Source organism: Acanthochromis polyacanthus, chromosome 17 (genome assembly GCF_021347895.1).
Source record: "Acanthochromis polyacanthus isolate Apoly-LR-REF ecotype Palm Island chromosome 17, KAUST_Apoly_ChrSc, whole genome shotgun sequence".
NCBI classification, from domain to species: domain Eukaryota; kingdom Metazoa; phylum Chordata; class Actinopteri; family Pomacentridae; genus Acanthochromis; species Acanthochromis polyacanthus.
Genome location: NC_067129.1, coordinates 14,918,119 through 14,971,091, shown reverse-complemented (window position 1 = coordinate 14,971,091; position 52,973 = coordinate 14,918,119). Strand labels below are relative to the sequence as shown.

General features: G+C 39.0%; 2 protein-coding genes across 3 annotated transcripts; both read left to right on the top strand.

Moving 5' to 3' along the window:
* Positions 1–3,829: 3,829 nt before the first annotated feature.
* Positions 3,830–15,271, top strand: f11r.1 (F11 receptor, tandem duplicate 1). Its single transcript, XM_022188823.2, has 10 exons — positions 3,830–4,223; positions 7,611–7,667; positions 10,013–10,129; positions 10,620–10,766; positions 10,931–11,133; positions 11,220–11,322; positions 11,545–11,652; positions 13,595–13,607; positions 13,744–13,807; positions 13,995–15,271. The coding sequence occupies exons 1-10, from the start codon at positions 4,169–4,171 to the stop codon at positions 14,028–14,030; spliced, it is 903 nt and encodes a 300-aa protein (XP_022044515.1). The 5' UTR covers positions 3,830–4,168; the 3' UTR covers positions 14,031–15,271.
* Positions 15,272–17,611: 2,340 nt separating this feature from the next.
* ubash3ba (ubiquitin associated and SH3 domain containing Ba) lies at positions 17,612–46,546 on the top strand. Of its 2 annotated transcripts, none has more exons than XM_022188832.2 (14): positions 17,612–18,349; positions 37,043–37,096; positions 37,313–37,499; positions 39,076–39,274; positions 40,547–40,716; positions 40,822–41,030; positions 41,138–41,282; positions 42,424–42,544; positions 42,651–42,773; positions 42,915–43,007; positions 43,593–43,737; positions 43,827–43,933; positions 45,158–45,267; positions 45,373–46,546. In XM_022188832.2, the coding sequence occupies exons 1-14, from the start codon at positions 18,222–18,224 to the stop codon at positions 45,508–45,510; spliced, it is 1,929 nt and encodes a 642-aa protein (XP_022044524.1). In that variant the 5' UTR covers positions 17,612–18,221; the 3' UTR covers positions 45,511–46,546. The 2 variants fall into 2 exon arrangements, with proteins under 2 accessions (XP_022044524.1, XP_051793498.1); XM_051937538.1 differs by lacking the exon at positions 17,612–18,349 and adding an exon at positions 31,142–31,451.
* The last annotated feature ends 6,427 nt before the right edge of the window (positions 46,547–52,973 follow it).

The following is a 52,973-nucleotide window of genomic DNA, read 5'->3' as shown; positions in this document are numbered from 1 at the left end:
AACAGGTTGATGAGTAAAAAGCATGAATGTGACTTCGTCTTAAAATAAAGAGTCTATATTCTGTACTATTTAATATCTACATCAATATCAATAATTTCAGCAACTGTATTCAGTGCACTGAAAGATATTAAGCTTTTGCCTCCAGTCTTGTTTCCAAGAGAAGAAGAGCTTTCTGTGAGGACGGCAGTTACAGGGGATTTTAAAGAAGGATGAAAACTGCTTTTGCTATGCCATCTAACGACTGAAGTCTTTCCAGCTCAAAAGTTATGCAACGTTGCACTCTGCAATGTGAATTATTGCTGAGTTTCATCAATCTTTAACGTAAGCAATCTATTTTGCCTTAATGAAATCTGTCCCCTGTGTCTCTTCTTGGCTGCCAAATAACGAGGGCGGATGGAGGCGACCTTGTAGCGCACAGGTCCACTAATGGAACGGTGTGTTGTGTTTGTCAATAAGAATTGGATGAAGGCAACAAAGACAGCAGACAGGGTTTTAATCTAAACTTTGACTGACCACTAATGCATGCACGAGCAATAAAGTCTCTCTCCTATTCTATTCTACTCTGAGGCGACGACGTATAAGGTCCCTCGACTGTCGTTAGAATGAAAACCAAAACACAAACTCTTTTTTTATGTTGCCTTTCACTTGTGCCTGAGACACCCATGTTTGGCCGAGGCTTGTTGAGTATGCCTTCTGAAGCTGTAGTTTTAGTCAGAGCCACAGTGATGTTTCTCTTTATAAATTTACATCGACTATGCTTTTTATGATGCAATGTTTTCTCTGATAATGCAAAGGATTTTTACTTATGTATATACTTGAGTAGGTGGTGTGTAGCAAAAGCACAATCATGTAAATGCACTGAAAAGCACTGCTGTACTATGTACTGTATAATGAAAATAAAATAAACTGAAACTACACAGACAATAGGGAATGTTTGTCATTACACTGAACTAGCATCCAGTTACACATGTTTAAGGGTGAATTATGATGCATACGTATATAAATGTACATATACATGCATATTGGAAGTTGCTTTAATATTGAAGTAGCTGTTGATGACCTGTAGAGGGTAGCAATGAGTCAAATCAAGCTCTACTACAAAGGATAAAAAAGAGATAGGGAATATGGCATAGGTGCTTATAATCGCAAGAAAATATTAATGTTTCAGCTGCAAGTTTAAAAAAATATCCTTTAGCTGCAGAAGCCGACTAAAACTTGTACTTGTGATCAATTCACTTTAGTGACTTGGCTTTAGTGGCTGCATATGTTTAAGTATAAGTACTTTACTGAAGGGCAAATTTGAGGTGCTTTTTCATCTTCCTCTACTTCTACTTCACTGAGTAACATCTCAGAGAGAAATACTGAACTTTTTACTCAGTTTCATCAGTTACTAAATACTTTACACGTTATGATTTTTCCACACAAAACATATGAAGAACTTTAAAATATAATGTTTTTTAATATTAAACTACCCATGTGTTTGTACACGAAGAGCTGAAACAGTTGATTAATCAATCAGCTGATTGACAGGAAATTCATTGGCAACTATTTTGCAGATTAATTATGTTTTATTAAGACACATTCTGTAGTTCCAGCCTGACAAATGTGAAGATTTGCTGCTTTTCCTTCTAATTATTGTATTAATTTTAACATATTTCTAACAGTTTTGAGTTTCTGATTATTAATTGGACAACACCAGCTGTGTAACTTTGGGCTCTGGGTAATTGTGAAGGCCTTGCTCACTATTTTCACATTTTTTTTGGAGACCAGTGGGACAAAGAATCAGATGATTAATCCTTTGTGGGAATAATCAAACCTGTACAAAATGATCAAAATAGGTTCCGCATTATTGACTGTATTAAAAATTGGACGAACCCCACATGGCATCATCCACAGAATTCCTGAACAGCAGTTAAAAGCTCAGCATGGCGTCACCCTTTTGACAGTGTCTGAGTTATTCTAAGTCCTGGTTAATCCTAAAATTAGCAAAGAGATCTAGTGTGTGGGGGATAAGGAAGTGTCTGCAGGCCATGGTTTGTTCTGTGAGTGTATCCAGTTGTCTAACTCAAAGTAGCAACGCCTTTATTGATGTATAAATTTAAGCTCTAATATAATTCATACAAGGAAGTTATATAAAAATGTACCCTGTGTACAGTTGCCTTGAATAAGTAAAAAAGCTATAGAAACCTTTTTTTTTTTGCAACATGCTCTAAACATGTTAATTTCTACTGTAAGGTCGGACATTTTAACATGAGGGTCTATGGGGATTGACTTACTTTTGTAGTCTGCCCCAAGTGGACATTTGAGGAACTGCGGTTTTTGCTTTCACTATAATGTATGAGTAATAATAATATAACATAACATGCAACAACATCACAATTAAACAGAGCATTTTGCATGAAACATTTTTGTTTTCAATACCTTAAGTACATTTTCCTGATTGTCCTTAAGTACTTTTACTTAAGTAACATTTTAAATGTTATTCGTTTACTTGCAAATCTGAGCATTTTCACAGCATTTTTTTTACTTACGGATCTAAATAGTTCCTCCCCTACTGGTGGCTGAATTGCAGTCCTTGCAAATGCAATACAACCACCATCCTAAAAAAATCTATTAATAATATAGTGATTTTAAGTATACAGATTTTTAGTAAATTAACTGGTAAAACAGTAAGATGACTCTGTAGGAGCAACTTTTTATGTGCTATGAAAGAACGATTTTATTTAAATTGAATGTTGTACTTCTTTGAGATCTTTGAGTTAAACACACAAGTTAAAAGACACATGGAAGCAGCGTTTTGTATCGCTGAAGCTTAAGGACTGTAAATATGTCCACAGTATTAAACAGGTTAAAGAGTTAGATTTCCAAAGAGGCTCCACATTGTGCACACAAACTGTGTAACTTCATGTTGCCTAATCATGCATGTCCATGAGCCTTGTGCAACACATTGGAACATGCTGCTGTTGACTTTACAGAGACGTGTGCTACCTTAAATTCAAAAGGTGTGAATCTACAATAAATTTTAGCTCATGTTTATAGAGATACATTACTGTGCCAGTTTTGAGTCCCCTGAATTTTACTGTGAACATAACAGATGGCCAGGTGGTCATGTTTACATGAACCCAACATGAATCGCGTTTTTATGCCTTTTTTTTAAATTTTTTTTACAAAAACGTGTTGATTCTTCCACTTATGGAAGAGTGTAATGCATCTAAGGGTTAATGTGGTATAAATACTGCCGAGAAAATAAACATATTGCAGCCCATTTTGATGCTGGAAATATTGCATATCCCTTGTAGGTGGACAGCTTTGAGAAATGTCTAATCAGTCTGGCACATCTGCTTGTTGTTTTTGGTTTTTAGTCAACAAATGTACTGATATTATTGGAAACATGTGGACCTTTATATATATATATATATATATATATATATATATATATATATATATATATATATATATTCAGATTCTGAATCAACAGCATGTAAGAATCAGGTGTTTCAATGCATGAAAAAAAGTCTGAAAAAATAGATATCTTGAATAGCACTTTATATTTCAATCTAAATACAATATCATTCTAAAATTTCAGCTTTCCTTTTAAATATCCACAGTTTATGATTTGAGAGAAACTAGGAAAAAGGTTTCAAGCTAATTAGAAGTGACTGAGCAGAGGGAGATGAAATAACCGATATACAGAGAGATAAAAATCGTTATCTATCTTCCTCTAGTTTCTGTTAACATGGCAGAGTTAAAGTGACAGTCTTTAGAAAACACAGTCACGTGATCTTGGTCGCATCAAAGTTGAATTCAAAGTGTTTTTGCTCATCAGTTCTGACCCAGAACATGCCAGAATATGAAAACAGCTGACGGTGGTGAAGAAAACAAGTACGTGTTTATACAGTGCTTCCTATACTAGTGTGCCAGTCAGACCAGTTCTTCCAGTGCCTCTACCTGATAGGCTCCGGTGGGAGGGAAGTCCACCAGTCTGACGTCACCGGGGCGGACACTCAGGTGAGAGCAGACGGTGACTGCGGGTGGAAACGTCGAAACTGCTGGACTTTGGCTGTGAATTCGACACAAGGAAGAATTTTTGGTCCCTTTCCCGCTGTTTTAAAGCAGTGTTATCGCACAGAAACACCGTCTTGGGACAAAGGTGGAGCAGAAAACCGACATGTTTACCAGCAGCAGCTTCGTCTCGGTGCTATTGTTCCTCTACGCAGCAACAGGTGAGTAGTGGTGGCATTGCTCCAAAAAACATCTAGTCGACGATTAAACTGTGTATTTTTGACCAGCTTGACACAACAATGATGATAATAGTAGACATTTTGACCCTGAATATTAACTAGAACTGAACAGTTACAGTTGTCAGGCCTGACCCTGAAGTTTGGCCTGCTCGGTGTTTCTAATGTTTTTGTCAGTTTAGGAGGTTAAAAGTTAAAATTAGTGTCAATGGAATAAGATTCTTGCTTGTAAAATTCCAATTGCAGGATTCTAGCTATTATACATGTATATTTGTAGTTGGATACAACACCCTGAGCATTGAGAACAGCAGCAGCCACCTATTGTTGGCCTGTATGTGTAACTCATATGCATAAGCGCTCTTCCTGTTTTACAAACATGTATTGTTCCTTTATCTACCAATAAAGCATAATGTATCACTTTTACCATAATACTGTGACATAAGACACAAGTAAAATGGTTCATTCAGGCCATAATTGTCATTATTGAGCATCAGAATAATTGCAAATGCTTGAGTTGATTTCATGTGTATGTGTACAGAACAGTAAAGCTGAGATTGACAGTTATTTTCATTTTCGATTAATGTGTTGATTATTTGATTAGCTCTTGTTTCAAAAAATGGTCTGAATTGCTGATCGGTGTTCCCCAAAGCCCCTTCTAAAACTCTCCTCAAATGTCTTGTTTTGTCTGTAACGCAGTGGATAATCATTACAAGCTAAAGAAACCAGAAGATGTTCACATTAAGAAGCTTAGAATTTGGACCAAACTGAAGGTGAATAGTTTAACAGCTGATCAATTCTGAAATTATTGTTGAAGCTGAATTTAAAAGTCATAATTTTGACAAAAATACAGGCCCTGAGGTGATACTCAAGAGTCCCAAGATGAGTCTGAAAATAGATACACTGCTAAGAAAAGTGATTTTATCTTTTTAAAATTCACTACATTGTATGAAAGCAACATAATCATACCTACCCACACATACAGTTTATACAACATAAGTGAGTTCATGATGACTAAAATGTGATGCTAATTCATTAACATGAATCATAATTCAGTGTAATAAGCAAAGCTTGTGTTGACAGGTTGGTTCTGATACTATTTTTTTTCATTCCATTGTTTCAGTTGAGTAACCGCGAATTAACCCTGTTTCTTTGAAATGGGATTTACTCCTCATCAGGAAGAAGTGTGGCACTGAAATCACACGGCATTGTGCCATCTGAGACATGCATAGTGTTTGCAGGCCACAAGCAGAGTAGTTGGACTGGTTGGTGGACCTCATATTTCTGGATAAAGTCTTAGTTATTTCAGCTACGTTCCAGGCTGGTTACTGTTTCTCTTTGCTGTAGTGCAGCTGCATTCCTGATGTATAATGGGACACTGAGCAGCAGCTTACTGACATGCCTCTTCAAATTGTATTACAATGAACAAGCAAATTTGCTGCTATGTTTAAGGCGAATGTCCTCAGGCTCTCTAGTCTGTATTTCCAGTGATTTATCTTGGAAGTTAGTCACCATTCAAACGCTGAAAACTCACAAATTATGCAAACAAGGAAGTCACAAAGGGCTCCAGTTTCATTTTACACTGGAGCCTTATCTTCCCACCAAACCAAAACTGACTGTGCTGCCTTATCTCAGCTGAGACTCCCTGTGAGAAACACCTGCAGGCTTCAAGGAAATCTGTCATTAAAGTGTCTGCTATGAAAAATACCTCATGTGACTTAGAGTTATTGATGTAAGCATTATACTAGCATGCACATATACTTAAAGTCCTGCTTTGTTTATTTTGTCATTTTGTCGTAAACAGGGTGAGGTGGACAATGAATGACTCTGCACACAGTTAATAATTAACTGACGGTTGCTGTATTTCCCTGAAGCTTTTTTGTGTCTGTAAGGGCTCTGCAGGGAGGCAGTAGTTACATAATATATAATATAATGCTTAATGTAATAGCAGTTGTGTAATTTAAAGTAAAGCGGTGCAATAGATGAGCGTAAGGTGTGATAGATGGGCCTGTGCCTGCCTGCATTACTAATTTAAGTTGGCTGTTTCTCTGTAGTAGCACCGCTCTGCCTTGAAAGACCCAGTTTCAACCAGACTGTTGACAGTTTCACCGGAAGCTTTTTGGCTCAGCACGCAGGAATGAACCACATCTTTTTTTTTTTTCTTGTCCACACCCTGAAAGCTTCTGAGCATGCTCACAGTGTTTGGCAAAGTCAGTCTGTGAGTTATTCCTGTGATGATGATGACCTTATTTTAATTTGACATAGAATCATTTTAATTTTTTTTTTTATTTATTTATTTTTTTACAATTTAGTCCATAAATAATGAAACAGTTTTAACAAATGCTCATGCCAATTTCTCAATAGATACATAGGATTATTCAAATTGATAGTTTTATACAACTAACAGCCCCAAAACCAGAATTAGTGTTACTAGATTTCACACAGAAGACAAAGAAATCCAGAAACCGCCTCATTATAAACACAAACTGGGGTTTTTCCCCCATGAAACTGATGTGAAACAGATAATCAGAACAGTTGCTTTTAATATTTAGCTAGGTTGGTTTCTTAGACAGCGCACTCAGATATTCAGGTTCAGAATTCCACTTTATTTTGACTCCTTCTTACTCCCATGTGTCATCTCCTGACCTAAACCTGTCTTCTGTGTAAAGAGTACACAAAACTCCAGTTTTGAAAGCAGCTGAAGTAGAACACTGTTTTCAAGTGTTGTTTCCTGTTGATAATACATTTAGAACTGATGTCATTCTGCATCTAAGCTCATCTCAACCTTTATATCTGCTTCTTTCTGTATTATATTTTCTATATTTTATCTTTTTTTTAAAAATTTATTTTACTTTCACTTTCTATCCTACCCTAATATTCTGTGTTGTCTTATTGCTTACCCCTTTGCTGAATAATTATGCTGCTGTAACAACTGAATTTCCCTCTGGAGATAAAATAAAATCAGTCTAAGGCTTAGTTTAATATCTGTTGCTGAATCTTGCTGTCTGTTAATAAATATAACAGCAAAGAGTGCTTTTATGTTGTTTCCTATTAAGTCTTAACTTCATTTGAGGGACATCAAAAATACACACTGCCAGCTGTTTATCAGCCAAGTACTAAATTCCACTTTGGAATGTAAGGGGTCATGATAGACCACAGTTTTCCCACATGTACATCAGTCATATGTCTTTAATCTTGTCTCTTTGTACATTCTGTTGTTAATTTTTTCATATCAATACAAGTCAAAGACATTGTTGTGCTGAAACACAGTGAAAATTTAGACTTGGAACCCTTTTGAAATTATGAAGTTGCATGTCTGTCACTTAATTTGCCTTAAATCTAATTACTTTTTTATTTGAATCTTTGTGTGTCTAGGTGTCAGCGGCTTTTCAGTCACTGTGCAAAGTGATAATGACGTGAAAGAGAATGAAGGTGAGCCCTACAAACATGAAAAATCATTTAAATGTTTAAGGAGTGCCATATAACTTTTACCAGAGCAAAGCAATATCTCTTCTTTTCTTCATTTACAGAATAATATTTAATTACTACAAAATCAGATAAAAAAAAATTCTGGTTGGTCAAAACTACTAGTTTTAACCAACTTGTTTTGTATGTGGTTGAAGGGGGCAATTAAACTGTTAAAATCCATCTGAATGGAAACAGCAAGAGAAATGGTTCTTCCAAAAAAGTTTTTGCAGAAAAACAATAGTTATTGGATCTGATTCCAGCTTTATGAGTGCGTGTGTTGCTCTGTCATGTTTTCATTATTGTTGATGTGGAGTGACCAGACTTTAATCGGTGGTGGCTGTGGTCACCTCTGGGCTCCACTCCTGTGTCATGTCAGTTGTTTAATCTCACTCCCACTTAAAATCATAGAAAGTTTTCAAGGAGAAATGAAAAAACAAGATAAAATTTTCCTTCACTCAGTCATACATTGATTATGACCACCTGCCTAGTATTGTGTTGGTCCCCTTTATGCTGCTAAAGCTCCTCTGACCCAGTGGGGCATGGACACAGGACCTCTGGGGAAGTCCTTTGGCACCGGGATGGTTTCAGTGAATTCTGTGGGTCCTGTGGCTTGCAGAGTAGGACCTACCTAGATCAGGTTTATCCTGGTACATGCCACAGATGCTCAGTAAGATCTGGATCTGGGGAGTGTGGAACCCAGGTGAACACCTTAGCTCTGTTGTGTTCCAGTTTTTGCAGTGTGTCGGGGTGCTTTGTCCTGCTGAGAGTGGCAACTGGCATGAAGGGCTGCTGTTGCCATGGAGGGTTGGGGGATTGCTTGACCTGCAATGTGTAGGTGGGTGGTACATGTCAAACATCCACATGAATGTGAGGACTCAAGGCTTCCCAGCAGAACGTTGCGTTATAACAAGATATTCGATGTTATTCACTTCACCTGTCAGTGGTCATAATGCTGTGGCTGATCCAGGCGTGAACTAACCGTGACGTCACCCGTTGGTTTCAACGCCGAGAAAATGAAGCCCGGATTTTGCTACTTCCTGGTCGCCGTTTTGGATTTTTTGGAGCCAGTGACTTAAAAAGCGTCATCAAACAGACTGGACCGGAGAGCAACTAGGGGCAGGATTGGCTGAGGACTCTCTTATCCCGCCCACATTTTACCGCAGAGGCTTCTGTTGCCGTCTATCAAGTATAGCCACGCCCCCTTGCTCCACCAACTTTAACGATTTATTTAGAATTCAGTATTGATTTATTTTAAGATCGGCCACCTGATCTCTCATTTTGACCTTGAAAACTAACGGAAAAAAAAATCCTGAGCTGTAGAAAATCAGTCTATCAAATTTGATTTTTTCCAAAAATGAATTGGGGTCTATGGAGCAAAAGCTTTTTGGAGCCAACCCTAGCGGACGGCGTGATATTGATTTTGACTAGAGTTGCACCAAATGACGCGTCGACGAGTCGTCTGAGCACGATATGTCATCAAAAGCGGAAGTGAGCGCACAATGCAACAGAAATTCCCTTCCGACCGGAGCGCGGAACACGGATGCAGCGTGCATACATAATACATGCACGATGCCGCGCCAATGTTCATCCGTGTTCCGCGCTCCGGTCGGAAGGGAATTTCTGTTGCATTGCGCGCTCACTTCCGCTTTTGATGACGTATCGTGCTCAGACGACTCGTCAACGCGTCGTTTGGTGCAGCCCTATTTTTGACACTTCCGGGTTGGCTTCAATTCTGGAGCCAGATGCTACGTCCACTACATATGCAGTCTATGGGCTGATCAGTGTATATGTTCTGCTGAATAGGAGATGATTGTTGTGTACCTGTCCTACTCATATTCTTTAATTGAGTTTGATGACTTTTGTTTGAAACTGATGTTTACAAGCATCTTAAGACTTGCAGTAAAAGAGACGTGTCTAGATGTGTGGTACAGGAAAGAGAAATATCACAGAGGAATTTGAACTCACTGCATGTCGTCTTAACCATCAAAAATCTCCATTTAACATCCATGAAATATACTGTAGCCGAAATATATCTACTGCAGAGGTGCATGTTATTGCACCTCTGGGTTTGTTGTTGACCTGTGACCTCTTAATGCAAATTTAATACAGTTTAATTAATATACAGAAAAAACAAACGCAGGGTAACAAAAATATATATTTTTTTGATTTAGTAAAGTCTACGTGCAGTTTTTTTCATTAGGTTATTCGCAGACTCTAAGAGTTGTATTTGATAATTCCTGCTTATTATATGCTCAATATTAAGTCTTTCATTATATACCAATGTGAACTCTATTAATTCTGTTTTTTAGCGACTGACCTCAAATGCCAATATTCAGCAGACTTCGGTTCAAACCCCAGAATTGAATGGAAATTTAAGGATACAAAAGACTCACAGGCATATGTGGTTTATAATGGGAAACTAACAAGTAAGTAGACTGACTTTTTTTTGTTGTCGTTGCTTGTCTTTATTTAACATTTTATCTAGATTTTCATGAAAGTTAAAAAAGTTGAGTTAGCATACACAGTATATGTTCCACTAGTCTGAATTTCAAAACTCTCCTACATATCTCAGCTGGTTCCAGTTTTTATACCATTTTCATGTAATTACTCACAAAATGATTGGCTGATACTGTGTGAAATAACATATTATGTTTTTAAAATGTATTTTGCAGACATTTTGTTGATAAATACCTCTTGGCTACAAGCAAAAAAAAAAAAAAAGTCTGATTACTGCCACAAATTCAAAATGTCAGTTAGTCAATGGTGAATGAGTGCATGCATGTCACTGTGTGTTTCATTATACAGATTCAGAATTTAACATTTTCTGTTGCTAAAGAACACATTCAGAGGTCTGTACAGATCTGGCTTTCACTCAGTGCTTTGTGGCAATCATGCAATGCTGCAACTCTTCCACAGCGCCATACGCCGACCGCGTGCAACTGTATGACGGCAGTAACCTGAGATTTTCCAAGGTGACTCGTAAGGACAACGGAGAGTACAGCTGTGAGGTGTCTAATGGCAGTAATCAATTAGGGGAAGGCAAAGTGATGCTGATTGTTCAAGGTAAGACTCCTTTGTATGTAACTTTCTGGTGACACATCTATAATCCACCAACCATCAGATAACTGCTATTTAGATGTAAAAGTCATTGCCTAATGTTAATGTAATGTAATGGAGGCTTTGTATTCTTGTGAAGAAGTGATCCAGATTTACATTTTGTCCTGCAGTGCCTCCATCGCCGCCCGTGTGTCGGATCCCCACAGCAGTTACGACAGGCAAGACGGCCGTCCTGTCCTGCTACGATGCCGACGGTTCGCCTCCTCCCACATACCAGTGGTTCAAAGATGGCACCCTTCTGCCCACTGATCCCACCTCACTTGCTGCCTTCAAAAATTACACCTACAAAATGAACACAGTAACTGGCAAACTGGTCAGCGACAACTCATTACTCTGCAGCTTTTATACAGGTCATTTTGTAATCCACCTAAAACTCAAGTATTTTCTGTCGGGGTGCAGGAGTTTCCTCGTGCAACCAAGATGGACTCGGGTCAGTACTTCTGTGAGGCTGTCAACAGCGCTGGTCCTGCTCAACGCTGCAAAGCTGTGAGAATGGAAGTCCGTAAGTGCTGTTCATGTTAATTTCAGGCAGAACTTTTTCAAATCTGACAGAGAATGAAGTGAAGTAAAAGTCAGTGGAGTGCTGAACTGAAATGGTCACATCAAATGAGTTCATCTGAGTAGAAATTGTAATTATATGGTTTCATACTAGTTTACCTCAGCATGATATTTGTGTACAATGCAGCTAATTAACCTCAAAATGTAATTGTTTTTTTTTCCTAAGGTGATCTGAACACTGGCGGAATTGTTGCTGGTGTAATAGTGGCTCTGCTGCTCGTGGCCCTGCTGGTATTTGGCATTTGGTATGCCAACAAGAAAGGATATCTGCCCAGTGAGTTTTCTACTTTATGCTTGAATGATAGCATTCGTCCTCCTGTCCTCATCAGTATTCTGATATTGATCTGTGAGTAGTGAGCTTTAAGTTAATTAAAATCAAGCTGGAAAAATAAATCTACATCTTATGCTGCACAAAGTTCAGACTCAGGCAGTGGTACGGGAAGAAGAGATAGCTGGTGGTGGTGCTGTGAGGTCGAGGGGAAAGGAAAGGAATGGTCATTGATGCATTAAACCCATGAGAACATAAGAAGGGCAGACTGTTGCATATTTGTAATAATTAGGGGTTGTCTGATGAGAGGATGGGCTGCACAGTGGATGAAGCTAGAACATCCCCGGTTCGCATCCCAGCCTGGGCCTGGGATCTTTCTACATGGAGTTTGCATGTTCTCTCTGTGCAAGTGTGGGTTTTCTGTAGGTTCTCCGGCTTCCTCACACAGTTCAAAAACATGCTGAAGTACGCTGATAATTCTAAATTGCCCATAGGTATGACTGTGAGAGTTCTTGTTTGTCTCATAGACTGGTAACCTGTCCAGAGTGTCTCTTACCTTCAGTCAGCTGGGATAGAGTCCAGCCCCCCACAGATCCTGAGTCCAGCCTCGCCACCCCCCCCCCCCCCCCCCCCCCCCCCCCAAGATCCTAATGAGGATCAAGAGGTGTATAGATAACAAATGATTAAAGGATCCAATATTCTGCAGTTTTCTGATTATTCCCATTTTTAAAAAAGCAATTTACGTTAAAATAAATGACTTCAGAATGTGCTGTTTTGTTTGTGATGCAGTTCTCTATCAGTAGTCACCACTCTGTGGTCTCGAGCAACATCCCCCTCTCCCTTATTGGCTACATGTCACAAGTAATAGCCTTTTACCGCCAACGGCTACTTTGCCACAAACAGGCACAGAGGAAAGCGTCTGCAGACTGGAATAGCTCCAGTGAGTGAGCAGAGTTTGGTCTCGAAGGCAAATGTTTCCAGATTTTTGACAAACCTCACAATCTTCTGCACCTGGATGTTTCAAAGTTATTACTCAAAAGGCCATATCTGATTTTTATTCAAGGTGAGAGGTCCGTAACGACTAGGAATAACAAAACAACCTTTATTTAACCCTCTTAACTTTTAAGAAACTTGCATTCAAGTTTAAGACAGCCAAGCTACTTAAAATACATTCAAGCCTAGTGGGAGAGATTGCCTGTTAACCTGCGATCAGTTGCAGCAGTGTGAGCTCTGAACTCGTGATTACACCACAAACGTCACATCTCTTGTGATTGGGATGGCATGAAACTGAGGCAGACACGGCTCAGACTGTCATACCAGATTTATTTATGACTCTACATTGACACTAGTTACAGAAATAATTTACAACAAGAACAAGATGCATTCTATGTCTGCTATTTTGAAGCTGATAGCAAATTGTTTGGTGTAACGGCTCGTAACAACTTCATTACAGCCTCAAGGATGGGGTTATAGAAGAAATTAAAACGGTGTTCATGAAGGAACAGGATCACACTGAAAAATATCTAACTACACTGTGTATTCAGTGCACTGATCAATAGAGAATTTATTTCAAAATGGAAAACATTACACTTCATAATGTATTTATAGCAAGATGTGTGGAGTCAGTTCGGATCCGGACAGAGATCCAGACTTACTTTCAGAAGTGCTGCTCTACACTGAAGTTGTAAAAAACTGTTTAAATGAGTATCCAAGCTACACTAAGACATAATGGTCCAGGAACTTAACTGTGCTATCATCTGCTAACAGGCTAGCTGTCAACAGATTGTGTTATTGTAAATTTTGACACCAACATTTTTACAGATTTTTACTGCTATGGAATATTTGTCTCCTTGATTACAAATAATCATTGTCTGGAAAAAAAACCCTATTTGTAACTCATTCCAAGTATTTATCCCTACTGATGTTGTTTTTTTTCTTCCTATTACAGAGAAGAGTGAAAGGTGAGAGGATTTTCTTTTATATAGTGTCTAGTTTGATTTCATTTCATACCATTTCTTTGTTTAAATGCATGTACATATAAAAACTACTCTTTAATCTCCATGACTCACTCAAAAATGTTTCTAATTCTCCCTGCAGCAAACCAAGGCCTAACGTGGTCTACCAGCCTCCATCATCATATGATGGTGGTGATGAGGAGGATGTACGTATGACGCTATTCCTGTTTTAGCTCTAAACATTGTTTTTATTCCGAGAGATGCTGCACATCTTACAGTCAGATATGTTTGGTTTGTTAAGGACCGAACATAACTGACTTTTCTCTATGTTAAAACGGATGAAGCTGAAAAATCACTCTTCTGATTATGATGTTTGATGTGTTTGTTCCTTAGGGGGATTTCAAACAGAAGTCATCGTTCGTGGTATAGTCTGCCGGCAGCAGTCTCTGCAGACATCATCTTGGTTTCTCTGCGTGTGATTTTTCTTGAAGATTTTCGATATCAAAGTTGCAGTTTTTGTAGAATGTGATTGACCTGACCTGTCCACTGTGGCGTCTCAGATGTGTCAGCAAATGAGATTTATAGGGAATCATTTACTGCAGATCCATAATGACATCTCTTTTGTACACTGATAGGTTTTGTTTTTAGTAGTGGAATGATCTGTGGCTAACTGACCAGTTTTAGCCTCAAACATTTTTTCACTTAAGGATGAATTGAGTGCTTCTGTGTGCTTTTCATTTTAGTCTTCTACCAGAACTATAAATGATGAACTCGTGTGAACTTATCAGAAACCCCCAGTACCGATAAATGAAAAAAATAAATCTTGAAATATAAATCCTTTATAGCACTGCACAAGCTCAGCAGACACAATTTTCTCTGCTTTTATTACATGTACTGACCCAACACCTTAATTTCCGCCAGTGCACCTCTCTTATCATATCTATCACAGCTCAGTGTTGAGAGAGGCGTTTCATTTCTGCCTTTTTTACACAAAACTGTAGAACTCTTGTAAGGTACAAGATTATTTTTCTATTAAGGTTTTTTTTTTTTTTTTTAGTTTTTCTGTCTTGTAAATACCAGATGTGTTTTTATATTTGTGATTCAGATCAACTCATCTGTAAAGAGTAGTGGTTCCTGAGCCTCCTGACATTAACTAAAAAGTTTACTGTATTTGTAGCATTTGTGTTTTAGGTGCTTTAACATATCTGACAATATTGCATTCACATTTTATCTGCTACTTTTGTCTGAGACATAAACCTTTTGAGACAAACACATCAGTTGTGATACAATACACATAAATGAATTGGAAAGTTTTTAAATAATAGTTTTTTTTGTTTATAAGGCACTGTGTTCAGTCTTATAATGATAATCACCTAAAGTGTTCTGACATGAAATTCCCTCGCCTACCTCTGGACGGTAAAATGACATTAATTTTGTTTCATTTGTTATCCACGATATCCACAAATCCTCAGGTCATGTGCTTAGTAGTTTGAGAATACATTTTACGACTTTGCATGAACTATCAGGTTCAATATTTAAATCGGAAGGAACATATTTTCTACATTTTTTTTTTCTTTTTAGAAATTTTGAAGCTGACGATTGTAACTTTGGTGTTTAAATAAAACTTTAAAGAATATTAAATGAAGTCTACGTTTGTGCCTGGACTGTAATATTCACCCTTGTATTATTGCAAATAAGCTACATTTTAGCTTATCTGTACTCTTTCTGTTTATGTGGATTTGTCAGGAAATTTATAAAAGGTATTTATTTTTTACAAAGGTCTCTGCATGAAGGTGAGAGAATTGGCTGTGAAGACTGACAGCTCGGTGTCAATACCAAAATATGTGAAGAATCTTCAAACACACCCTCATTATATAGTACATTTTAAAGTAATATGTAAGCACTGGTGGAAAGTATCAAAGTACTTTTTTTTTCTTTTTTTTTTTTACTTGTGTACAACATTGAGGTACTTGTGTATTGAGTATTTTCGTTTTAGGCCACTTAATTCAACTCCACAACACTTCAGTGGGAAATGTACTTTCTATTCCACTACATTTATTTTACAGTGTTAGTTGGTTGTTCGGTGAAGATTTTACACAATTATGAAATATCCTAAAATACAACCCACTGGTAAAGATAACAGTGTTTTTCAACCTTCACCCTTTTCAGACTGACATTACTGATGTGTTTATTTTTTAGCAGCTTCCCTCTAAACTTTTCTCATGGTTTCATTTCCATAAATATTCAAATGATCCAATTTCTCACCAAAAATCAAAGTTGCATCTACTTTCCCTGTATGTAAAGCAGTATTTAAAGAATTTCAAACCAGCTCCGACTGCAGCAGCTATAATAGTACCATGCTGCTGGCAAACTAACCCTGTGCCTTTTAAACAAAAGCAGTACTTTAACTACATTTAGTTGCAAATACTCACTTTTACCGGATTTTTCATGCAGAACTTTAACTTGTAAAGAAGTATTTCTACATTGCTGCATTGTTACTTTTACTTAACTGCAGAACAGAAACCCCTTTTCTGACAATGTTTAAAGCTGCTTGAACATGATCCAGTAAAGTTTAAAGCTCAGAGCGCATGTAAGTAGCAGCAGTAAGTAATTAAATATCATACTTTTTCGTCACATGCTGCATGTTAACATAATTTCATGTCTAAACAATGACACCTAGTGTTCTGCACAAAACTACAGAGAAACATAAACTTTACATCCACCTTCCAACCTGCCTGAGCACATATTTCCTATCAGCTTTGATAAGAAGCACTGGACACATTTAATTCTGAACATATTTGCTGCAGTCTGGGAAGTTTATAACCACTGTGTTGCATTTCTAACAGTTAAGAGACATAAAACATACACTTATGTGTGTTCCCAGTGGTTTAGCCTCTAACTGGGTCCTGATCCTGATTGATTTCTTAACCATAAGTACTAAACATTCCAATTACAATATTATCATACTCCCATAGCCAGACCATTACAGTGGTATTAGCTATGTTTTTCCTCTAACAGTGTCCAGCCACAGGAGAGTGCCACGTTACCAATAATTTCCATAACACAATCAGCCTCCTAATGTGATGGGAGCTGTTTAAAGAAGTAAAGCTAAAGAGGGCTGTAGGAGCCCAGGATGCCTCAACAGATAAGTTTCAGAATAAAATGCATGCACTTAAATGGATTAGTATGCAGTCAGCACACAGAGGATCCTGATCTTGAGCATGATGAGATGTTGATTGCTTTATTAGCAAGTTTATTTCTGTTGCACCTCATCACACAGAGGTTATTCAAAGTGCTTTACAGGCGAGGGTAAAATGAAATTTAAATAAAAATCAAATAAATAATGTAAAAGTTGAATTATAAACAAAGCAGGATACAATTCAATTATAGGTAAATGGAGTTATTGAAAAAACTATAGACATTATGATTACAGTGCAAACAAAAGTTCTGGAATGAATAAAGCATATTTTAGAAGTGCTGTCTTTCGCTCTCTTGTGAAAATGACGACATTTGGGGCTATGTTTGGGGATATGTTCCGAGGTGGAATTGGTTCCAGCTGTCAGCAGGAGAAAGACTAGATTTAACTTTGTCTGCTCTGAACTCAGACCACTGAGAGACTTAAAACTCTAAGAAGGGCCTTAAATTCACATCTATATTAAAGTGGAAACCAGTGCAGGGATCTAAGGACTGGAATTATGTGTTGTCTTTTCTTGGTGTTTGTCTGTATTCTAAAAGCAGCATTTTGAATGAGTTGAAATTTGAACAAGAGCTTATTTTTTACTTTTAAAACTATATTTTCCTTGCTCATTTTAAATGAAACGAAAAATTTGACAATTTTAATGAACAAAGCTTTGAGTAAACAGGGTTGTAATTAGGAAAATACTACCGGAAACTTCCCCAAAATATGTTTAAAATAAATAGTTTATATGGGATAAAACCAGAGGGTTGCTGTGGCAACTGAAGATGGCGTGCTGCTCTTGTTGCCCTGTACTGCGCATGCGCTGATCGTCGACAGCCGCTTCGCAGGCAGGAAATGTGAGCAACTTTTTCCACCATGTAGCCCCTCGTCCGTACTTTTCGTCACTTTGACTGAAGTAACCCGACTGTTTTTTCCCCACGTGGTTCGCAACAGCACGTTTAACCGGAAGGAGCGGGGGTTACTTTTAATTTTCGTCTTATTCGCTTTAAAAGCCGCGCAGATTTACGGTCCTCTCACAAACGGCGTCCTGTCCCTTTAAGCGAGGGGCCGCGCAGTCCGAGCCGCAGCCTTCCTACAGGCTGAAGCTACGCTCACTCAGGACCCATTCAGAAATAAAGACATCGTTTGGAAAGGAAGCGTCTGATTTTTCATTCAGCGAAGTCAGAGATGTCCACCTCTGAGCGGGCAGGAGTCCCTTCTTATGGCTGATGTTTGGGCTTCACGTCCGGCGGAGGCTCGATCCAGCGCCGAGCGAACACACACACAACCAAAAACATGCTCGCTTCCTGGCAGCGTTTGGTGATTTCTTCATCTTAAACAGCCGCCAGAAGCTTCCGTCCTTCTTTTATTTTTCAATTCTCTACCAAATGAACACACTCCAGAGCCGCCGGGGACCTGACATGCCTACGGAGCAGTGAGTTATGGCAGCTAAAGAGGACCTGTACGCCAAAGTGACCCCGCGGAGGCAGCGCCAGAGCCGGCCGAGCACGATCAAACACGGCTCCACTCTGGACGTGCTGCTGTCCATGGGCTTCCCCAAGACCAGGGCGTGAGTACCCAGCTGCACACACACGCACTGCTGGGCATCGTGAATCAGGCTTTTCCAGCAGCATCCACTTGCTATTCAAAGTTTCCTTTATGAGGAGCATGTCTGCAGCTGAATGTCTGCTCAGCTGTGCATGTTGTTAACACATGTCACAGCCTCTGGGGTCTTTCCAAGTGACCCCTTTTAAACTGCTCTGAATCCACAGCTTTATTGCATGCTGCACAACAGAGTCAGGCAGTAGTGACTCGTTTAGGTTGTCTGCTTTTAGAGTTATTTTCAATATTTTAGCACACATTACATAAAACAAACAGTCACCTGTATTTGGGGACACTTTTTTCTTCCTGCTATGATGCTACAGTGATGTGAGGATGTTGGATGGAACACAAAAAACTATAAACTATATATTTACTCATTGTGCCTAGATATAAAAATCTGGCATAAATTGATACAGAAATGACACAAATTGGTATGTAAACATCAATCAGAATGCAGGAAATCATGTGTTTAATGCTCAGAACTTCTTGCAGAACAACCCCCGTTCAATGCGTCCTCCACCCCAGTGGTCAATCTAAACACATCCATGCTTGAATCACTAATATCTCAGAACTGTATACAAGTACAGAAATACTACTTGTCTGCTACCATGCTGGAGATGCTCAGTGTCTCTGATTCAGGCGTTTCACTCACCATCTCTCCTTTGGTTTTCAATGAAAATCTGATCCTGCGGGCATTTCCTGCTTCTCAATACTTCTTTTCATTCATCTTGGAGCGAAGAAGTTGCCAGGAAACAAGCAGCACTGGCTTGTGACTGTAGTCTGTAGATTATGTAATTATGTTTAAAAAATGACAATGTGTAGTCTGCCTGCTGCTGGTGTTTGTGCTCTCAAACACAACGTCTCTGTTAATAATTTATGGACGTACGCTAAATAATTTGGTTTACACAGGACTGTAGTACGTTTTTTATGGGAAAACTCTAAATAGTCTTTCTCATGAAGCCTGAAACATTTCTGCATTAAAACCAGGGTTGCAACTAATGATTACTTTCAATTTTGATTAACTTTGGTCTATAAAATGTCAGCAATAGTTGAAGAAGTTCAAGTTCACATCATCAAATGTCGTATTCGTCCACAGCTCGAAGTGTTAGTTTATACAGGAGTTATAAACAGAAAATATTCAAATTTAAGAGACTGGAATCAGAGATTTTTTTGATTTTTTTTCCATAAAAAAATACTATAACCAGTTGATCAATTATCAAAATACCTGGCGGTTGATATTATAATGGAAAACTGCTCGAAGTAAAACCAGAAAAATTAAAAATGTTGAATATAGAGATGCTTTGTTGTCAGTGTTTGAGAGAGAAACTTGCAGAATGCAGCATTTTTGTTGTAAACTCGGCTTTATAAACCCCAAGTTAAGTCTGTAAGGAGCTAAAACCAGTCACTTTATCTCTGCTTAAATCGCTTAACACCTAAACACAAGTGTTGATGTGTCTCCTGTCGGAAAGGAAACTGAACAAGTAGCAAATTTTAAGTTCTACACAGTTCAGTTTTTACGCCTCGGCCTCCTCTCGCTGCATGAACTCGACCTAATCACATAGTCTATAATCGTAATGTCACATCTTTGTTCATGCTGTCAGAGATTCCCACATTAGACCATATTAACCCTGATAATTTAACAGCACACAAAAGCCTTTCTGTACGTGCAGTAGGCTTAAAAATCGTCTCTCAGGTATTAAAAGAAATGTGAAATGGTTCACTTTTGTCTGCGCTGGCAGTAATCTCCAAACACCGTGATTAACTTCCACATCTATTCTTTTCTTCGGTGTCTGAATTGCAGGATAGAAAACCATCTCCACATTGTAAAACAACACATGAAAATTTAGCAGCGACTGTTGACAGTTATCCGAGCCTCGCTAAGGAGGGTAAAAGAGTTGAACAGTCTTTCTTCAGACAGACGCGGTCTCTCCAAAATTAAGTCTTTTTATCCTCTGCAGAACTGACTAAGGTCATCCAGGCTTTGATCGTGTCAGACTGCAGCTCTGTTTGCTGCTGCCAAATCAACAACTCCACACAGAATGAGTGACTGGGTTTGGTTATATTTGCAGACTCGCATCTATTATTGATGACAGACTAATACGCTTTGATTTGATCGAGGTTATACATTTATAATGAAGCAGAATAATTTAGTGTCATTACCTTCAAGGCTGTTTGGTCTGATGTTAGTGCAGACACGATAACGACGAGGGGAAACGATACAGATAGTTGTGAAGCACAAACATGTACACAGAAATTTCCAGAAACAAGGACTCTCATTCAAGCAGAAAAAAAGAACTCATCTTTAACTTATTTTATTGTGTGTTTTGTCACTTTTGGCAAGTAAATTACACTCAAAATTCAAGCTTAGGGAGGTAGAGAGAGTTTTTAACCGTAACATAAGTTGCTCCAATGTTTGACTGTCATTATTTTTTATGATATTATCAGACATGCATTATTAACATCACATTAATATTTCATTTTTTCAATATCTCAGTACAAACACAAAGGTGTTTTGTGTGCATCACTCGTGGATGTTTATGCTTATTGATTGTGTTGTGTGCTCTTCTTTGTGGCACAGTTGTTATTTCAGCAGTGGAGTCTTTTCACTCCCAGAAAACGGGCAGAAAGAGTTGGTGACCAGCTGGTGACCGACCCAAATGGAGCTAAAAAAAAAGGACTTTGATGTGCCAAGCGGAAAGAAACTCGACTCCTCATAAAGTGATAATGTTGCTCTGCGTTTCACCAATATGTGAACGGGCAGCTGATTGCTAGCTTGTTTGTCGTAACAGCTACATAAATTGACAATACCACATGTGTTAGTGTTGTGTTTGCACCACAAGCAGCTGCATTACAGTGTTCCCTAAACAAAATGCGGGCACAATCCAGTGAAGATGATGATTTAAATCAGAAATGAGCCGATCCTTGATTAAAGCTCTCGGTGCCAACTTTCTGTACGGTTTAAGTTATCGCACTTTTACAGACTGTCACTGTCTGGCCACCAACCCAACCACGCTGCAGCAAAGTCTGGAAATGAACGTCTGATTTTCATATTTTTCCTTTCAGGCTTCTAAGTAGATGTTGGTGGGAGAGGAGGAAGGAATGATGGGAAATCAGTTATCAGTCATAGCTCTAGGGAACAAGGAGCTCATTGTGTTTGAGGTTTTTTTTTTTCCAGGCAGTAGGGAGCATGAACCATGTGTACACACACACACACACACACACACACACACACACACACACACACACACACACACACACACACACACACACACACACACACACACACACACACACACACAGAGGAATAGCTTCTCTGTTTTAATTGAGGGGGATTTTCTGCTGAGTCACCCACAAATCGACCAGTATAATCGGATAGCTGGATGGACAGTGGTCTCTCTCGTGTCGGATGGTCGGAAGCAGGTTTTGAAACTGATCTGACTGAGAACTCGGAGTTTTTTCAGATTGTTTCTCTAGTTTGTTGCTTTTTACCGCGTAGCAGCTGTGGTCTTGAGCATCTTAGGTTGCTAAAACTCCCAGAATAAAAGCACCTTCCTTAATGCTCCATGGAGCCATCTCCTGTTGTGAGGTACCCACTGTAATACAGTTTTCCCTGATAATTGTGGGAGGAGACACTATTCCCATGATTGTGACATTGTATCAAGGCTTCTAGTCTCTTTCAGACCAGGAACCCTTCATGTTTAATGATTAGTAATCTGCCTTTCCTTCAGTGTGTAAACATGTTCATGACATGTCTTTAAAAGTACTTCCTTGTGTAATTACGATCATGGTAAATGTTAACTTTTGTTGGAGTGTTTTCTCTCGATTTTCCCCCTATGTCTATTTATAGTGCTTGTGCAGTCTTATCTCTGTATCCCAAAAGGTTCCTTGCTTTGTCATTCATAGTTTATCTGGATTTGGAGCAGGAGTCATCCCTGTGGGTTTTGGTGCATTAATGGGAAGACTATCTTTGCTATCAGTGTGAGGTCAGAGTAGTGGAAAACCTGGACCATGCTTCAAGCAGAAACACCTCTGCTGGTGTGTGTGTGTGTGCATGTTTAAATGTCTTGTGTGTGCCCAAACAAGAAGTTGTGCTGGAATCACACTCAACTGACTACTGGAAGCAACCTAAGGAGTCTGTTTACTGGTTGGCTGGTAGCAGGAACCTGAATTTGTGGCGAAATAAGTTGTAATTATTGATGTTTTAAACCTCTCAACCATTACACCCAACTTTAGGTTTAAAAGGCACGATATCGTGAAAACAGTCCCCAAAGTAAGATAATTTATCAGTGCCAAAAACTTGAAAAACAGAGAGAATTGCTGGATAGTCAACTTATATTTTCAAACTAATCATGTGGCATGTGCCACTGAATTTAAAAACTTAAAATATTAACTTAAAAATGATATTTCATCAAAAGAATATATTGTTTAAAAAGAAAATACCAAAAAGAAACTATTTACTACATTAGAAAAAACCCTAAAGCCATGACTGACTTAGTTGAACTGCAGGCTGTGTTCAGACGGGGCCGATAGGAGACAAGCATGGAAACAAGGTAGGGCTGGGCGATATGGCCAAAAAATAAAATCTCGATTTTTTTTAAAAAATTTTTTTAATTTTTTTTTAAGTCATCTTGGACGAGTACGATTTTAATCGATTTTTGTTGTTTGTTTGCGGTCTGTTTGCTATGGCTAGTGCTAGCTATACCACACTCCCGTAGCTGCGAGCACTCTTCCCATTCTTTAGGATGCCTCTGCCGGAGGTGCTGAAAGAGGTTAGTTGTGCTGCTACTCTTAGTTTTCACAGTACTTTTGCAAACCTTGCACACGACTGTAGTTTGCTCTGTGTCAGTCTTGTCAAAGCCGAACCACCTCCATATCGATGTAACATGACGCCCTTTTCTCGCGACCAACTCTTCGTCTGCTGTTGTGTCCGCCATGACGGGGGTGTGAGTGTGAGAGATGAGAGGCGGAAGCAAACGCCAGTGCACAAGTCGTGAAAGGCAGAAGAAGAATCTGTATTGTTATATAATTAAGCCTGCCTCGATTTTACGTTTTGGCAAATTTTCAATTCGTCAGCTTTTAAAAAGGCGAATTAATCGAATTAATTCGATTTATCGCCCAGCCCTAAAACAAGGTAAAGGTTAGGGTAAGGGTTTTTTTCTAGTAGTGATGAAACCTGTGGGCACTTGTTGATTGTGTTGATTTTATTTTTGTTGTTACTCATTTTTTTTTCTTTTTTCTGATTTATGATATTTATGACGAAAGTGGAAAAACTCTCAATTTTGAAATATGAAAAACTTCACGATACGAAAATAAGCAGATGGCTTGTCTGCGGTCTCTTTGTGTCAGCGATGCATGACGCATGAACCTACCTCAAAGCAGCTGTTTAAAAAACGTGCCTCAACCAGACGTACATTTGGATATCATGCAAAAGAAAGACTTATACAAAAACATCCACTGCAGCTTTGTTTTGTTCAGTCACACTGAGAAATAGTGAGGGGAAGTTGGTGAGCAAAATGTCGCTGAACATCAGGCTTCAGTGACAGTGGCTGAGGAGGAAAATTAAAGATTTAGAAGCCATTTTACTTCCTCTATCTGATACTAACAAGACGTAGACCGGAGGAGAAGTCTCTCGAGGCCATGTGATATTTTAGATCAGTCACAGAAGTTCTGAGAGTGAAGCGGTGGTGTGGAAAATTCACTTCTGCTCATAAGGAGTGCTCTGAAAGCTTATTTTTCCTTTCTGAGAGGTTGATTGCTACTTAATGTGACGGACAGTGCCGCCCTGAAGTCAGAGAAATGCTCATGTGTTGAGGATTTGCTCATTCAAGAGAAGAAGCACAGGCACCACACCTATACCTGGAGTTATAAACCAACTGATGTTTTTCGTATTCTTGGCACATAGAGAAGTAAACTTTTCCACAGTGTCATTGCGGTGTTGAAATAATTAGGCAACCATTTCTGGAGAAGCATGACAGTCAGTCTCAGTGATGTCTGACTGATTAACAGCGCAGTGACTGATCTTCCGCAAAGAGTAGCTAACGATATTCCTCTTTGTTTAATCAGCTGATTGTTTTGTGGTTACATGATTAATGAATTATTCTGTAGAATGTCAGTAAATGCGTGCCAGATTGGTTGTCTTTGCAAACAAATAGAGATATTCAGTTTGCAGCTGCATAAAACAAAGAAAAGCGTCACATTTGAGAGGCTGGATCCATCAAATATTTGGCATATTTGCATGATAAATTATTTAAATCTGCCTTGTAGTGCTGTGCTATTTGCCCTGAATGTTCAGTGTGGAATAAAATGTATTCAATCCAGTCAGGCATGTAAAACGGCTCTCAGAATTCTAGATTATGCATCCTTATCTTGGTTGATGGTGAACTCCAGCTAAAAAAAAAACACTGAATAAATCTGAATAATAGCTTTAGTTTAATGTTCTTTAATACAAATGAAATGGTCTTTACGCCCCGTTGTGTTCAAAGTCTGTTTTCCGCCGTGCTTCTCAAACAAACCCATCAAAACCGCTGAGGTTACTGAACTGTAATGCTTCTAGCCGGGATAAGATCATGTACGGTAAATTCATAGTTTTTTTTTTTCCTCCACCCTATCTGTGTGTGAAGTCTTTTGTGTGTTTAAGAGGAAGTCAGTGTGCACGCTGACTGTGGGACACTGTTCTCCTACCTACATCAGTTTCATAACTCCTGTCTTAGCCATCTACATGTAGAACTCCGCTGTTGCATAACATGCAAAAAAAAGCATCATGAGTTTTAGTTTAGATCTCCACGCAGTAATTAAAAAAAAAAAAAAGATTATTCATGCATGAGACATGTCGGTGCCTTCATGTGCAGTTTGCGAGAACAAACTCTGAGCTTGTATTCAAGACGGCCAAGGGGAAGTCGCCCATTTCCGGAAGTGGCTTGTGACCTTTACAGAGCGCTCTGAGACGGTAGTTGGAGGGCGGCTGAAACAGCAGATTCTCGCAGAGAATAAAGAATTTGGCATACTTGCTGAGTTATAGTGTTTTATAACATCACAGGCGTGCTACATCATTCAAATTTTAGCCGCTTGGATGAATGTAAAAGCATAAACACTTTATGCTTAAGCTTCCTGTAACCTCCTGACTGATCCCTTTTCAGCTGATCTGTGTGTTCTGAAAGGTTTAGATTTGAGTGTTGTTTTAAAACGGCATCAACACGCCTACCAACCAGTAGCTCTCAAACGCTTTGCCGTTTGCTTTGCCTTGTATGACACATTGTGAGACTTTGAGGAGGGCTGTGTGATGCATCACAAATCTGGCACCGTGCCTCACATATTCTTAGTGAAACATTTGTTCTGTGCACTTTGACTTGCTTTACTGACGTCACGCAGCGCTAAAAATAACCCCCATACCAAAACTGTGTACTTTATTTCAGGTTTGACAGAAGTGATTCTAATCACTTGTTCAAACTGATAAGCTTGATGGACACAGTAGTCAAATGAATACTATTATTAACATCCTTTTGTCACACAGTGGCTCTCACAGTTCATTTAATGGTGTCAGTCTCTGGCTTGCTCTGTCTGACCTCGTGGACTTCACATCTCTTTTGTCCAGATCTAATGAAGTCAGAAGAAGAGCAGCAGTTTAAGATAGTGTTGCTTTGTCAGCTTGAATGAAAAGCTTTGAGTTTACAACGCTAAGAGCTGGACTGCCTGGCGTAATGACTGACCCTAAAACAAAAGGTGTGATGTGCTCCTCATGTCTGTATAGTAAATATAAAGATGTTGCTGGCAGCGGGTCAGCTCAGTGTAGCACAAACACATCGACACATTAGGAAAACGGCTAGCCTCGCTCTGTCTAAACTGATAATGACTTCAAACACCACATGGGATGCCTAATTAAGTCCATACACTAACAGGAGCGTAAAGATGGTTGAAGTCATGTGCTATAATTAGCATAGACTCCAAAAAGTCACCACACTGCTGTATGCGAGATAAATCACCCAACTTCCTGGAATTCGCAGTTTCAAAACTTGTTTTTTGTTACAAAGTTGATGAAGCAACAATAAACCACATGTTTTTGGTAAAGCAAAGTCATTTATTAAAAAAGGAGCTTTGGCATTTTAATTATAAGACAGAATGCTTCACAAGGCACCAAAATATCGCAGGCAAGCTGTTAAGAAAAAGGTAGAAACATGAATAGATGTCCTGAGCCAAATCATTTCATATATTTAGTATCTGTCAACAGTGAGTCCCGATCCAGTGTTTTCTTTGCTATCTGTTTTCCACTTTTTAAGTACCCCAGGTTAGCTGTACTGTCTTATTGTACCTGCGGTGTCTCTTACTATTTAATACTGTAGTGTCCAAAGAGGAGGGTGGCTTTTCCTTGTTGGCAAGCAGAGAGCATTGTGGGGGTTTAGCTGGTAAAGGTGCACCATGACAAAGTCGTCTGGGACGCTAAATGACCTTTGGCCAGTGCAGATTTGTTAAATCAAACCAGAAACAACTTGGATAATTATTCCATAAATTATAGTGGCAGGGGAGCAGCAAGGCAGTAATCCAAATGTGCTGAGATTGAAGTGTGTAAAATCTCTCTGTGTGTTTATAATTTAACATAAACCATATTTTTGAAATGTGTCCATGATTTTTTAAAAGCATGATTTGCAAGCTTTGTGTTGTACTGCTCAAAACTCTTAGATGTCTGTCAAGTGATCCAAGCTAAGATTCTTTCAGCATGATCTGAAAGGGAACCAGATGATGGCCGAACCTGTTTTGCCATCTGCTGCAATCCAGTTGCAATAATTATAATTTGACAGAACTAAATCAGTGAGGCAAACCACAACCGGAAGAAAACTTGTGGGTGTTATTCAATCAAAGAAATGAATCCAAAGAGTACTCTGTCTCGGAGTCTCGGCACCTTTCCAAAAAGAAACCAAAAATGAAAATAAAAGCTCACTGCTAGACCTTATTCAAAACCCCGAGGACGGTCAAAGAGCACCCTGCTCCTCTTGTCGCTAAACGAAGGGAGTAGTGAGTGAGTGGAGAGATCAGTTTCAGCATCTGAGCCTGACCCTGTCTCCAGGTAGTTAAACATGTACGTCCATACGAATACGTCAAGATTATCTTGAAAAGTATGCACCATTACCATAACAAGATGTATAATAGTGAGACACTCCTGTTCTAAAATGCATCCACAGGATTGGTGGACGCTACCAAACCTTATAAAGTTTGGTCATAAGTTAGTAAAAAAAAAACAACAACTTTGCAACTCGAACAATAGTCAGTGTGAATCTTGTCTTGATACCATGAAAGCATCCTGTGTGTATGGTACCACAACTTGGACAGTTAACCCTCATGTCGTCCTGTGGGTCAGATTGACCCGTTTTAAAGTTTGAAAATGTGGAAAAAAATACATTTCACAGTGAAACTTCTGATGTCCACATTTTCAACATTTTTTGGGAAATCTTTAAACATTTTTTTGTGGGAAAAAAGAAATGTTAAAAATGTTTCTTAAGAAAGAAAATATTAGAAGTTTATCTGATATATATGTAATCACTTTAGATATTTTTAGGATTTTTTTGGAAGATTTTTACGTATTTTTTGAAAATATTTACAAGAATTTTCTTGCCAAATTTGGGGGATTTTTTTTAAATAAAACTTTTAAGGGATTATTGGAATTTCCTTCCTGAAGGTTTTGCAAATTTTCAGAAATTTGTGAAATTTTTTTGCTGAATTTTTAGATTTTTTTCAGACAAGGAAACACTATTTTTTGATGCCTGTAAATGAAGACAACAGGAGGGTTAAAGTGGATGTATTTTCACTCATACTGGGCGCTCACGGAGTGAACAGGTTGATTCTGAGGCCGTAACTTCTGCTCACCGTGAGCTTGCCAGGCACGAGCGTTACAGTTTGCCAGACTGACCGAAGGGAAGCGCATTTCCTCTGCTGACGGAGGCTCTCCTTTGGGTGCAGTCTGGTGTTGGGCAGCAGCAGCTCTCAGCACTGCTGGTGTGATGGAGATGTGTGTTCGCTGTTGGCTTGTAAACAGGAAATGTTGATTCGCCTTTAGAGCTGAGTCAGGGAGGGGCCCTTGGGACTTTCTAGCTGCAAGTGTTGTAGCATGTGTACACATTAACGTGTATTTGTTGAGACACAGTTTTATTCATTTCGACTCTAGATTCTTGGTACTTTTAATTTATGATTCTTTTCTGGGTTAATATGTCGACATGAAAGGCACAGCATTTGTGTTGTCTGAGTAATTTTCTCTGGTAGTCTGGAAAATGTCCAAATTTGCTGTAACAAACAGTCCAGAGAATGTTTATGTATATGAAAAACCAAAAACACTGCTGTTTAAACATGCAACAGCTGGCCAGAGCATTTTATCTGTAGTGGGGTTAAATGTGGAAACAGGAACTGAACACGCTAACCATGTGTGGGTGAAATGAAAGGCTGTTTCCAATACTGCCTGCAGCAGTGGTGCATGTAGAAATGAAGTAAAAGCCCTCATCGCACAACGGTCACTGTCACTTATCCCGCTAGTTTGAAGCCTTTTCTGATCCAGAGTGAGTTCTCTCACTCGCTCTCTTTAATCTTTTTCATCTTCCTGTAGCTGTGAACAGGAAATGCAGTTTATAAATAACTTGCTTAGTTGTTGCAAAGAGCAAATGAGAGGTTAGATGCAGATATTGAGGACAGTTTGTCCATTACTGTTTCCAGTTATGGTGAAACAGATGGAAAACACATTTCAAACATGAATGTTCAGTGCAGCAAAATTAGAGATGTGTTTGACAAATATCAAAGGACAAAACAGCAGAAGCTATACAGAGAACTGTGTGCTGTAGATGTCAATGTCCAGCTTTTTTTTTGCCTGGAGAAATGTAAAGAAGACATAAGTGACATTATTCACATTATCAGCAAGTGATTTTCCTGATTTTCTGTTCCTTAAACCATATTGAAACTTTATTCTCTCTCTAAAATGTGCACTTAATTTACAGTATATGCGGGGAAAAAATGATCTCCAGGTGCAGAATGCAGTAGAAGTTTCTTCCAGCTTCTAAAGTCTTGAGGCGGTTGATAGCACCGAGTTGTATCAAATGTGGCGTGAACAGTTCATCTCTTATTAAACGCGATGTACTGATTTAATAAGTGGGCGAGGGGTCCGCTGAGGCTACTGTGTTATGAACGATGTCAGATTTCACAAGCCAGACAGCGCATGTGGTTATTTGTGGGACAGTGAAGGCAAACGTGCCATCTATTAGGTGTGTCTGGGGGTGAGCTACAACTTCCTTCCGTTCAACACTTCAGTCAGAGGCGAGCCAGACGTCTTCCTGCTGTCTCGACTGAAGGCGCACAGGTTATCAAGAAGGATATGTTTTTTTTTTAAAATCAACTTTATTTACTGCATGTAAAAGTTCAAGCAGGCATCGCAGATATTTGCCCTCATTCATTATACAGCAAAGAAATGACTCAGAATGCCAAATAATACCTCAATTATTACATCGATTGAAGATGCAAAATTTGAAAATGGACATTTGTGTGGCGAATTTGCTTTAACTACATACAATATATGTAACGGCCAATTCTAATGATTTAGTTTTACAGTTCTACGTGGTGTTCAAATATTATTTTCTGTATTAAACTTCTGTTGAAGGAATAAATTAGACGCATATGATTTCTGAATTCTTTTGACGTTGCAGTTCTGGAGTTGTCCCGCATTGGAAATTCTCGTCTAATGGGAGACGTCCTGCGGTGAGAACAGCTCTGATGTTACTACATTTGCAAGGAAGATGAGTTTTAAAGTTTTAAAGGCTTCCACCAGTGGAAATGTCACTGTGAATGTAATGTTCACTGGAAAACTTGCATGTAGGCAACCGGAGAAAAGCATTAGGGTCCCCAAAATGTACAAAAACAGTCAGATAGTCGTAAAAGAAAAAGCACGGTTCACAGACCTGCATGTTAGACAGAGACACTCAACCTCCTGCTTTATTAATGCTGTCTCTGCAAATGAACTGTAGCTGAGGAACCCCAAATATAAATAATTGACTTCTGAAATTCTTGCAGAAGCTGAAATAATGGTAGAAGTGGTGAAAAATGGCAGGATAGAATAGTGATTTTTTTTTAATTAGTTTGCCAAAGATTTTCACTGGCAGTGTGGAACATTAACAGAAACACTGTTGACTTCCACTTATGACATATGCCTCGCTGTCTATCTCTTCAATTTTTTGTAGGCTGTATTATATCCTTTTACCTCCTAATTTCTTTTCTGGAACATCAGAAACCATTCCTGGACTCATAGGCCCCACCATACTCTAGTGGTTGTTGCCCACTACTTCATCACTACAGTTGCTTCAGCCTCATATCGGGCAAACTAGTCATTGTTTGGTTGATGTAAAATGCATCATAACTGCTGCACAAATGTGTTAATATTGCCAAAGAAACCAGATTTAAAAGTGTGGTAAGCTTTTTGCTGATAGGCTTGAATGCAATGTTAGAATCCTGCACTGTCGGTTTAAGACTGATTTGGTTGAAGCTTCTTAAAATACCACAGGTGATTATGGTTTGTTGAAGCAAACTGGCAACCTTAAAGGCATTATGGAGGATGTTTTTGTTGTTTAATTTGTCTGATTCACATAAAATGAATATACTAACCTTTAGTGGACTTGTATGTATGGTTTCTAAAAAAAAAAAAAAAACTGTGGACATGGCAGGACCTGAAAAACATCAGCCAATCAATGCGTTTGCTTTGCTCCCTTTCCTGTCAATCAAAAATCTTCCGGCTCAGGCCAAGTTACGTAGATTACGTACGCCTTGGACTTACGTGTTTTCTGTATGTGTTGCTTTGGTATAGCTTCGTAGTTAGCTGGCGACTTGTTTTGCTCATCTTTTTTTTACATAATGGCAGATAAAGATCCAGGGGGACCCAGCCATAAAAGAAAGGCATTTTTTTTTTAGGTCAGAGAAAATAAAAGACAACTGGATCGCGAGAATGCAAAAACAAAAGTGATTATTGGCGAGTCATTTGGGCGATGGCGTCAGCTCAAGCAACAAATGGACCTAAAGACAGATGCCTTGGTTGCTAAATTCCTTCTGGACAGGTAAAATGTATTATTGTATTATCCTGCGGCTGTAGGCAACCTCACGAGTCCTACGCTAGTTTCTGGAGGGGGGCATTTCTTCGTAAATGTTAAGAGGGGGGTGAGGGAGAGGTTGTATGTGCGCATGCGCATGCTACGTTCAAAGTCGTAGGAAATTAAATCTCCTCTAATGCCTTTAACAACTTGGAAAACTCCAAATGTTTTCTACCGTGTATTAGATTGTCCATAATTACTCACTAAAGATTGTAAAAAAATCATTGCTTTGTTGTCTTTGAGTGTGAGATGCAGAAGTCAAATGGAGGCTGGCTGAACCTTAATCCATGTTGTGTGAGAGGATGCAAAGGCAGGTGGCCTGTGGTTGGAGCTGCCCTCCACCCTTAGAGATTCTAAAATCAGTTTAACCTGTCTGGTAGATTCACCTCTTCAGTGACTTGTGACATATATTGTGTTGACTTGGACGGATTGCGAGCGGATGCACACTTCGGCTGACGTTCGGTGTCTCCTTCCAACTTTCATGTTGTCTGTTAAAATCTCCACTTTTCCTTCGTTTTTTTGTTTGTTTTAGAAGTAGCTGTCAGTCTTCTAAGCCTCCTTTCTGCACAGCCACAATGTAAAATAATACAGGAAACCATTCTGTAGATTGTTTTCTTACAGCGGCTATTTTGCTGTCAACATCATTTGCATTTATGTTTTGACATTATCTAAGTGTCGCCAAAGACAGTACAGTGTTTTTTTTTTGAATGTGGATTTATCCATGACAAGCCACGTCCACCGTTTAATCCTGTAGCTTAAACTCCAACCTCCTGCATTACGTTTTAAACAATGCCAAGGGCTCTTTTGTTCTACTGTTATTTACCCTCCTGCTGAAAAGTACGTGTCACATCACTGGGTAAAAATGACAAGCAACACCGTTCTTTATCTCCTGCTGTATTATCATTATTAATACCTGGAACAGGGTTTCAAGGCATTTCAGAAGCTGAAAAAAGAACAGATTAAATTAAAGCACTGTTGCATCATGTATGCGAGTTTGCTCGGTGATACTGCTAAGACCTTTTGCTATTATTTCATGTCACAAGGGTACACTCTCATAAAATAGCACAGATAAGAAGCGGGCAATCCAATGTTCTAGCCTGGATTGGATTATGTGACGTCTCAGTCACATCTGCATGTAATCCCATCATTCCTTCTGAGAGAAAATCCCCTACTTTTCCTCCTCCACACAGCACCAGGTGGAATCTTTAAATGAGATAGCTGCAGGAAACGAATTACTCTCTGTCTTAAGCTGTCCACATGCAGCGGTGGTTCATACTGCCAGAATAAAAATGGATCAGTTTGGTAAAATGCCATATCTGTCATGTGACTGTTGTCGAACCAGCGCAGGTGAATGAACAGGAGACTTTAATCCAAGTTTTGACTGTGTTAGTGGTGGGTATTTCATTCAAACCTGTGTGATGTTGCGGCTCTGTGTGAGCCATCTGTTACTACCCTGTAGGCTTGGCGTTCCCGTCCTGCACGCCGCTCTCTGTCACTTCACGCTGCCTCGGGGTTTGTGGACTTCATCGTATCTAGGACCCTCTCAGTGGGACAAATGTAAAAATAGCTCATTGAATTTGAACACTAGAGCAGCACAATGAACGCTGTCAGCGTCGTCACTCATAGAGACGCTGCCACATGCCTGTATAAATGAAGTGGCTCCACAATGGCACTGCAAACAGCACTTCTTCAGTGTTATCAGTCGGTGGTTTGTTATTTTTGGTTTATTATAGAGAGCAGTCACAAGCAGCGCTGTTTCGGGGACAATGCTGGCATTATTGCGGAGGTTTAGTATTTTTTGTTATCTAATGTAGTAAATGAATGATTATTTGACTTTGGGGGGGGGTTATTTTCACATAATGCACTATAAACTTCAGCCAAAGGGGGATGGAATTGCATGACTTTTAAGGTAAAATGCTGCAGAGACAGTGTGCAGATATTCAAAATGCATGTTCTGTTGCTTACAGCTAGAGTATGCAGGGCTGTATGAATAATATACAGCAGAAAAAAGCTGGTTTGACCTCCTGTCAGAAGACCACTGTGGTACACAGAGCCAACCTGCACTGAGGTGTTCCTGGAATGCTTCAGTTATGTCCGTGCTGAGAATAGACAAGCACGAAGAAGTTTTTACGTGAACAAACAGACGCTTGTTCGTATAACCTCAGCTGCACACACATCTCACTGCTCTTATCATAATACACACATTTAGGAACATTGCCTTTGTGCTTTTGTTCGCCAAATATTTGCAGATGTGGTTGTAAATGTGCTGGATTTGTGCTGATTCACTGAAAGAAGGTCAAGCGGGGATGGTGCGACTGTAATATGGAATAAGATTACTGTCAAAAGTATTCATCCACGATTCTAACCATTCGTATTCGTAATGCTAAACATTTGTATGTTAATAAAAAATGTGTACACAAAATTCTGCTGTCATATGCATGAGTTTGATAAATTAAGGGTTAGGATTGTTTTTATGAGTATGAACCTAAAAGTTGTGAGTGCAACTCTAATTTCTACGACTACGAAGTCTTCCCTGTGAGGACGAATTCAAGTTTATGGGTACGAGTCGAAAAATACTGGAATGACGTCACATAGGTCACAGGGGAAGGTAATCGAACACCGATTGCTTCAAACGCGCATGCGCCATTTATAAAGAGTAGACGCCGGGTGGACCCGGTGGACCTACCGGGGCAGGTGACGCCTCACAGGTCAAGTAAATAACACATCCAACTTCTTGTAATTTATTTATTTCATGAAACTGTACTGTTTTAATTGATATACAGTTTATGGACGAAAGACGGTACTGCTTAGCTTACACGCTAACGAGCCGGGCCGGTGACACATTAGCCTTCTAATGCAAGGAGGCTAATGAGGAGGCTAAGGAGGCTTAATAACAAAACAAACATAATTTGAGATTATGAATCGTGGCAATTGGCGTATGAATCAATAAGGGCATAATGTACTTGTTTGTCCAAACACATAATTCTGTATAGTAATGGAATTTACAATCCTTACCAAAGAGAGTATCAGATAACACCAATATACCAAACAAACTGTTTAGACTGTCACCTCAAGTACTGATGATTGAGAAGAAAGACGATAAGACACTTTATTGCAAAGTTTCAGTGTCAATTGATTCATTTATACCATAATGTTAAATTGAGAGTAATATTTTTCTAGTTAAGGACTGTACAGACAATACTTGGAGGTAATAAACCTGACGGTCTGACCAGCACAGGTCACAGCAAGTACACTATGCCCTTATGCCATTTTTCCTGTGTGTTATATAAAATATACCACATACATGAAGAAAAGTGCCATTTTAATACTCATAAAATAATCATACAAAACATAAAAATTCCTTAAAATTCAGATTTTTAATTTAGCGCCAAAGCAAGAGTTGTAGTTTGACCAGCAAGAGCCCATTCATGGCTCCAGTGATTTTGGTGGCTCTCCAGTGAAGTTATTGAATATATGTGTAGTGTCTCTTTTCGCTGTTGCAGCGGTTTTGCTATTTGCAGACGGTCCCTGTTCACTCGTTGCACCGCCGGCTGCTCATAGACGCCAATGTTATTTCTGTAGCTTGAAATACAGCGACTTTTGATAAAATTGGCCTTGTAGCACATTGTCTACCTTACAACGATTTGAAAGAGGCATCGTTCATGTTTTGACAACATATATCTCATGAGTTATTGATGCCGGAAGTCTGTGAATATCTTTCCAACTTTACCGAACTCCGCCAGATTCATTGTAAACTAAACTAATGCACGTGTCTGAGTTTGCAAAGAACTAAAACTGGACTTAATTTACAGCAATTTAGGCTGTACATTGGGCTGATTCATACGCCAATTGCCACGATTCATAATCTCAAATTATGTTTGTTTTGTTATTAAGCCTCCTTAGCCTCCTCATTAGCCTCCTTGCATTAGAAGGCTAATGTGTCACCGGCCCAGCTCGTTAGCGTGCAAGCTAAGCAGTACCGTCTTTCGTCCATAAACTGTATATCAATTAAAACAGTACAGTTTCATGAAATAATAAATTACAAGAAGTTGGATGTGTTATTTACTTGACCTGTGAGGCGTCACCTGCCCCGGTAGGTCCACCGGGTCCACCCGGCATCTACTCTTTATAAATGGCGCATGCGCGTTTGAAGCAATCGGTGTTCGATTACCTTCCCCTGTGACCTATGTGACGTCATTCCAGTATTTTCGACTCGTACCCATAAACTTGAATTCGTCCTCACAGGGAAGACTTCGTAGTCGTAGAAATTAGAGTTGCACTCACAACTTTTAGGTTCATACTCGTAAAAACAATCCTAACCCTTAATTTATCAAACTCATGCATATGACAGCAGAATTTGTGTACACATTTTTTATTAACATACAAATGTTTAGCATTACGAATACGAATGGTTAGAATCGTGGATGAATACTTTTGACAGTAATCTTACTCCATACTGTAAACCTTTAAAATTAAAGTCACATGTAGATACTCTGTTTGTACTCTCTCTTGAATCAGTGAATCCCTTCAGAGGCCTACTGCTGCGCCAGAGGTTTGATAAAAAAGAGGCTAATTAGATTTTGAGCACTCAGGAGTAATCAGGCAGGCAGCTCCCTCCTGTTTCAGAAAGAAGTTAGTTGATGAAATGGCACAGATAAATCATGTTTCAGGACATGGACACTGCCTTTCTTCTTCGTAATGTCATTAAAACACAGTCTATTCGTATGTAGCAGGTCTTAATTTTGTGACTTTTTTCATTTGCTGCAGGAATAAATTAAACAAGAATATGAGCTGATCTGCTTCAGAAACTCTCACACCGTGGTCTTTACTTAACCCTCCTGTTGTCCTCATTTACGGCACCAAAAAAATTGTTTCCTTGTCTGAAAAAAAAAATCCAGCAAAAAAATTCCCCAAATTTCTGAAAATTTGCAAAACCTTCAGGAACAAATTTCCAATAATTCCTTAAAGTTTTATTTAAAAAAAAATCCTCCAAATTTGGCAAGAAAATTCTTGTGAAAATTTTTAAAAAAATGAGTAATCTTCCCAAAAAAATCCTAAAAATATCTGAAGTGATTACATATATATCAGTAAAACTTCTATTTTCTTTTAGAACAGTCACTTAAAGGTCTTAATTTTGTGACATTTGTCATTTGCTGCAGAAATAAATTAACCAAGAATGTGAGCTGATCTGCTTCAGAAACTCTCACACGGTGGTCTTTACTTAATAATTTGCTTACTCTCTTCTAACAGAATCTTATTAAGGTTGTTGCGTACTCAATACAGGGATTTGCATCTCCAGTAGGTCAACACTCTTAACTGATATATGATAACAAGGAATACGGCTGTTTGAAATCAGTATCGGCGCTCTTCATGAAGCTCTGGTATGAATAATGAACTTCTGTTGCAAATTATTCCTTGCTTGTTGTCATTTTACTGCCCTCCCGGGATGTTTGCTCTTTGTTCGCTGTCACGTGGAAGCGCAGCCTCCTAATAAATATGGTCCGGAAGAGAACATATTGATTTTTTGACTCCGCTTTGATCTCCCTTTCTCGTTGCAGCTTGAAAGCTCTAGTTTCGACAGGAGGCAAAAACGTCCAGGCAGCGTGCGACTGGTGAGAGCAGCACACATGTTTACTCACATTCTTTCTCACGGTTAACAGTGCTTAACAGGAAATCAAATAGAAACTCTTGTAATGGTAAACATCTATGACCTAAGTCAACATTTTACTGAAGTTATTGTGCCGTCACAACAGCGCTGCCCTCTGCTGGATATTAGCTGTTATCTTTTCTCCTGATCTCACCACTTTCGGTCCTCTTGGTTGCTCCAGGCTCTTCTCCCACGTGGACGACCCTTTCCTGGATGACCCTCTGCCCAGAGAGTATGTGTTATATCTGCGCCCCAGTGGACCGCTGCTGCAACAGCTCTCACACTTCTGGAAGCAGTCCCGCCTCTCCTGCGGCAAGAACAAGGCACACAACATATTCCCCCACATCACCCTGTGCCAGTTCTTCATGGTCAGTTTCAGCCTGCTGTGTATGTTTTTATATTGTCAGTATAGCAGCAAAAATCACTAGGAATGGAGGGGACACATTAAGAACATGTGCATTTGTTCCCACCATTACAAAAACATGTATGAAGCAGGACTTTTGCTGAATAAAAACGCTTGTAGATGCAACGGTGTCTCCAACAGAGCCCCCCCCCCCCCCCCCCCCCCCAAAAAAAAAAAAAAAAAAATTATCGATATGAATTATGATCTCATATAGCCAGTAAATGCTCTCCCTGCCACACGGTGTTGTAAGTAGCCTCACAGCATCTCTTCCTCTTGCGCAGTGCACATGCAGGCACGCTGATAACCTCAGAAATTCTTAAAAGTAAGTTGTGAGCCACAAGGGATTTTTTCCCCAAGTTTAGAAATGTTGTTCTCCACAAATATTTCAAGACTTGAACAAATAGATTTGAGCCATATTTAAATCTGTTACGGGTAAAATGTGTTCTTGTTTTCAGTCAGCTTCAGTGTTGTTCAGATGGACATCCTTTAAAAAAAAGATTTGTGGGATAAGTTCTGAGAAGTGTGTAAGGTTTACACATGAGCTCATAAAGTGAAGAGGTTTATGAATGAATCAAGATGAATTCATTTATCATTGACTTGAAGAGGTTCCACGTTTAAACATGTTACTTCCCCCCAAAAAAAAGATATTAAAGAGGACTGAAGAGTAAATCATTGTGTGTTGACTCAGCAGGAATAATTTATTAATGAGTAAAGCTGATTATAATCAGTTATATTAGTTGTCATCTCATGCCTGAATGTACTGTTTTTTTGTACACAAGCAAAAAAGAAGCCACCAGAATATAGACAATGAATTGTTTGACCTTCACGTCTCTAGCCCTCACTTCACGCATCCTCACCAATATTCGAAGAAACCGACACGCATGAATCTCAGCTCTCATGCATGAGGAGTCTCAGTATTTCTGTGAATACATGTTGCTCTAATACACTAATTCTCTGCATCATACATTCATTACATGCTGTTAGATCTCTGTTAATCTTGTGTTGCAGTGAATAATATAGTATTTGCTAAACATGAATTCCCTCCATTTGAGGAGATATTAATGTTTTACATAGAAGAAAAGCAACTAAATCATCTTTGCAACAAGACTATAGTTTCCTTGTGGTCTTCAAATCCCTCCTCCTCAGTTTCCATTTGTGATCCAAGGTCCTTTTTGTCCGTGACGTTTGTCTGTATTTGTAGATTGTAGTAGATTGTAGCAAGTATCTTGGATAACTTGCCACAGTTAGTCTGTGAATTAGGCAGTTTACCTGTATTCTGTTCCTGGGTGTAACCCCAGACTTACTCGATGATGTTGAGCTCAGGCTCTGTGAGGGCCACACTATCTTCCTCTTCTTCTTGTTGTTGCTGAAATTAATCCTTTCTAACTTTGGTTCCCTTTATGAATTTGGGACCAATCAGAGTCCAAACATCTCAAGCGTCTTAAAGTTTTGTAGAACTCTCTATATGTTTGTATTTACACGTCCATTGTGACCAGTGTTTCAAAGCTGACGCTGAGTTTTGGTGTCTCCATTGTGCTCAGTGTGCCGATGGGAAGGTGGAGGCTCTATGCGACGCTCTCCAGACCACCGTGACCAAGTGGAAGGGTCGGATCCCCATGCCCCTCCCCCTGGAGCTCTACACCTCCTCAACATTCATCGGCCTCTTTGTGGAGGAGCAGATGGCTGAAGTTCTGAAGAGTTTCGCTGCTGATTTTGCCACTGAAGCGCATTCCAAAGCAGGTCTGACTCTCCTGTGTCCCTTTGGTTAAAATCACGTCACACATGACCACTAACTAACAGTATGTGATACTGAATACTGGTCATGAATTATGCAATTTAACCCTTTAAGCTTCAGTGTACCGCCGGCGGTACACCTACTAATTTGCATAGGAATTTCAAGAATGTCCGACGGGTGCAAACGCGATTATACAAACACTATACACCGATGGAAAGCTTAGATTCTCATGAATCTGCCGGTATAAACCACTTTCAGATGCGATTACCACAGTGGGTGAGAAAAACACATTTGTCCGACAAAAACAAATATTCATCCATCCGTTCTCTATACACGGCTTCAACGCACACAGCGTGACTCACATTTCCGGGTTCATTATTATACACAAAAAAAAGATTCCACAAAAAACGGTCATAATCCAACCTTTTACATCAGATGACACAAGCCAGGAAACTATTTTATCCAAAACATGTCCTGAAGTCGGTATAAAATCCCCGAATCGGTCCTTTTCAAGGAAATGCACCTCGCGATGCCCGTCCAATATTCCCCGTATTTTTCGTAATTTTTTTATTTAAAAATAGAATATTAGCGATTTTTTTGTACTGAAAACGGCTGGAAATGACTGAAGCTTAAAGGGTTAAAGGAACAGACCAACATTTAGAAAATATATTCATTCATTGTCTGGCTGAGAGTTGGATGAGAGGATCAATGTTATTCTCTTGTCTGTCTGGTGTACTAGGAGCTACATTCAGGAGAGTGTTAGCTTATCCTAGAATTAAGAATAAAGTCTTAACGATGAAGTTGCCTGGCAACTAGCAGAAACTCCAGGAAGCCACTGCAGCTGGCTAAGAAGCACTCCTGCATATAACCACCCATGTAAGAAGCACAACTTTTTGTGTTTTGTGAACTTTGAAGTAGTGGTGGATGGATTTTACAGATCCAGGCTAGCTGTTTCCTACTGTGTACAGTCTTGGTGCTTAACTGACCGTCTGCTGGCTTGAATACAAACATGAGATTATCAATCTTGTCAGCTAGCTCTGTACACAAACATATATCCCAAAATGTAAAACTCTTTAAGAGGCTTTCTTTGGATATTTAATACGCCTAGCTTTATGCAGTATAATGTGATTTGTGGACATCTAATTGCATTTAATCAATTTTATAGAAGAAGCTGAGCACTATCACCAGATGACATCAGATTTTATATCAGGGGAGAACCACTACAGAATGCTACAAATGTGTATTTATATCACATTTCTCTCATTTTCTTCCTCCAGATGTTCATGTGGAGCCCCATAAAAAACAACTCCACGTCACGTTGGCTTACCATTTTCAAACAAGTCACCTTCCAGTGTTGGAGAAGTTGGCTAAAAACGTGGATGCGTCATCAGGCTGTGATTGGCTGGCTGTGCTCTTCTCCAGGGATATTCGGTTTGCTAATCATGAGGTACACTTTTCTGCCTTTTGAAATGTCTCTTAATGAGCATGCTTCCCTCTCGTGGCTGTAACTCCGGCACCGTCTTAATGGCTGTTAAATGTCTGCTCCCTGTAGACACTGCAAGTCATGTACCCGTATGTGCCTCAGAATGATGATGAGCTCGAGCTGGTTCAGGGAGACTTCATCTTCATGTCTCCGGTGGAGCAGACCACTGCCAGCGAGGGCTGGGTGTACGGCACTTCTCTGGGCACGGGGCTGTCCGGGCTGCTGCCTGAGAACTATGTCAACCGTGCTGATGAGTCGGATACATGGGTTGTCCATGGGTAAGGCCGGTGTTCAACAGAAGTCATCTCTGTGAAGCAACTGTATTGTAATTATAGCCATATAAATAATAAAAAAACTGAGTTGTTTCTGTTTGTCTGCTTCCCAGGTCTCACTCCTTTCTCAACTGTGCCTCTCCGTCTAACTCTGGCAGCACTGTGGGTGGGTTATTGTTTGATGGACAACTAAATGACAGTCTGCTTGACAGTCTTGTGGATCCTCCCAGCCTCACTGGCCTCTGTCCTCCTATGCAGGTACAGCATAGCAAAAAAACTAAAAAAAAGAAGCACAATGAGGCTGCATGCTGAAGTGAAAAGAAAACCTCACTGTTGTCCAGCAATAATGTTGTTAATCTTTGTAAGAGTGTGCTAAAGTCCCTCTCCGGTCACTGATTTAACCCCTAAATACTTATCAAAATTATATATTTAGATATTTCTTCTATTAAAATATAACCCCTTCTTGTCTTAAAATGTCCTAAATGTAACTCTACACCATTTTGTTGCCACTCGAGCACACCAGCTCACCCATGACTCTGCACTCCAGGCTACACGACAGCAAGTTGTAATATTGGAGCAAATGAGCCTTAAATGTTTGAATCGTAAACCGAAAATGACAAGGAAAAGTGTACTCTTTAAGGTGGAAATACTGTGCAATGGCTTTGACTGCTTATTTTGCTCATAATGTGTCTTCTAGTACTTAACCCTTTACGCTTCAGTGCGTAGTAGGTGTACCGCCGGCGGTACACCTACTAATTTGCATAGGAATTTGAAGAATGTCCGACGGCTGCAAACACGATTATACAAACACTATACGCCGATGGAAAGCTTAGATTCTCATGAATCCGCCGGTATAAATCACTTTCAGATGCGATTACCACAGCGGGTGAGAAAAACACATTTGTCCGACAAAAACAAATATTCATCCATCCGTTCTCTATACACGGCTTCAACGTACACAGCGCGACTCACATTTCCGGGTTCATTATTACACACAGAAAAAAAGATTCCACAAAAAACGGCCATAATCCAACCTTTTACATCCAGTCAACACAAGCCAGTAAACTATTTTGTCCAAAACATGTCCTGAAGTCGGTATAAAATCCACGAATCGGTCATTTTCAAGGAAATGCACCTCACGATGTGCGTCCAATATTCCCTGTATTTTTCGTCATTTTTTTTATTTAAAAATAGAATATTAGCGATTTTTTGTACTGAAAACGGCTGGAATTGACTGAAGCTTAAAGGGTTAAAAAAAACACCATATGCAGGCAAACAACTTGATTTTCACCGGAGGGGGTCTTTAATGACAGTAATTATTGTGTAGGCTTCTAGAAGGAGCTTAAGATTAGTGCTGTGTCTTTAAAGCCTCGCAATTTAAAGTTAATCTTAATCTTAGGTATCGAGGCCCACTGGTCAGCAGTCCCTGTCCAACATGAGGCTGTTTGTGTGTCGCCATGGCGAGAGGATGGATGTTGTGTTCGGCAAACACTGGGTCACTCAGTGCTTTGACTCCAAAGGTTGGCACTCAGGGGAGAGATTGCATGTTTATGCAAAAGTCCTAAGTTAAACACTTTTTACTTGAATATTTCCTTCTTATGTAAGTTTTTCATTTGTATTTTGTAGGTCGATACGTCCGCTCTAATCTCAACATGCCATCCAGCCTACCAGCTAGAAGTGGAGGTCACCGAGACTATGATAAAGATTGTCCAATTACTGTGTTTGGATCCACCCAGGCTCGTCTTGTAGGTCAGTACATTTAATTTATGTTTATTTAATGTTGCTCACCAGTGTAAAGTTACTAAAGAATGTATGCTTTTAAGTCATGTTAAATAAAGGAGAGGCTCTATAACATTTCAAATGCCTGCCCTGTGTTTCGGCCTATCTCAGGGGAAGCCCTATTAGAAAGCCACACCACGATAGACTTTGTTTACTGCTCTCCTTCTCTTCGCTGCATCCAGACTGCTCAGCACATTCTGCAGGGTAAGGCCTCATCCTCAGTGTTCACATCAATAATCTAACCACAGCTTCTAATCCCGTTCTCCTGCTCGTATGGTACAGTGTATTGAAAAATGCTACTGCTACAGGATAATGTGGGATTTTTAGTGTCAGTTCTGGGTCTGAAATCTTAACTTCAGCTTGGATCGCAGTAGGATTTGTCTAGTTATATAAAGCTTTAATAAATTCCAAGAGAAACCTCAGTGGTACCTAGAGACATCATTAGGAAACAAAATGGATCGGAAAAGAAAGAGGTTTGGCAGGAGCTCTTACATCTTTTCCCCATCTCATTACACTTCAGCTGACTTTCTTTAAACAAAACACTTAAAAAAAAATAAAAAAAAATAAAAAATATATATATATATATATATATATATTTAAACTTTTTAGAATGATTTTCTTTGTCAGATACTTCCAAGTTTTGCCAGTTTCTGCAAAATTATTCTCAGTGCTCCAATAGTCTTTCTCTAAAACTTAAAAAAGATCAAGACAAAATGGAAGAGTAGCGGCACAATTATTTTTCAGAAATACCATCCTCTGTGACAGTCTTTCTCTTTTCTATTCTGACAGGTCTCCAGCAGGAGGGAAAGACAAAAATCCGTGTGGAGCCAGGATTATTTGAATGGACCAAGTGGGTTTCAGGCACATGTTTACCGACCTGGATCCCCCCAGCTGAGCTTGCTGCTGCTAACCTGAGTGTGGACACAACATACAGGTACTGTACACAGCAACACTAACACTATACCGTCTTTATGTGATGCTACAGTTTAGCCTGACCTCCTGTATGTGTCATTTTGTCCCTAGACCTCATATTCCTGTAAGTAAGTTGGCAGTGTCAGAGTCCTATGATACCTACATCAGCAGGAGCTTCCAAGTGACCAGAGAGATCCTGACAGAGTGCAAAAACCTGGGTAAAGTATCATGTAGACATGCATTAAGAGTTTCTAATTAATATAAAATTTACTAATCATCAAATGATGGCAACTTTCACTGACTAAATCACCCTCTTTCTCTTAAAGATGATTTTAAATTCTATGTAACACAGTAAGAAATGTATGTTCTGAGCTTGTCACACCGCAGAAAACAGTTACTGAGCACCCAGCAAAATCTGAATGATTTAAAAGTACAGTATATATAAGTATATAAAACTTGTGTGCTCTGAAAAACTAGGGACGTGTCTGATGACGACTGATTGGCAACTTTCATACCAGGTTACATGCACTGTGCTAATTGTGCAAACCGAACTAAGTTTGTTTTGAACAAACCAACAGATATGATGTAAAATCACAAACATACACAGTAGATATTTAATATTTACATCATTTTGTGGCTGTGGATTAAGCTACAGCCTAAAACAAACCTAACACACAAGGCAAGCTACACTTACTGGTAGACATGTGTTGCAGACGATGGTGCCACCTCTTTATCTGCAATTTGTATGAAATTTAAATACAGAGGCCGAGCTGCTGGGCAAATTCTGGCATCCAGGGAAGATGCATTTCCACACCTACCAAACTGTAGGCTCTAATGGGTGTAATAACTCCAGTTAAGCATTGGAAAAACTGATGCTGTTGTGCTCTGGTTTTTATAAAATTAGAATATTAGGGAAAGGGTCATGCAAAGTATGACTCCAGTATGTCACTAAGTCATAATTTTTAGCCCACCTACAAACTATTGAACACAAAAATGAACAATTATTTCTTCACATCCTGATATTTAAAAACCTATATATAAAAAAAAAACTCTCAAAATTTCATTTATATGGACTGTAATGCTTGTTAACTGATATTTTTCTTTTCTGAATTTAGTCTCTGAAGTGAGCATGAACTCCAAAAATCAAAAATAAACAGCCGGATCTCTGTGAAATACCATTAGATTTGCTGGCTTCAGTCAGAAACATGTATCTGATTCTAGATACAACCCCTAAAATCTTAACATTGAGTGCTTACATGATTGTGTAAAACTGTGGGTTTAAATGAGCACTTTGTTTTTAGCTTTTGTCCTAATCTCTTTATCAAGAAGCTTGTTTCAAAGAATCTGAACACTACATTATCAACTGCTGAGCCTATAAACAGCAAAGTAAGCTAATGGTATTTGTGGAATGTGGTTCTATGTTCTCTACCTCTTTCACACAGGAAACACGGTTCTGATTGTGGCCCATGCTTCCTCCCTGGAGGCCTGCACTCGCCAGATACAAGGCCTCAGCCCCCAAAACTCCAAGGACTTTGTCCAAGTTGTCCGAAAGGTCAGTTTGCTGCTTTAGTTTCCAGCGTTCCTTTCATTTCTAACATATTCTCTGCGATTCCACCGCTTCTTCTTTGACATTCACATGTGTGCCCTCTTTGTGCAGATTCCTTACTTGGGTTTTTGTGCTTGTGAAGAAATGGGAGAAACCGGGGTGTGGCAGCTGGTCGACCCACCCATCTTGCCTCTGACACATGGACCCAATCACAGTTTCAACTGGAGGGAAATGCTCATGCAAGACTGAAGGATATGCTGTTTGGCTCTCTATCTTTAAGCGGCCTGAACTGCTGAAAAATTATTTATTTTTTAACCTACACTGCTATAAATCCAGCCCAACTACCAAAAAAAAACAAAAAAAAAAACAACAACAACAGAAAAAGTCTGGCTTCCGTCAAAGACATCATGCAAAAAATATGTGCATTCATTGAGGCAAATGTTTTCAGACGCACTGCTCAGGAATGAGAAAGTACAGTTTGTGTGGAGATCACAGCAAAAATGAGCTATAGTTTGGGCGGCAGCTTGTCGCGTTTGTCTCAGTGTTACACTTCTTAGCCCAAAATGTGGAGGTGCTACAGGAAATCTGGATAATTCTTGATGGTTGCGGATTAATCAGGTTTTACGCCATGAGAAGGTGTCTCATTAAGCTCTGTCTGTGGCTCCTCCTCAGGCAGAGACTGGGCGGTGAAGACTTTGCATTCCGCTGCCTTCTCACACACTGTGACGAGAAAGACTTGTACGACAGAAATATTTTTCCATGTGTCGGAAATTATTATTTAACTTGTAGCTACAACCCTCCGGCAAAAAAAGCACAAAAGAAATGTTGACAATCAGACTGGGGAGAACTGATCTTCACTGTTTCTGGTGCTGAGGTGGGTAGTTTATTATACCTGTTTTATTCCTGTACATGTCATATCATTTTTATGTTAACATTTATGTGAACACATGAATCACTTAACCTTCCTGTACGCCTCGGTCCACAGGACTTATCTGAAGGCAACCAAGTCAATACGACGAGAAGATTCACGTAATAATATACAGAATGCTGTTACTTTTGTCCAAATGCATCAACTAAAACGTCCGCTTGTTTATCACGACCCTGACGCTCTGTGAGCCTGATAACCACAGCGCTTTTCAAATACTTGGTGTGTTTCATTTTGTCTTTTTTGGTTACATCAGATGATTTAAGTGCTTACTGCTTACACCAATTATTTGCTGTGTGACTGAAAAATCTATTGATACTGAATGAATAAACCAAGGTTGTGGAGCTATGAAGGATTGTACACATCAGCCTGTATGTGTTCTGTAAAAACATTACTCCTGTCTTCGTGTTAATAGCAAATGAAAGGGTTGATATTCAGTTTTGGTTTTACAATAGGGTTATTGTTTGGCAACACGTTACTGCAGATTTTCAGTATTACAATCATGTTAAGTTTCTGCAAATTGTCATCAACCTTCTGACATGTTTGTTGCCACAAATTTGCAGCAAATATACATTCTCACATGCAAATTAGATCAGTGAGACTTGGGGCAGGTTTGGAGAACAGGTTCAAACCTGCAATCTTCTTGTAAGACAACACAGGTGCAAACCAATGTTCCACCATGAAAATGCTTTTTAAAAAAAAATCAACCTTGAGAAATTATGAAACTACTCATGAAAATTATGAATAATGCCCCCACTGGCAGAAATGCTACCTATAGACAATATAAACCATTTAATATGTTCACCACTGATAGTAAACTGGTGATAAAACACTGGTGAACATGTTTGTCAGTACATTTACTGGCAAACTAATTTGTGTTCGCTGCAAATCAGCTGCAATTAATTTGGTAAATGGTTGTATTTATATAGCGCTTTTATCCAAAGCGCTTTACATGATACATCACATTCACACACTGATGGCGGAAGCTGCCATGCAAGGCGCTAACCACGACCCACCAGGAGCAATTAGGGGTCCGGTGTCTTGCTCAGGGACACCTCAACATGAGCTCGACAGGCCGAGGATCAAACCAGCAACCTTCCAGTTACAAGATGGCCACTCTACCCACTGAGCCATTATTGCCAGTAATGATAGCGATGGCAAACATAAACAAGGTCACAAAGTAAGTTTGCCATTATTTGCCAACTTGGTAAAAGAAGTGGGGCACCACTGGGAAAAAAAAAAAAAACTATTGGCAAATGTCTCATTATTGCTAGAGTTTTGCTGAAGTTTTGCCACTAGTGGACAACATTAGCAAACCAGTGTATTCTTAGCTGCAAATCAGCCACAACTTTACCATGAATCTGTGTTGCCATTGCTGCCATTTTCCACCAAGTTGTTCAATAAGCAAAGGCATGACAGCGAATTGTTTTAAACCTGTCATCATTTAAAGAACTGCTGTCAAACCAGGAAACATCTCACAAAAGACCAAATGACTGTAAACAACATCTCCCATATGCAAAATGTAGATCCTTTTAGCTTTACATTGACTGATTTAGAGAGTGATGCAAGTGTTTTCTTCTTTCTTGCATGTCTTCTCCACATTGTTGTATCCTTTGTCTTTATCTCTCTAAATGGACATTGATCTTTATCAGCATCTTATGCACTGAGCAGCTCATCTGTTTGAGGCAGCTTTGGTTTAAGCTGCAGTAGGCAGAAATCTGCCTTCAGGCCCTCCTACAACACAAGCACACGTCAAATGTGGAAAGATAGTCACGGTAAGTGTCCATGTTTGTTTGACTTGATCCACACGATTCAAATCCCCTCCTCTCAAGTGAAAGTCCTCTGTTGAACCGCCACATCCTGCTCTCATTATGGACTTTTTTGCCACTTACACTAACTCATCTGATTGGTGACAAGTCCTTTGTGTGGTCAAAATCTGCCATTATGAACTAGGCTTTCTAAAGCCTAAAAATGGAGTCGGGTGGTAGTATCCTGTTTGCTCCCAGACCACATGAATTACAATTTGTTGAAAGATTAGTGTCATTTTTGCCCAACAATGTCAAAAAGTACTGCCTACCCTCCCTTTAATGGTTGTATGTTTTTACTTTACACATCAGTTTTAATACAGTATCTGTCAGACACTGTGGAGTACTGGAAAAGATGGGTCATGTAAGAATAAACACATAATTTTATCACAGCAGACATGTCATGCCATAGCAGGAAAAGTACAGGTGGAAAACAGCATTACTGATGGATCATTTCCATAAAGTGTCCCTACAAGCTGGTCCAGTAAATCGATATGCACAGGACCAGAACCTCAACTAAATGCAAGGCAGCCATGATTAATGTCCTCAAAAACACCTTTGCAAGTCCAATAGCAGAATATCAGCTCTGAGACATATTTATTTTGTTTTATTTTTTTGTCGAACCTCCTCCCCTTTTCTCTACCTGTCCTTACTCCTACCTGCCTGAGGACAGGAAATAGGAAAGAAGAAGCGTATTTGGAAACCTTGAAGTAACTTTAGCTGAATGTGTGTATTCATATTGTGTGAAGCAGTCATTTTTAAATATATACACAATATATACAAACATTTTTACAAGTACTACCTGAAACTTATATTAGCCTACGAGCTAACATCAGTGTTAAGTTTACCAAGCTAGCTACCAGGGGTTCTCTTGCATTTTGTGTTTCATTGTGGTAAATGTGCCAAAGCTTTTTTTTTTATTATTCTTTTTTTAAAACTCTTTATGTCTGTGAAAGCGGCAACAAAAGACTAACTTAATCACAGGTACCGTATCAGTCCTTTAATGGTAGTCAGAGACTTATCATTTCAAAGTAAGAAGTCTGGGTGGATTATTTATGTTGGACATTTAAACGCTACAAAAACGCAGACCAAATTGCTGCACACAACCAGAAAATAAAACAATTACAACAAGTTACAACTAATAACAAGTCGATTAAAACCCTAAAAATAAAAAGACAGTAGTTTAAATGTTTGTGTGACAAATTACAACAGTTGTCATAATTCAAAAGAGTGTTCGAAGGAAGCACCTGTAACTTTCTTAGCTAACTGTTAGCATGATGACCGCAGACCGGAGCGTTTCTAGCTAACGCATGGTTATGTAGAATTTGGTTAATACAAGACGGAAGATAAGAAGACGACCGTGTCACCACTGTGTTCAGGTATCGCCACTTATACTTTTAACTGTGTGGTTTAGTTCTGTCACGAGCAATAAAACTCACTTAATTCATCCAACATTCACTTCAAGCTAGCAGCTGATATCCTTCAATGTGTCGTAATAGAAGTCATTGCTATTAGTGGGTTTATTTTAATGCTTGTGTACAAATAATTGACCGTCCTAGTCTTTTGAAAATACAGCTGCTGAACCTTGACAACCTTTTACAAGCATGTAGATGTAAACCTTCAGTTGACACCCACAGTTAATGTTTACTTAACATACACATAGGACAAATACATCACTTAACACATTTAATCACATTCCTTCGATATTATATGGCATTTGTCATGTTTTAAGGTGGATATTATGATCCCAAGTGAAGAATGGCAGCAGCAGCATATTGCCTCACTTTATCAAAGTAAAATGATGAATGTGAACTTGGAGGTAACATCCAGTGATACATAGATATCATGTCATTTATAAGTTGCTTTAGATACAAAAATTCAAAATGTCACATAGTAGAAGCTCTCTCTCACATCTTGCACTCTCATTAGACTCTCTGGGTTAGAACTATATAAAAAGATATTTCAATTTCTGAAACATGACGGTCTTTTACGAATCTTTATCATTTTACCCGATTAAGATATTGTTGAATAATCTGTGTACTGAAATGCCAACAATATATTCATAATGGCACCCAGCACACACCTAGAAAATGGGAAAACTGTTTTCTGATATTTATCAGATATAGATATTTAAGAAAAAGGTTACACACATGATCACGGTCAACTAAAGGTGGTAGTAACTATTAGGACTGCAAAGATGAATGAAATAATCCACTATTTGTCTACCGATAAATTGTTTGACAATTACTTTGATAATTAATCATTTTGAGTTATTAAAACATACAAAAGAGAGAGAGAGAAAATTGCAGATTCTAGCTTCTTAGACGTGCATATTTTTTGATTACTTCTCTGTGAAAGTTAACTGAATATGTTTTGGTTGTGGACTAAAATGGCATTTGAGGGTCGTCATCTTTGGCTCTGATAAACGCACATCAGTATATTTTTTTTTACCATCAATCAACAAAAAAACAATTAAGAGAGAAAATAATACAGATTAATTGACCACGAAAAACAAATGTTAGTTGCATCCCTAGGAAATATATTGGCACATGTTGAAATAGCATTTAAAAAAATGAAAAACAAAACCTAAGACTATACTAGACATTGTCATTTCAATTACCATTGGGTGTCTTTAAATCGAGTACTTCTGAAATGTCCTTCACTCTCTCAATCTGTCGCTCTCACATACAGTACACACATGGACACACAGTGAGAAACACTAGATGGCGCTATTGACTAGTGTCAGTAGCAGTCCTACACTGATTGCCTTCAACAGGCACAACTAAATCACGGGCTTCGAGTTTCTGAACTTTTTTTTGTTTGTTCTTTGCCTCGTATAGAATAACGTTTTTACTCTGTTTGGTCAGTTTTGGTGTGTGTTTGGTGCCTTGTCTTTCATTGATTTACATCCTGGAGTCTGTGCACTAAATTCGAGAAGAAAGATAAGGAATGCATTTTGTTGTTGTCATTTGACTTTAAAAAGCTAATTTTGATGTTTTAATATTTAAAAAAACAAGCAAGCAAACAAGCAAAAATAGTTGCTTCGGCCAACCTCACAAGGGGGGATGTTTGAAACTATAGGTTGCTTTTCTTGGTTTAAAATAATCACCATATCATGGTAGCATATTTGTAAGGCTGCTATCATCAAAAATAGTTATTCTAAAAGTTATTTGTACTGCTATTAATAAATGCTAGTGTGGATGATTCCTGTGAGATCAGCCCTTCAGCAACAAGCTAAGTGGCTGGTTTAGTGAAGCCAGTGCATACCAAAACCTACCTCGTAAAACATTTACATTTGACAAAACAGTGCAAGAAAATACATTTACTTGTTGCCAAGTGGTTTTGATGCTTTACACTACATATGTACATTTACCTGCAGGAGTCTGACAGCAGTGGCAGGACTGACCAACATCCCTACAGATAACAGGTAGGAGTTCAACTCTCATCTGCAGAGTTAAATGATTTGAGGCTGTCTCTATTCTTTATAAACCACAAAAGTTAGGGAACATAGAAATAAGTGCTAGCAGAGATGATAGTTATAAAAGTCGACCTTTTGCTATCATTGGTTAATTTTAGAAGTACACGTACAGCTGATAATTTCAGTTTTTGACCAGGTTTTTTGTTTGGAATGTGGATATGGTCTAAATGGAACCCAATTATTTCTTCTATGTGTAGTGATCCTGATCTTTCTGATGAAAATCACAAATCTCACTTCATTAATTACTTTTTAAAAAATATTCTAACTTTAAATAACAAAAAGAGACATTTAGAATTGTATTAAATGTTAACACTTTTATTGTAAGAAAAAGATGCAAATGCAGTTGAATTTATTTTTTGGGAGATGGAGTCACTTTGCCTCATTAAAATTAAACAACCAACCCCTCAGCCAAGTAATTGGAGTTGTCATTGGCAGGCCATCATTATCTATGTTTAATAGTGAACTAGGACAAAAATAATCTTTTTGCCTCCTCTCATGCGCTTGTTTTCTATCACCTGAGACTTACAGCATCATTATTATGCTTGAAAACTCAAAAAGTGCATCTGTATCAATTCTTTAGTTAATACCCAACGTGTGTGTGTGTGTGTGTGTGTGTGTGTGTTTTTTTTCCTGAAACTGATTTGTTTGTTCGTTTTAGAAAAACACCGGTGCCGCAGCATGGCAGTCTTAGCCAACAACAATCTCTTGGTCTAAACATGGAACTAAGCGGATGTTTGGTATTTTTAGCGAAAGGTAGAGTCTGTGATTCTGGAGAAAGATTGTTGATATTCAGCTAGTTAGCACATTTAGAAAGTTGTGCCAGGTTTGCGGTCACTCTCACTTTCCTTTTCCCACTTTCCTTCCCCCTTCCTATCCCCCTGGGTTAGGGTTAACCTCTGTGCACAAGCTGGAACCTGCACAGGACTCCCTGGAATAGCGTTGCGTGGATCGCTCCGAGCCACGTTGTTTGTTTCTCATTTACAGAACCAGGGTTGTATGAACACCAGATTTTTTTTCAGTGTGCACACAGAACAGACAGCCATTGAACCTTGTGGAGATATTCCTTTGAACCAACATTAATGTATTTTTCAGCCACTTGGGACAGTGAAAGAATCTATAAACCCTGACATGTCCTTATAAAATTGGTAAGGTGATTGTCATACAGGGAGAGGAAGTCAAAACAATCACACAAGTCACAATGATCAATGAAACAGTGATCTGAAAAAGTGAAAAACTGAGGAGATGATAATGATGATGGTAACTCTACTGTGTTTGGGCTTTCACATTACAGTAAAATATATTGGTTAGAGAATATGCAATTGTTGCATAAATAGTTACTAAAACTGTACATGTATTCATTTCCTTTGTCATTTGACTGCTGAGTTTATCAGTTGATTAGTTACTTCCTTTCAATTTATTAATAAAATAACATTTCCCAGTGTTTTACCACACCATAGTTGTAGAACTGCGGCTTGTAAATGAGAAAAGCTCAGGTTAAATATTC

Bases quoted from the DNA above. Each gene is read 5' to 3' on its own strand.
- ubash3ba (XM_022188832.2), top strand. From the start codon at position 18,222: ATGGCAGCTAAAGAGGACCTGTACGCCAAAGTGACCCCGCGGAGGCAG. The intron at 37,097-37,312 runs GTGAGAGCAGCA...TGGTTGCTCCAG, and splicing joins GTCCAGGCAGCGTGCGACTG to GCTCTTCTCCCACGTGGACG. The intron at 40,717-40,821 runs GTACACTTTTCT...TGCTCCCTGTAG, and splicing joins TTCGGTTTGCTAATCATGAG to ACACTGCAAGTCATGTACCC.
- f11r.1 (XM_022188823.2), top strand. From the start codon at position 4,169: ATGTTTACCAGCAGCAGCTTCGTCTCGGTGCTATTGTTCCTCTACGCA. The intron at 4,224-7,610 runs GTGAGTAGTGGT...TTGTGTGTCTAG, and splicing joins GTTCCTCTACGCAGCAACAG to GTGTCAGCGGCTTTTCAGTC. The intron at 11,134-11,219 runs GTCAGCGACAAC...GTCGGGGTGCAG, and splicing joins ACACAGTAACTGGCAAACTG to GAGTTTCCTCGTGCAACCAA.